Source organism: Narcine bancroftii, chromosome 8 (genome assembly GCF_036971445.1).
Source record: "Narcine bancroftii isolate sNarBan1 chromosome 8, sNarBan1.hap1, whole genome shotgun sequence".
NCBI classification, from domain to species: Eukaryota; Metazoa; Chordata; class Chondrichthyes; order Torpediniformes; family Narcinidae; genus Narcine; species Narcine bancroftii.
In genome coordinates this window covers 153,173,785-153,229,284 of record NC_091476.1, presented here as the reverse complement: position 1 = coordinate 153,229,284, position 55,500 = coordinate 153,173,785, and the positions used below count along the sequence as shown (strand labels likewise).

General features: G+C 40.0%; 1 protein-coding gene and 1 long non-coding RNA gene across 5 annotated transcripts; one reads left to right on the top strand and one right to left on the bottom strand.

Annotated features, from left to right (window-relative positions):
- The first annotated feature begins 933 nt into the window (after positions 1-933).
- Positions 934-8,236, top strand: LOC138741904 (uncharacterized). Its single transcript, XR_011343871.1, has 4 exons — positions 934-1,090; positions 1,376-1,452; positions 2,844-2,927; positions 7,937-8,236. It is a non-coding gene; the product is annotated as an uncharacterized lncRNA (long non-coding RNA).
- An 11,439-nt stretch (positions 8,237-19,675) lies between these two features.
- ythdf2 (YTH N6-methyladenosine RNA binding protein F2) lies at positions 19,676-55,021 on the bottom strand. Of its 4 annotated transcripts, none has more exons than XM_069895423.1 (5): positions 54,588-55,021; positions 54,416-54,440; positions 51,445-51,524; positions 43,916-45,478; positions 19,676-20,581 (listed from the first exon to the last, which is right to left on the bottom strand). In XM_069895423.1, the coding sequence occupies exons 1-5, from the start codon at positions 54,612-54,614 to the stop codon at positions 20,558-20,560; spliced, it is 1,719 nt and encodes a 572-aa protein (XP_069751524.1). In that variant the 5' UTR covers positions 54,615-55,021; the 3' UTR covers positions 19,676-20,557. The 4 variants fall into 4 exon arrangements, with proteins under 4 accessions (XP_069751524.1, XP_069751527.1, XP_069751525.1 ...); XM_069895426.1 differs by having other exon boundaries at positions 54,940-54,977; XM_069895424.1 differs by lacking the exons at positions 51,445-51,524; positions 54,416-54,440; positions 54,588-55,021 and adding an exon at positions 49,580-49,680.
- Between the last annotated feature and the right edge of the window lie 479 nt (positions 55,022-55,500).

Here is a 55,500-nt window from a genome sequence, read left to right as displayed (position 1 = left end):
TGCTTCTTTTCTACTTGTTCCACTCTCCAGACTTTTTCTCAAAGCAAACTGTTTCTGATACAGGTATCATTCTACTCTGCAAAAGAGACAGACAAAGTCGTACAAAGAATTTATTTATGTGCACCATTATCTAAGGTCTTGAATATCGTTTCTTCAAGTCACCCTTCCTCATTCTTGCTGACCTTTTTTATTATTAGCGTCGTGGACAAACGAGAGCAAAATCGTTTTCAGACCCACCGATTCACACTGACACCACTGTGAGCATCGAAGCAAATTCACATCACTTAAATATATTGAGTTGTGATAACATCAAACTATTAGAACTATTCTCCGACTGCCCAGCCAACAAATGGATAACATTTCAGGGGAGATTCTGCAGTTGAGAGATGTCTGTCGAGAGGTGACCTCTCGCCAGTAAAAAGCAAACACCGCCACTGACCAAGGAGGGTTATCATACATTTACAGATAGCAAGCCAAAACAAATCGGAGAAATACGAAAGACCCTCCAGAACTTGAATGGTGCATATGGAAATGCTCAATTAATTTATGTTCGTAAATAACAGAAATGCATTTAAGGGGAGATGGGCGGAGGACGAGAGAGAAAAGGGGTAGAAAGGCGTTTGATGATAAAGGTGAGGGAGTGAAGGTTGACATCGAACACAAGCTCTGTATACACAGAAGGTTTGACGGGACCGAATAGCCGGTATCTGTGCTGCGTGATCGCCCTATACATATAGAAGTTGGAGCAATGCAGATGGGCTGCAATATCTTTTATGTATCAAGCGCTTATTTAACTAGCAAATTTACTGCCATTAATATATTTGCTATAACACTTCCCTGGACGTATGCTATTGATGTCACATTAATGTAATACAGATTTATGTATACATGTATATTCAGTGCACGTTTTCCATTATAAGCGATGATGTACATTATTTATGAGAAAATAAAATAAATGTGGCACTTCCCTCCCAAGAGGCAAAGCAGCGCCACGGCAGGTGGGAGGGTTCAACTACGGCGTGACAGCTTTGCATGAACAGCTTCCACAAGAGCAACTGAAGACCTCTGAGAGGAAACGCACGACTGTAAAGTAGGAATTGTTCTACTCTCAACCCTCCCCATCATCCTCCGACGTTGTTTCACTTAAATATTAGTCATCTGCAAAGAACGCAATGAGATAGAATAAACAGCTCATTGCCCCAGATCTCCCCCCCCCACTTCCCCGCAATGATCAATAATTGGAGTGGAAGGGAAAAAATTGGGGGTAAAGCCCAGGTCAACGTGAGTCCTCTAAGCATTTGCCGGGGGTCAAAGAAAAAGTAGAACTAAGTGGTTTAAACCCCCCCACTAAGTTTCCCCCTCTTTTTCTTGACAGATATTTTCATCAGGAATTAAGTCAATGTCTGGGCCTCTCGATAGAAAGAGCTCTCGGAGGAGTTCCAGTCAGTCCAAGTCAGTTTACAGGCAGTGGATACGTGACTCGCTTGTTCTAACATTTGCATATTCATCAGTGCCGGGGGGGGAGGAGTTCTATATTTCTTCCTCGTTTTCCCCTCCTCATTAGAGTTCTATTCCACCACATTTAGGTCCAAAGGGATCGCAGTATTTTTAAAAAACACACACACACAGAAACAGGTGCAGACCACAAAACGCCAGGCGTGTTCGCAATTTCCTTTCAAAGCTTATTCTCCTCGCTGGGGTTATCCATATTTATAACCGCGGATGTGTCCTGGGGTTTGATGGAGCGTATCTCTCTGCCTGCTCTCCTGGGGAAGTTACTGTCCCGTGGGCTCAGTTGGAGGTTTGAACCCAAAGTCACATTAAAAAAAAACCAGCTGCGTTTGGGCCTCAGTTAATTAAAATATATAGGGCGGAACTGAAAGCATCTTTAGCTCCTGAAATCACCAACAAACTCCCTTTGAAATGTAACTATATATTGCGGGAATAAAGACTTCGAACCTTCAGGTGGCGAGTGCGTTGAATTCTACATTGGACGTGTCCACATCAGAAGTAAGGCACATCAATGGCCCAACTATAAGGAGATAACATTCCGAATCACTGCCTCTGCACCCTTCGTGTTTCACGACACTCAGAGAGAGGCCGCTCGGCCATTCGTGCCTGTGCCATCTCCCTCTAGGTTCGTCCAATCTCCTTTGAATTTTGAGGTTCTCTTCGCCCATTCGGGCGTTGTTCTCAAGGCCACGATTCTTGAAACATCAGTGACCCTCCTGTCCTATTCCGCGGCTCACTCTCGGGGCAAGTGCATTTTTGCCCATTGCTTTGGGTCCCTTCCCATCTCGTGATCGAACCCATTTACTCCGTAAAGTAATTGAAACGCTTATGAATTTCCCCTTTAGATTATCTACTCGAAGGAGTACTCTCTCCATTCCATTGAATTGAATGGAAGGGTATTACTGCAGAATAATACTCTTGTAGAACAGGAGTGGGCAAATCCTGTCACACTGGGTCTCCTCATCAATCACGACTGTCTTTCATGTTACAATAGAATCAGACAACCAGAGAAAGTAGGCCTTTCAGCCCTTCCAGCCTGAACTGCCATCAATTTAAAGACCTCCATATCCCTTGATCCCTTGACACATCCAACACCCCTTTGACAGATCTAACCAACCCCTTTCTGCTGTTGGGAGTCCCACAATAATGATACAACTATTAGAACCAACTTCTGAAGCCAGCAAGAAAACAAGTATGGGATTATAGTTTGAGGCCTTGGCTTTGGACTGTTGAAAATTTTCAGAAAATAAATAAATTTACTTATTGCCAGTTCAAATGAGCATAAATGCAAATGGATCAAAATGACACCTACTTTCAGTGTGCCTTTGCAGGAATTCAATGTGGCCATCCAAACAGCCCTGCCCAAAAGCTGAAGAGGAGCTGGAATATCTCAGAATCAAAGATTAATTTCCTAGGTACATCTCCAAGCAGTACCTGAGCTAATTTTTCTTAAATAATTATGCTCTAGTAGTACTCAGTACAAAAACACAATACAGGCCCACAGATAAAGTACCACCTCGCAGTATCAAAATCACATTGTGGATAAGTTGTGTTCTGGAACAGAGAGCACTGTGGGTATTTCAGCAGCCATTGTTAATCAATTAGCATGTTGTGTGATCAATGGCTGGATTCTGGCTGAACATCTGAAAGTGGGAGAACATGTGATGTCATGAACACCCTTGTCCTTCATGTTATCAAAATAAGCACATTATCAGCTTATTGATGTAATGCTTTGGCATGGAGTTTTCACGAATTGGTTGTGGCTTTTCTTATAAATGAAAAGGAAAATTGTTTAGAAGAAATCCATAAATGATTTTGATTTGATCTCAGATATCAAGCTCCAGATTACTTTACCTTTAGTCTAATTAGAATGAGTTACCTTTACAGGTAAAGCTTAGGTAAAGTTGCTGTAGTTAAAAACTTTGCCACATTTTGCACACAATTTGCAAATAATCTGTCCCACTGAGAAGCCAATTTGTTTGGTTTTGAAAACAAAATATAAAATAACAAGAAAATACGAAGACACCAGACATACTTTTATAATAATGATGGGTCTCAGATAAACTTCATACCACCTTTCTTTTTGACTTGCTCAAAGATCTATTGTTCACTTCTAAAATTTCATCATTTATTTTAACTTTGAATTTGCATTGCTTTTTACCCTTGTAGCATAAGACAATAAAAAAATTCAAGAATTTCCCCCCCCATAATGCTTCATTCCCCTTTCTACCCTGAAGGAATGTATTAATCCAGCTATATGGTTCTTTGGGTATACAGAGTCTCAAGAACCTCTTGTAATTGGACCACTCTCCGCATATTAAGTTAACAATGAGTCAATCTTAAGATGGAAAACTATGATGTTTTTCACATCCATTTCAAGTCAAGATGCTAACATAGAAATTACGTTCTCCTGTTTCCATGGTTGCAATGTTGTGAATCAGACTCAATGGGTTGAATAGCTGACACATTTTTATTAGTTGCAGTTGGGAATCCCCTGCATACTGAATGTCATTGTTCAACTGTTGACAAAGAGCCGTCATAAGCACTAGGAGAATGGAAGCATCCTTATTAATATCTCACAGTCTATCACTCAATGCCCTAAAGAAAGATAACGTCCCCTCTGTACACAGTAATCAGTAGTGTCCTTTCACTGCTCGAACACACAAACCACCTATTACCTGCTCAGTGTACTGCAACTAATGAAAAGTCTCCTGAATATTTTAAACTGGAAGTCCTACATTGCACCAGTTCTTGGTTTACTCCTTGGTTTAGCCTGTGTGACTTGAATTCTGCAATCACATTCACATTTCTGGAATAGAGAGGAGTAAATAATTGAAGATTTCTACCCCTGATCCAATGACATTCCTCCCCCCACCCCCCACCAAAACCTACCACATCTCTTGTTCTCCATCCACAGAACACAATTAATTTTTACTCTAGTTTATCACATGGGTGTGAGATTATAAGGCATACAGGATGTACAGGAGACTTTCATTGGTTTCAGTACATCGTCCTAGCAGGGAAGGGACATGGTTACTACATACTAAAGGGGCATCAAGGAGGGCTACACTGTGAGTCATCAACATGGCTGCTCTCATTCTTCTAATGTTTAATGTGACTCTTTACCTGCTGTTAATAATTCTATTCATTCCGTGGGATTGCCAACAGCAAATGAACATGAGTTAGCTATTCAAGCCAGTGGGCCAACGTCATGACATGTATTGGAAACAGTGCAAATATTGAAACAGGACAATGCAATTTCTGTATGTTAACATCAATGGTCGAGATAAGTGAGAAGAAATCTATTCCAAGAACATTGTTTCAAAATGTATTTGCACAGATATATGGACAGGAAGGGTTTAGGAAGTTATGGCCAAAGTCAACCAACTTGGAGTGGCCCAGAATGCCAGCTTGATTGGAATAGATGTGTTGGGCCAAAGAGCCTACTTCATGCTCTCTTACTGTACAACTCCAAGACTCTAGAACACATTGACATATCTCCCAATGAAAGTAAGCCCAACTAGTTCTGTGCTCAAATTCTACGTGCCAACTAAGTTTTGATTTCTGTTGAATCCAAATTCATATTGCAATAAATCAATCCCATCATTTGCAATTATGTACAATATCTTATCTCTCTATTCAAAGAAGGAAAATGTCTGCAATATAGTCTTGGAAGAAGAGGTCAACAACCTTGAGTCTTTAAAGATGAGACTTTAAATGAGTCTTTGGAATTCCCACCTCAGAACCCATGGTTCTCAGTCGCTGAGTGTATTTAATTTCTTCACAGAATGAAGCAAAACCAATACAGGCCACCTATTCCTAACTTTTCCTTGCATGTCAATGTATGATTGCTTACATTTCTGACTGGGCATTTTAAGCTTTGCAATCTTGTAGCAGGATGGTTCCAATAAGTCTCCCACTGGTGCTGGTCTCTATCACTTTGCTTCCTATTGCTCCACAGGCCATGTGTGGGAGGGAGGCTGTGGACAAAGGTAGATTTTATCCAAGGCTGAATTGTGAACATCTAAGTGCAGATAGCGGGTCCCAACACCAACTCTTGTTGTTTCTAGAACACAGTGGTGTGTGTGTGTGTGTGTGTGTGTGTGTGTGTGTGTGTGTGTGTGTGTGTGTGTGTGTGTGTGTGTGTGTGTGTGTGTGTGTGTGTGGATGGAAGGAAGGGGAGAGTGAGGGAATGGTTAGAGAGAAAATTGAGGAGGAATAGAGAAGGGAAAAGGTGAAGGGAGAAGAACAGGATAGAGGGAGAGGAGAGGGAATAACAAGTTAGGAGAAAGAGAAAGAAGGGGAGTGAAGAAATGTGGGGAGAAAGGAGAATGGAGAGGGGAATAGGAGGAAAGGAGAAATGAGGGAAAGGAAAAAGTGAGACAACTAAGAGGAGAGGAAATAAGAGAAGCAAGGGAAGAATGAAGGGAATGGAACTGATGGGGAAACTGGGGGGCAGAGGAGAAGGAGGTGGAGATTAAGGGAAAGGGAATGGTAGCAAGTTGAATTGAGAAGGGAGAGGGACTGCTTGGAGGGAAGTGGAGAAAGAAAAAGGGCAAAAGGGAAGGGAGGGGCAGAAAGGAGACTGGGGATGTATTAGCAGAGGGAAAAGGAAAAGGAGGGGAGAGAAATGAGATGAGAGAGAGGAAGAGAAGAAGGATTTTTTTGGAGACAAGAGGTTGGAGTGAGACATAACATGCACTGAAGTGAGAGAGAGATGAGGATATCAGAGAGAGAAGGGAAAGGGAGGGTTTAGAGATTGGAAAGGTATACAGTGGCAGGGATGATACATCAGCCTCAGCTCTCCTAAGCATGCTCTTTCTACCCCATAAGTAAAACATAAAAGTCTGCAGACACAGTGGTTGAAGTAAAAATACAATGCTGGAGAAACTCAGCTGATCAGTGTACTTTATCTAGCAAAGATAAATATATGTATTTCTTAAAAGTAAACTGTTTGATCAGCTGAGTTTCTCTTGAATTATATTTTACACCTTCGACCCCAATCCTATTCTACTCCTTTTTGTAGACCCCCTTATCTCTTCCCTTTCACTCTACCTCCCATTCTTTTCCTATCAAAGACAAAACATTTCTATCTATACTGCTTTTATTACAATTAAATTAAATCCATAATTTACTTGAGATTTTTATAAATGCACAATTGCAAATAATTTTAATTGCTTAGAGGTTTGAATTCTATTGCTGTTTTATTATTGATAATGATGTTGCATTTTGTTGTAATATTATAATATTAAACATGAAAACAACAACTGATAAAAAAACATTGCTGATTCCAGTGGTAAAATGGTCAAAAGAGGCTATAAGACTGGTGTAGGGACTTGGGATCAAGCTGATGCCTTGAGAAGTATAAAGGATGAAGGAGTACTCTTAAGAAGGAAATTTGGAAGGCAAGAAGGTATCCTTGGCAGCCAAGATAAAGGAGAATCTTAAAAGATTTGAGAAGGATATTAAAAGCAAAAGGGTAGTGAGGGAGAGAGTGGGTCTCCTTATCGATCACTACGGGAAATGGTGGGGTCTTCTTTTCTGTATTTACTGTGGAGAATGACTTGGAGACTGTTGAGTCCATGGAGAGAACTGGAGCATTTCAACATTCCAATGTATAAAAGTAGTAAATCCCAGAGGCTTAACCAAGTGTATCACGAATGTTATGGGAAGCGAGGGAGGACAATGCTGGAGCCCTGGCAGAGAATTTTGTATCTTTATTCGCCATGGGTAATGTACAAAAAGATTGGAGGATAGTTAATGTGATGCTTTTCCTTTCTAAATGCAGCAGGGAACAGTCAGAGAGCCTTACATCAATGGTGGAAAGTTAATGGAAGAGTTTAATTGCATTTGGAAAGGTGAAGGTCAGCATCATTCTGCATGTGGAACATTGCGCCTCATTAATTTAACTAAGTTATTTTGAAAAGGTTACCAAAAAGATTGATGAGAGCAGGGTGGTAGATATTGTCAACGTACTTTGACAAGGTTTCCCATGAAGGTTTGAGCATGTTGGATCAAGGGGTGAGTTGGACACAAAATTGGCTTGGTAGTAAGGAGAGTCATTTTCAGATTGGAGGCATGTGGCCTTGCCGGGTCCTCTATTGTTTGGTATTAATGATTTCAATGAGAATGAAGGGTGCATGTGAGTAAATTTACAGGTGACACCAACAGTTTTGGTACAATAGGTGTCTTTCAATGCACATTATTAGCGGGAGAACCATGGGAACTTACATTTCATGTTCAAGAAGGTTGTTGACCGGTGGGTGGGGGGTGGCAGGGAGTTCATTCAGAAAATTAATAACTAGGACATTTAATGAACGCGAGTGATCTTTGGAGCTCCAGAAACTAAGGACAGTTTGAGGTCAAGTGCATGCATCTGACAGCATCCAAACGGATCTCAAACGTTATCCTTTTTTTTTCACAGATGCAGTGGTGACCTGCTGAGAGTTCACACCAGTTTCGGATTTTGTGTGTGTGTGTGTGAGAGAGAGAGAGAGACAGAGGACAGCATAGCCCTGGGATGTCAATTCCACGTTTAATTTCAGCCGAGGACGGAGAGCGCTGAAAGGACCCACTCTCCCATTCCCCCAGAACACGTCCCCGCATCCGGAACGACCCCCACCCTTACACACACACACACACACACACACACACAAAATACTTGCTGTTTTCTACATTAATTATCTTCCTCCGTTCAAATTAAAGCATCAAACAAATTCCTAAACTTTTTTGGGTGTCTTTCAATGCTCATTATTAGCGGGAGAACCATGGGATCGTTACATTTCATGTTCAAGAAGGTTGTTGGCCGGTGGGTGGGGGGTGGCAGGGAGTTCATTCAGAAAATTAATAACTAGGACATTTAATGAACGCGAGCGAGCTGTCCGGACGCCAGAAATATTAACCGTAGCTTGGGCCACAGTTTATGGCAGGTATCCTCGCTCTTACCGGACAGGACTTCCAGTTGAGTTCATCTCAGCGACGTCGATTCTGTTGCTTTCTCTTCTCTCTCCCCACCAACACGCCCCACTTCTTCCCGGGGAGGGGTGGGGTGGATTAGGCGGAGGTTTTGCGTTCATTCCCACGAGGATCAGATATTCCCCACCCCACAAAAAAACCCATATATATTCCTTTGAACCCTTTCCACCAAGAGTTTTTCTGCAAACTTCTCCCAGCCTTCTCTCTCCCAGAGAGTGTGAAAGGGGTGCTTCGCTGCCATCGCCAGGACAACGGCTAATCCACACTCAACACAACAGAAGCTGACGATGAAACCAGAAGGAAATATTGGCTGCATCGTTTTTTGAAAAAAAAACTAACTTGAACGTCAACAGGCGTCGTTCGAGGTGCATGGGCTTTTGTTTTGTTCCTTGCAATAAGTCAGTGGTCCCCAAATGTGGGGAAGGAATTGGATTTGGGGGAACTCCAGGGCATTTCTGCATTCTATTGGAAATCGTTTGGCAGCTTCGCCGGAATCCTTTTTTTTAAAAGGCAACTGGAGTAACTGAACCCGCATCCAAAGGAAAAGACAAAAGACAATCCACAACCGCATCCCCTTTCCCTTCCCATTTCGCCCCATTCTTTCCAAGGTCATTCCCCCCCCCCCCTCCCCAGGACTGTTCCACCCCCCTTCCCCCATTCCCCCATTCCCCCAGCGTGAGAGCCCAGGTGTGAGTGGAGCTGTGTATTTCATCTACCTTATTAACAGACAGAAACTGACGACGTGGCGGGTTCCATCCTCATTCCCTCCTGATTCGCGCGATCTCACTTCTGGAACTCCCGACCTAACAACTTTTACCAGAAGGTGGATTGGAACTACTCTCTGAAAAGCATTGAAGGATGGGCTATAAACGAGCTTGCAAATATCGATTGGGAGACGCTATGTTGCAGGGGAAAGATGCCGGGGAAGTGGGAGGCTTTGAAAGGAAAAATGGGGAACAGTATGTGCCTGTTAAAACTAAGGGAAAGGCTGGCAAGATTAGGGAACCCTGGATGACCAAAGATATTGAGATTCTGCTGAAGAAAAAAAAGAGACCCATGTCAGTCGTAGACATTTAAAACCAAGCGAATCCTTTGAGCGGTAGAGAGAATTGGAGGAGAATATTCCAAGAGAAGGCTTATGGGCTTTTCGTTGGTGGGGGGGGGGGGGGATTGAGTTCAGGAGTAGTGAGGTGATGCTGCAGCTCTACAAACCTCTGGTGAGACCACATATTGTGTCCTGTTCTGGTCACCTCATTGCAGGAAGGATCTGGAGGCTATGGAGAGGGTGCAGAGGAGATTGAGTGGGATGTTCCCTGGATTCGAAATTATGTTTTATGCGGCAAGGTTAGCAGAGCGGGGGCTTTTCTCTTTGGAGCAAAGAAGGATGGAGAGGGGACTTAATAGATGTCTACAAGATTATGAGAGGCATAGATAAGGTAGACCATCAGCACTGTTTTCCCAGGGTAGAAGTAGACATCTGTACAAAGTGAAAGGAGGAAAGTTTAGGGGAGACAACAGGGGTAAGTTTTTCTTTACACAGATTTGTGGGGGCCTGGAATTCATTGCCAGAGGTGGTGGAGGCCGGAACATAGCGGCATTTAAGAGACTCTTGGCATGTGGATGAAAGAAAATAGAGGGTTGGGAGGGTTTAGGTTGTTTTTTTTGGTAGGATATTCAAGTCGGCCCAACATCATGGGCGAAGGGCCTGCACAGTTATATAATGTTCTATGTTTTAAAAAAGGCGGGCAAAGGTGGGGTATGGGATGGCTCTAGCCAAGATGGTTAAGGAATTCTTTGGAGATTCTACAAGTATATTAACTAGGGAAGGAATAGGCTCCTTAAAGATCAACAGGTCATCTATGTGTGAAGATAAAATTTAACTTGGATGGGTATGAGCCATTATACTTTGCTAAGTTAAAACATGATAGGATTTACATGGTGAATGCATTTGACACCACTGTTTGGCTCTAAGCTGTGCAACCAGTGCACAAAAGGAAATTAATGTACACACAAAAGGTTACCTAAAATAACGTAGTAATTAATAATTATACTTATTGAAAATAATCAAAACAATAAACTGAACAAAGCAGTTCAAAGTGTAGAATAAAATACATAACTTCGTACATTGCAATCACGCTTGTGTTAAATCAAAACGTGCCAATACAGTTTTATTAGCCATGAGAGATAGGGTGTGCAAAAAAAATTGCACAATATAAGGCGTCTGCGCATGCTCACTACTAAAAATTAGAGGAAAATTGTTTGAAACGCTTGCCTTCACAGGTCAGGCAGCGTACGGAGTACAGGAGCAGGGAAGTCATGTTACAACTCTTGAGACCTCACTCGAAGTATTGAGTATACTTATGGACACCCAGCTAGATGAAAAAAAAAGTCTATAAGCAAGAAAGGGTGCAGAAAAGATTTGCAGCAGGCTGGAATATACTTCCACTTTTACAGCTAATTTTAAAGCTCATGTTTAAATTTTTTTTTATGATCAAAGTAATACATGCAGGTAAAAAATGTGTAATGAGAAAAAAGTTCTACAAATTTCAGTGCACTAAAAGCGTCTTCGGCTTTTCTCGTGGGGTGGGGGTGGGGTAAGTGCGGGGAGGGGGAATTGCTTATAGAGGGTTAGAAAATTATGAGGTGCATTTATAAGGCACACATTTCCCCCTAGCAGAGGGGAATATAAAACTCTGGGTCATAGATTGAAAATGAAAAATTAAACTCAACTCCCTGGAAATGCAAAATCTCAGACTAAGTTTAGACTCGGCATTGACAACTGCTGGAACGGATAATTCCAACATGCACAACCGTCAGAGAGAAGAAATTTCATTTAAGCATTTTAACCATATAAAGTTTTTGGGTTCAACCAAGAGTTTAATGTTAAAGCAAAATAGTGCAGGAAGGGAATGGTGCATGAAATGCTCACGTTCTTGAAAAAAAAAACGCTCTGGAAGAATGTCTCATCAATATATGTAAAGGATACGTAACCCATTCATTTTTAAATAGTATCGAGTGTGAATTGCAATTTTGTGTGCATGTCAAAGTTTCACAATTCGTCCGTTTTCTTTTCTGTCATGTTCCCCCACCAGCGCTGATAGATTCACCTCCATAATCAGTTACAAATCAGAAAGTTGGGATGTGGCTCCCTCTGGTGACAGAAAGAAAATGTGCTTTTTATATCAGGGGTCCCCAAACTTTTTAGGTCGTGGAATCCTTGAACCCTCATAGACCCCCAGGCACGTACAAGTAAATAGATAAATAGGTAGATTTTCGTTACAAACTTGAAAAGGCTTTACAACAAACAAGCAAGTGATTACAATAATAGTTAAAAAAAACTTTGCTTCTGGCCGGATAGAGGCCAAACGGAGCTGTGTCCAAGTCTACAGCATTGGTTGCCGCCGGAGTCGGTGACGGTAACTCCACTCTCAACATCGGATGCGGTGCCGTCCACATCGAAGAAGTGGACTCGGGCTCCCGGACAGGAGCGGGGACCTCAATCCCAATCGACACCCCCCCCCCCCCCCCGCATTTATCGGCCCCCTGGGATTTTTTGACCCCTTGGATGGTCCCATCAACCACTTTAGAGACATTTGGTGGCTTCGCAACTAAAGATTTCTAGAGGTGGACTCAGTCTGCAACAGATCTGTTCAAGTTGAACCTACTCTGTTCCTTTCCCATTATTTTTCCTATTAAGAATACATCTAATTCATATTTGAATCTTAACACTCCTTAGAAAAAAAAAACTACCTGGTTCAGTATGTGGGGTGCTTGAAATGTGCAGTGTGCTGGGTGCCGCAGAACTATACTCTTCAAGAATCTGTTATAATATGGATAAGTTGACTTGCGTGGACAGCACACCACACAAGTGTTTTTTAACTGTATCTTGGTAGAGATGGTGAAACAACTCAATTCATCTCAGGAAGCAAAGGAGACAATGACTAGATTCTTAGATGTGACACTAGGCATTATAGCAAAGAAAGAGAACACAGACCCTTTTTCACAAGGGTGGAGGGAGCACATCTTGCCTTCTAGTGTAACAGCTGATACTGCTCCACCCTCTTCCCATTCGGAAAATTGCCGAAGTTGTGTGTGTGTATATATATATATATATATATATATATAAACACTGTGTGTATATACATATAAATATGCTGTGTATGTTGGTGTGTGAGTATATAATATATATATATAACATATATGCATAAGAATACTGATGGCTTATGAGGGTTTTTTTCTACTAGGTGAAAACAAGTTCTCAGTGTTCTATGCCACTTTCATGTAGGTGTATCAGCAGGAAAGTAATGGCTTGATCATGAGGAATGGGAGGAGGGTGGAGCTTCCTATATGTGTGTGCCTGTGCGTGTATATACAGTATATGTATGTCAAGTTTATTGTCACCTGATTCCACAAATCCAACCCAGAAAACAGCATTTGCTGGTCCTCGGTGCAAAACACACAGCACCCAAACAGCTAACACGCATACTATATAACAATTACAGCAAAGAAATAGGCCAGCTTGGCCCTTCTAGTCCATGCCGAAAACCTCCCACCTAGTCCCATTGACCCACTCCCAACCCATAACCTTCCACACCTCTCTTGTCCATACCAAACACCTTCTCCCACCTAGTCCTGTTGACCCGCTCCCAGCCATAACCTTCCACATCTCTCTTACCTATAGCCATCCAACTTTTCCTTAAATATAATCAAGCCCGCTTTGGCCAGCTAATTTCACACTCCCAACACCCTCTGATTGAAGAAATTCTCCCTCATGCTTCCCTTAAACTTTTCCCCCTTCAATCTCAATCCATGTTCTCTTGTTTGAATAACCCCCCCCCCACTCTCAATGGAAAAAAAAGCCTATACACATTTACTCTATCTGCCCCCCTCATAATTTTAAGTACCTCTATCAAATCACCTCTTAACCTTCTATGGTCCAGGGAATAAAGTCTGTTTAACCCCTCCGAAACAACCCTGAAACTTTGGCATCATTCTTGTACTCAATTTTGTTGATATCCTTCCTATAATTTGGTGATCAAAACTGAACGCAATATTCGAAATTTGGCCTTACCAATGCCTTATACAACTTCAATATGACATCCCAACTCAGTACTCTGATTTATGAAGGCCAACATATCAAAAGCTTTCTTCATCACCCTATCTATCAGGGAAAGTGGAGTCACATGGAAACAATAAATATGTAGGACAAGAACAGTATTTATATATACAAATAAATATAGTTTTGTAAATATGACAGACTACAATGGTTGGTGTGAGCAGTTAATTTGGTCATTCAGCTTTCTCACTGCCTGTGAGAAGAAATTGTTTCTCTACTTGGTTCCGCTGTTACTCCTGAATATCATTCCTAACTGGAACAGCTGAAAGATGCTATGTGGGGGTGGAAGAGGTCCTCAATGATCTTGTCTTTGCTCCATCCCAAATAATCTCTGCATGAGTGCACATTTCTACTTGTTGCACTACGTATCACTATTTTCTGCTTCGCAAAAAAGAAATCTCATTCACTGCATCTTGATACATGTGACAATAAATGAACTTCTTTCGTTTGCTTCTTTAAAAACCTTATATGTGACTATTGTATCTACTTCCACTACTCCCAGTGTTCCAGGCACCTACCATTCTGTGTTTTAAACAAAAAGTCATCTGGGAAATTTCTTTTAAACTTTCTCCTTTCACATTCAAGCTATACTCTGGCATTTGACATTCCCAAAAGGCCCTTTCTGTGCCTCTCTATAAACTTTTTAAATCAGGTTGCCCTCACCCTGTGATGCTCCACAGAAAACAACCCAAGTTTGTCCAAACTCTCCTTGTAGTCTCTAATTCAGGCAACATCCTGGTGAACATCTGCATCCTGTGAAAGACCTCAACTTGCGTTCTGTAATGTGGCTGCCAGAGCTCCAAATAATCAAAGGTATCCTCAGATAACTGTCATACCTTCTTTTGCTACACCGCTGGTGATGTTTTGCTGGATGGGTTTACACATTTAAAAAGTCCAAGAAAAGCCCTTTTAATGACATAATTAACAATTCATTGCTTTAAGAATTCCTGTCTCTCCTCCTTTTAAAGAGCATCATGCTATAAGGTGTTTGGTTTGATACCAATGCAAACACCTTGGTACATAAAAAGTTCTATGATCGTGCAAGTTGTTTTTAGCTAAGGATCTTATGAGGCCTCAAATAGAAGTCCACCTGACCAAATCCTTTTTGTCATCAATCCTGTTCTCCTACTATAATGCATTCGACCTTGGCCTTCTCATGGGTAACAGACCAGATGACTAAATGTTGAAGCTGGAACATTTGAAGCCATCAATGAGATCATTGTGTTGTCTATCTACCTGACTGCTGGATGATCAATAGGAAGAAGCAGGCTCCTCACCTGCTCAGAAGGTGTGAGTGAGTATTGATTTCCAGTCTAAGTTAGGCCATGGCTCAGGTTATACTCCACAGGTTGAACAAAATCATCTAAAACCACACTCCATTTTTGTTATCATTAAAACATTTAACTTAGACCCAAGTATTTGGTCAGGTTGATATATACGATCCAAAGATTATTTCAATTAATAGAATGAGTATACATCAACACCCAGCCAATAGTCATCTTTCAGCCAACATAAAAATGTGGTCACCACCCTGGCATGGTGTACACGGGATACATCCTATATTAAAGTACAAATTGCCAACACAAATGACATTGTGAAGAAAGCACATCAGTGCCTTACTTCCTCAGTTTACAAAGGTTTGGCATGTCAAAATTCAACAGATGTGTGGTGGAAAGTGTGCTGACAAGCTGCATCACTGTCTGGCACAGGGGTACCAATGCCCTCAAGGAAAAGTCCTGCAAAAGGTAGTGGACACACCTCAGGACATCATTGTAAAACCCTCACCCCAATGAGAACATCTATAGGGAGTGGTGCAACCATCAAGGGTCAATGCCACCCAGCACACGCTCTGTCCTCACTGTTGCCATCAGGAAAGAGGTATAGGTGCCGCAAGACTTGCACCACGTGGCTCATGAACAGCTGCTACCCCTCACCCATCAGACTCTTACTTTTGCACTATTTTTTTTTCTCTGCATGGCAGTTTGATTACATGTGCCTGTTGAGTCAGTTTTTCGTTGCACTTCCAATAAGAGGTAATTCTGCCTTGCCCACAGGAAAGAATCTCAGTGTTGTACATGTCATAAGTATTCTAACAATAAATTTGAATCTAAATATATTTCAATGCCTTATTTTTCTTTTCAATTATTTGGTGGATAAATGGAATACCATGTAGCCCAAATAAAAACACAAGTCAAACAGTGATGAAGGGCTCAAGCCCAAAATGTTGGTTCTGTATCTTTATCTTTGCTATATAAAGAACATTGTTTAACCTGCTGAGTTCCTCCATGCCATATAGCCCACGTTACTGCCAGGGTTCATGTAAAGATAGCAACTGGACTATGAAAATATGCTAGTTGGTCAGAATCTCTGCAGGGAGCAGGACATCTTGGAGGAATAGGCAAAGAACCAAAAAGTTAGCCTCAGCTGTATTTATTATCCAGTGATGCCTCCAGAGAACCACTAATCTTCAATGCACATCGATGCTTGACCAGAAAGCACCATTCATTAGTGGACATCTACTCAAGATCAGCAGAAGCACCAATTTTACTTTCAGGTACAGGTAATTTTGTCTTTAAGAGTAATCCAGCAATTGGTCGGGCTTCATCAAAGCAGATTTATTTCATCCTGCAGACATTTAATTTTAGCTCTTGAAATTTACAAAATCAGGCAAGTGGTCAACTTCTGTTCAATTGAATCCATTACCCATAATATAAACTTGCTATTCTCAGTTGAGTTGATTCCCCTGATGTGAACAAATTTTATTGGCAGTTGCATATTACAATAAGTGACAACACAAGCTTGAGGAACAGCGCCATATAATTTTATCTGGGTATTTTGCAACCTTGTGCACTTAATATTTATTCTACAACTTCATTATAGGAAGGACAGGGAGGCTATGGAGAGGATACAAAGATGTTACCTGGTTTGGAAAATATGACTTATGAGGCAAGGTTAGAGGAGCTGGGACCTTTCTCTTTGGAGCAAAGGAGAATAGGAGGCACTGATAGACACCCAGCTCCTTTTCTCAGGGCGGGAGTAGCAAGCATCAGGGAATATCTGCACAAGAGTGAAGGGAGGAAAGTTTAGAGGAGACGGGTTTTTAAAAAGAGTTGTGGGTGCCTGGAATGCCTTACCAAGAGATGTGGCAGAAATTGGAACATTTTAGAGATTCCTAGACAGGACGAAAGGAGAATTTGATTTTTATTTTGTAGATATTCAAGTTTGCACAACATCATGGGCACTGTGCTCTAGTGTTCTATGTTCAGGTAACTTGACTTCAGTTTGCATCAGTCATCCAACTTTATATCAGCTTTGCTTGTTTATCCCTTTTTCCTCTGAGAATGGAGGATATGATCAGTCCGGCTTGCCAGGTACGTCATCCTGATCTGCATTTTGCAATTTCCACATTCCTGTGTCCATGTCTTCATTTTTCTATTGCCCCTTTTCATTCAGTGATCAGATAATCTTGACTTCCCCCCCCTGCCCATCCTGCTTTAATCAGAGACATTGCTCAACGTCTCTGCAGATAAATCAAGATTCTTTTCTCCCCTTCCCGGTTTTTAGTCTTCAAATGTTTTTAGAATCATTGCCAAAGACTGAACCAGCTGAGGTTCTTTTCACTAGAAAAGAAGTTAAGGAATAATCTTAAATTATTTAAAATTATTCACGCATTTACAACATGAAACGGGCCATTTAACCCAACCCAAAAGAGTCTGATAAGGTTAAATGTAAACATCTTCACCACTGGAAGAATTCAAAACAGGAAGCCAAGAGTAGCATCTTGATTCACAAAAGGCCTACTTCCTTAAAAATGCACAAGTAAAATTTCACAAATCATTAATCAATGTGCACCATAGGGTGGAGGTCTATTTGTTGTAGCAAAAATTAACTTTACAAATCAAAGGTTTCTGCCCTCAGATGCAGTGGTATTAAGGAAAAATCATAAATTAAGGAACACCTGCAGTGACCAACAAATCCAATGAGAAATTCAGGAGAAAGCAGGGAACAACATGTTAAATTCAATTATGGAGACCAGAGAGCATGGCTGCCTACAGCCACAGTAGTTCATTATGGTCAGTGGTTGACAGTGTGAACAATGGGCTAATGGAAAGGTGAAATAAGTGAGAGGATACAGGTGAAGAGCATTAACATCAGCATGGATAAGTGGCCGGCAGCCCTGGTTCAAAAGGGGAGCAGTGTGTACAATTCCACCCAGAGACTAGGTGGCTAAATCTGCAACACACAATATAAATCCACTCAACTCTACAATAATATGCCCTGAGAAACAGAACCAACATGGAGTTAAGTTTTTTAAAAAAAATCACCCACTGTCACAACTGCAACGTGTACATACAACATTACAATGTGATCGGCGGAAACTGATGTCAGTAAATGACCGATTAGTAAATAAATAAATTTGAAATCGTAACAGAGAGATCAGATTTCAAACAACACCAGTTGGAAGAAAACCAGTTTGTAACCTAGTTAACTTAAGTAGCCCAACTCCCATGATATTGCATCCAGGGACTTGAAAACAAATATAGGCTTCAGGTGCATTGGACTTGCAGAACAGAAGTTAATTAGAACAGCACAGGGCAAGTTCAATCTCCTTTTACAAATCATACACTCTTGGCTTCTGAAAAAATGCTGGATTTTATATTTCATTTCAAGTTAAGCTGCAAACCTTGCAACTATTTCTAGAGGAAAGTGGAACTGGCTGAAGAGCAGCACAGTCTGAAGCATGTCACAAAAATGAAAATGCAACGACGTGGTCGGTTGCATTGATTACAATGTGGAGAATTTTAAATTCTTCCACTGTAATTTACAACACCATGGACCACAAACATCAGAATGTTGTTATGTAATGAAACAGTTATCCATTCTTTCCTGTAAACCACAAATTTGATGATAATGAGTTTGGTCCTGCAAAGACTGGTGGGACTTTGAATGGAACCAAATTGAGCTAAAGAATCGATACCAAACACATGGCACCGTCAAGCTTCATGTCCAGTCTGAGGAATGTCATCTCTTAAATTTTAAACGCTGAGTAAGTTCCATTGTGAAGCTTTCCGACTGTGAGGGAGCAATACAATTCCACTCATACAACCTAGTGGATCCGTTATACAATTCCTCATTCAATGAGTTTTAATTCTCAAATGTCCGCTCAATCCAGTTAATTAATTCCCCATAGCTGAAGAGTGAACGCAGGCTCAATTTTAACATTTAAGAATTTGGGCAGATACATGGATGGGAGAGGTATGGAGGGCTACAGACTGGGTGCATGTCAGTGGGACTAGGCAGAAAAATGGTTCAGCACAGATTAGAAGGGCCGAAGGGGCATGCTTCTGTGCTCTAATGTTCTGTGGCTCTATGGATCTTAAATAAAGACAAGCAACAGTTTTAGTGGATCAGTTTCTGAACATCTGTCCATTAAACACCAATGGGAAATAAAATGTTCTCAGAAAAATAATATCTTATGTACTCACATGAAGAGATCCCTTCAATGGTATTGGAGATATTAGAAATACTCAGCCCCCAAAGTGGATTCCCTTGGATATTGTATTGTTCACTGACCAATGCCACAATAAAATGGCAACACCTTCACCATTGTGTTTCCCCAGATTCTACTCTTGACCCATACACAGAGGCAATTCCATCTTTAGGCTGTGGGAAGTAACTGGAGCACCAGAAGGAAAATCACACAATCACAGGGAATACATGCAAACCAGACAGCAGAGGTCAGGACTGAACTCAGGTCACTGGAGCTGAGGCAGCAGGTCTCTGCTGTGCCACACTTTTCTACCACAATAGCGTATTGCTACTGAATCCATCAGCTTTCTCTGATAGAAGGAAGAAATGTATCACCTTCCCTTACTTCAAGTAGTGGCTCAAGATTTTTTAACATTTAAATGAGAAACTAGAAGGCTTTTGTTTAACATCTGAAAGATTTCATATCCAACAATGCAGTACTCTCTCAATTAAGCTCTGAAATATTAATCCCTAACCTTCCTCAACAGTTTCAAAATAACAATAATAGTTCTAAAATAACAAGAATGAAAGACCAAACAAAAATGCATTTAACGCATCCATTCTGCTGAACAGGATATCACATTTATTATCGAGAAGTGATTAATAATGAGGAAAGGGTAAATTCCCAGTTTTTCCAATGTTGACGAGGATTGAAAAAAGATTCTAAGCAGTTTTTGTTTCTCAAAGTTCACTGTTCAAAAAAATTCCTTACAGTATTCCTTTAGTCCAGTCTTCTCTTTCAAGGATTTAGACTTAATTGGTGGCCATTTTTTTTTTTGTTTTAAACTTGCTCACTTTAACTTTTGCCAAGAGTAACTTGCTTTTAATATTTTGGAACAAAAGGAGGACAAACAAAAGTAACTGCTCTTTCCAGGAGCCTTTTAAAAACAAAACAAGCAGCATTTTCAGTAAAATGGAGGATAAGGTGGGGTTGGCAGTCCTTAAAGGCCTGAATGAAACAATTTAGGCTCCACAAATTAAACCAAGTTGAAAAGGAATCCGTCCATGCTGAGCCAGTGGAATTCAGATGTTGCAAGGCAACTGGTTGTTTCCACGTGGAAGTGCACTTAAATGCAGCCCACGGACCATAAAAATCAAAAAGTGATTCATTGTTTTAATTATTTTTCTACCAACCGAAAGAAAACAAATCTATCACTTTATAAAGTCCTAACTGATCATTGAAAAAGGATCCTTAAAATGTTTTTTTTATCCCCCACCTAGTTCTTGCTATTGTTACCATTGTTCTACAGAAGAGGATTAAGTTTGACAACTACAAGGCTGAAAGTCGTAGAATTCACTGAAAATGAAGGAGGGTGGGTGGGAAGAAAGGGGAGAAGAAGGGAATCTTCATTATCATTCAATTTCTTGAAGAAAATTCAGGTTATGACATTTAGGTCGACGTCACTCTTCCAGAGACCTGCAGTATTATTTGACACGACCTTGGCGCTCCTGTAAAAGCAAGGAAAAGGTTCAATGTACAATTCTCAAGATTGCTTCAATTTCACCAACAACAAATAGTACCACTTAAATGAACTGAGATTTCTGTTATGTCAGTCCTTTGCATCAAGGGCTGTAGTGAATTAGAATGCAGAATCTGCTATAAAAATGTTGTTGAGCATCTTGCAAAACAATCTTAACTTTTAAGTTGACAGCTTGAAAAAAGACCACTTTTAAAATTCTGTACTGGAGAAACAAGACCCAAAAACTATAGCATTGGTTTGCATTTCTTCTTTAATTGGAACCACCAAAACCTAGACATTTATTGACTGTGAAGGAACAGTAATTTAATTATGTAGTTGCCCCTGGAGAAATCAACACTTGAACAGATTGTGTCTGTGTTGATCATCAATAAAGTCTTGATAAAGCTAAAAATATTTTTTGATCTTTGGCAGTCAACTACAATCTAAGGGCAGAAACATTAGGAGGTCAAGAACTATGAAATATTAGTGCCCCAAAGTAGTGGCCCCAGTGAAATCAGTTACCTACTCATTCAATGAAAATTTGATTCAATCATTTCCTTTAAATCCAAGTTAAACCCGTTTCTGACTCAAGCAGAAGAGTTTACAGAACCTTGTATCCCAAGCATTACTTCTCACGACCAAAAAGAACCATAGGTTGGGCAAATATGCAAGAAAATACATAGCATTTCTAAAAACTTGATTTTCTCTGTGAAGCCAAGCTCAGGAAAAATCACAACAAATAGCACCATGAAATCAGGAATAATTTGGGACTTTAGCTCCCACTGAAGGACAACTGCAAACAAAATTTGTTCATTCTAGTTCACTATTTTAGACTTGCTGGTCCTTTCACTTTACCCAACATCTTTCAAGCTTGATTTTTTTTCCCCACAACATCAATTTTTTTTAAATTAACCATTAAAAAAGGAAACTTTAACTTCTATTCTTTTGGTCTTTCCTTTCACCACCACCTATCTACGAAATAACTTTACAAATGTGACTTGCAAACGAAAGGAACCCAGAATCCTGCTCATCTTTGACGCTTGCACTAAATACAGATTGTGATCAAACAGTGTAACCTCTAACCTGGAGGTATTTACACACTAGGTTGCACTAAAAATCAATAACTTGTTTTATTGTGGTTCAAATCATAACTTTAACTGTGGTCATCTAAAGGTTTCGGGATGCAACGAATGTCCAACATTCATACCCGGTTATTGAGCACATATCTGAATAAATGCCATTCAGACAAATGCATAATACCAAATTGTACAATTGAAAAACCTAGGGCCAGAGAGTGAGAGTGGGCACAAACTTAGAAGTTTCCGTTTTTACATTTATTACACATACACAGCCTAACTGTTCTAGACTTTTTCACATGCACTACTACAATTCTATACAACTTCAAGAATGTAATCCTAGGGGTAAATGTTCCCAAACTGTATCCCAAATAGGACTCAACAGGTTCCAATAGGGAAAGGAGGAAGCTGGCGAGGATAGAAAGAGTAAGCAGAGGAAATAGGTATTCCATCCATCATATCCTGGTGGCTTATCTAGAGGAGATACTAATTGATTGGAAATCCTTGCTCTTGCCCATTCTTGAAAAATTCTTTTCCAAGAATATATCAAATTCCCTTTCAAAAGGGTGGTATACTTAGCAATGCTGTTATACAGTACATTCTCCCAGTGACCTGTGCTCAAGATTTCCTCCGAAAATGTACCGGGGTTGCAGGACAATTGGGTGTAATTGGGTGGCCTGTAACCATGTTGTATGTCTAAATTTTTTAAAAAGTAGTTATTGAATCACCTTTCAATTTCCTTTCAGGCAATTCAGTCCGTGACATCTTGCAGAGTAAAATGACGCTCCTCATCTACTCCCATTCTCTGTATGCACCGATAAACCACAAGCACATTGAAGATTCAAGGTCCTCAAGATGAAGTTTTTTCTCATCTCCATCCTGAATGTCGACCCCTTATTTCATGGCTAAGTTCTAGATAACTTACCCAGGGGAAACTAACTGCACACATCTCCTGTATGACATTCTTACCACATAATCTCTGCAACTGTAGACTGTTACAGTAAAAACACATCACCAGAGAAACTCAGCAGGTCACACTGTACAGAGAGCAAAAATAATCTCTCCTCAGAGCCACTATATCAGGATGCAAAATGCTGAACAATTGAAGCACTAAAAAATATTCCCTTTCATTTAATTTCCAGTTATGATTCACTAAGTTTTTTTCATGCAATTGAACGGGACATTTGAATTTTGTAATCAAGTTCTCTTGCAATAAAAGGCATTCTTAACCATGTGCTGTATTTGTGTGTTCATTATCAATGAATAATTTATAAGGATACTCAAATCTTTCATGACTTTAAATCTCAATATTTAATTTTTTTTTACTGAGTTTCTATATTTTTCTAATGAACGGGAGGACCTCAAACTTTGTCCACATTTTTTCTTTTAAATGTATTTTTATTAGAGAGCGTAATATTACACATCATATGTAAACAGAGAATAAGTTACAAGATCATCAGAAAAAGGAACAGAAGCAGGCCATTTGGCCCATCGAGTCTGCTCAGTGAAACCTCCCTGAGCTAAACCATTCTCACATCTAGTTCCAAGTTCCTGCCTTGTCCCCATATCCCTTGATACCCTGACTAATTAGATACCTATCAATTTCCTCATTAAATTCCCCCAAAGGTCCTGCCTCCAAGGCTGCATGTGGCAACAAATTCCACAAATCCACTACCCTCTGGCAAAAGACATTTCTCCTCATTTTTGTTGTAAATTTGGTACTTTTTAATTCTAAGACGGTGCCCCCTTGTCTTGGAATCATCCAATAGGGGAAACATCTTATTTACATCCATTCTGTCCAATCATTCATTATTCAAAATGTTTCTATGAGATTTCCCCTGTCATTCTTCTATATTCTAATGAATAGAGTCCACAACTCCTAAGCATTCCTCACATGTTATCATTATCATTCCTGGAATCCTTCTGGTAAACCTCCTCTGAACCCTCTCCAACTTTCTAAGATACGGGGCCCAAAACTTCACACATCAATTTTAATGCATTAACATACAGAATATAAACCATAAGCTAATTGTACAGAGAAATGTAATACATTAATCATTTTAATAATAAAAACTAGGGAGCTTCAGTTCACATCTTATTATGTATATTATTCTGATAAAATGCCTACATAAAATAATCTCTGCGTATAAAAAAAAAGAAAAAAGATGAATTTAAAAAAGGATAGGGAAAGAAAAAAAAACATACTAATCCTACCCCACCCACTAAGCACAATCAACACAAAGGAAGAAGAAAAAAGGCAAAAATAAGCCAGGGATTTGAGTTTCGACTTCCACACTCAAGCCTATGAAAGGGCCCAGTAATTTGTCAAAATCGATCTTAGGTTTCTCCAAATTCAAACAAAACATGTCAAGACAGACAAACTGTTTATGAGACCAAGGATATGGGCACAATCTAGAAGATTTTTTGGTCTTAACATTTCCATATCTTGGCCTATTATTAACGATCATCTTTTTCATCCTTCTATGTTCAATGCAGGTTTTAGAGAATTAGTCAGATTGGGTATTAAGAGTCTTAGGAATTTATATATTCGAGGCAACTTTGCATCATTTAAACAGTTAACAGTTAAATTTAACCTTCCCAATAGGCATTTCTTTAGATATTTACAAATTAGGCATTTTGTTCAATCTAAATGTTTTAATTTTCCTGTAGTTCCAAAACCAATGTTCTGGATTTACTTTTTGATATAAAATTTCATCATGGCAGCTTGATAACTACCATTTATGAAAATTTGATGGATCGAAAAATGGGGTCTGGAAATATAATTAGGAGGGAATGGGAAAGAGATTTGAATATCTCTATTTCAGATGAAATTGGGACAAAAATCTTTAATGTATTACTAATACATCATTTTGTGCACGACATTGTTTATTGCAATTCAAAGTGGTATGTAGAATACATTGGTCTAAGGTGAAATTATCCCATTTTTAATCTGACATGGATCCAACAGGGAATCACTGGTTCATATGTTTTGGGAGTGTCCAAAAATGAAAGAGTTTTGGTGATGATTTTTTTCAGAGATTCAACATAGATCCTTGTCCTTGTATTGCTTTGTTTGGCTATTCTCCACAGGAATATATTTACTTGATGCTAACTCGGAAAAGTTGTAGCTTTTACCTCGTTGATAGTCAGACAAGCAATTTTAATTAAATGGAAAGATGGTCTCCCACCAACACACATGCGTTGGATACAAGATATCATGTCCACATTATTTTCTATCAGCCACACTCTTACCCATTCACTTAACCCATCTGCATTGTGTTTAAGTTTCTTTGCATCTGCGTCACAATCAGATGGTCATCTGGTTTATACCATCTGCAAACTTAAATGTTGCGCAGGATCCCCGGTCCAAACTATCGAGGTAAATTTTGACCAATCCCTGCAGCATCCATTAGTCACCGCTTCCCTGTGAAAATTATTTTATTCCCACTTTTGTTTTTTTAAGCAATTATATTTTAATAATCTCATGTGGAATCTTAACAATGCCTTCCTAAAGTCCAAATACACATCAACTGTTTTGTTTTTAACCATTCTGCAAATTAAAACCTCAAGAAACTCAGCATCAAACTTTTCCTTTCATTATTCCTTGTTGCCAGCCTAATACTATTATTTTATATCTATGCTGTTATAATATTTAAAAAAATTTTGACAGGAAATATAGAAAAGACCAAACACCAGCAAATAGAACCAACTCAGGTAGGTACCTTGATGGGGCTGATGAGCCTAGATCATGTATGATCATGACTTCTTAATTACAGGTTCTTGTAATTACTCTTTCTACTGACATCAAGTTAACTGATCCACAATTCCTTGTTTTCTCTTCCTCATTTCTTAAATAGTGGTGATAATCCCATCTTCTAATCTTAGAAACGGTTCTAGAGACTCTGGAATCCTCCATAGCCAAAATATACAGTCTCATATTCTCCCATACAAATAATTTTCATTTTTAAATTCAGTCCAGGCCTTTAGTTCACTATTATTTCTATTAGTTTTTGTGCCTTCAAGCAAAATATTTGTTGTAGTTCTCTGCCGTTTCCTTATTCCCCTGTATAGTTCTTCCTGTCTCGGTCTGTACGGAACTCACATAATCAGAAGTCAACTTTCCCTTTCTTTGCCAATGCATTGGTTCTTCTTTGTTAAATTTTGATATTTCCCAGTGTTTTGGTATAACATATTTTTGGGAAACTTTATTCACCTTTCCATTGAATTATACCTTGAAAATGTCCTGTGCTTAACAGATAAATATGTTTTAGATCAAAAATGAGAACTAATAACTCAGAAGTTCTGATATAGTTGCGATCAAGTCTATATTCTCCTGTAATCCCAACACTTGATCCTTTGCAGGGCACATGAATTGTTTCTTATATTAGAATGCCAATTTATGTCTGTATTGTAGATTATTCACTGAGATCTGAGGAATGCAAACTGCCACTTTTACATGTGAAAGCCAAAAGCCAGTGACAATTTAACAGTAACTTCATCAGTTCAATAGGTTATTATTGGTGGCAGACTTACACTTCACTTTCATACCTTAAGTGCATTCGACAAACTGCAAATTCCATATTGACCTTTGCACATCAAGAAAACGTAATAAAAGCAATGCTGGAATAACTAATAAATGTAAGAAAAATGTAATACAGTCAGCAAAATTTTCCATTCTATCCCGGATCCTAATCTGATGAAAGGTCTCCGACCTGAAATATCTCTTTCTCCTCCCATAGATTCTTCCCAACTTGAGCATTTCTGTTGCTGTGACTTTAATTTGTGATTTATGAGTTAACTTCTGAAAAAAAACTAGGCCCGAATTTCTTGGCTTCAGAAGTTATGAGAGGATAAGTTGGATTTCTAGCAAAACAAAAATCTACATTCCCATAAACACGCCGCGTGCCCCCCCCCCCCCCCCAACAATCCCCACTTACTTTTAGAGAAAGAAATTAGTTTTTGGATCTTAAAAAAAACCATATACAATTGTACAATGACACCCCTACATGCTTTTAGTACGAGCAATCATGGAATAGCTTCTAAAGGGTGAGATTTATCTTCTTATTTCAAAGGAGAAATTCAGACAATAGCAGTTTGGGCATCATGCACAACATCATAGATACATGAGGGGAGGGGGAGAGAAGAGTTTTCATGCTAATTTTTTTAATGGTGGCCTGTTGATGATTATGGCCACTTAATTTTGTAACATTTGGCATTGACATCTTCAGTAAAAATACACAAAAAAGATTTTCCTTATTTGCTACACTCCACATGCACCAAGACATTCCCTGAATCCCTATATTTGAACCAGAGTATAAACACGGCGGAAAAGAAATGCAGAGATAACAAATTATAGAAAATAAACATTTCTGGGTACGATCCACATTTTCTTTCCAGTTTCCCTTCACAACCAGCCCAACCAATCACTTTTGCTGCAGACACTACTCAAACGTCAAATTATCTGTCCTACTGCTTGCTATTAAGTTTTCACAGTGGTCAAATTCTAACTTTCTTATGGAAGTCAAAACTCCACGCCTGGCTCAAACCTACAGATGAAACCTTTCAACTGTCTTGATGTAGAATGGAAGGACAGGAAAGAAACCTATGATTCTGCTTCTTTGCAGACTCAGTTGCAGGGCTTTCTATTAAAATAACATGCTCAATAGCTGCACATGAATAATGATCCATTTACCAAAAACACAATAGTCCCCACAAGTAGTATTTCAACTCATCTTAACCTTCAGGTAGAAAAGGAATTTTAAAAATTCAATAATCTTAATGCCTTCTGTAAAGTTATCACCTACTTTGGGATCATGGTTGGCTTGCATCCAGAAGGAATGCTGCGAGATTTGCTGAAATTCTCCAATGCTTTTGTGTTTTGAGCTACAATAGTGTCTGGAGACTTTCTTGTTTAACTATTTATTTGTGGACTGTGGCATCTGATGAGGCAACATGGTACCTAATAGCTTCTGCCACTGGTAAAGCAGGATAGACATGGCAAATTGGACAAAGTGGGCAGTCTTGGTGGCAATGACCTTCATCCATCATTTATAATGGGCTTGTGTGCTCCTGAAGAATGAACTCAAAGGCACCCAAATGCACCTCCTCCACTTTAAGCAGTCATGGGCTAGGCATGTGTGGGAATATTCCCTTTTTTCCTTTAAAGCTTTGAAAAAGTCTTCAAATCTTTTTCTGTCTGCTCTCTTGCCGTGATGGAGCTTGTGAAAAAATATGGTGCCTGTCCACTAAAGTCAATAGAGTTTAATTAAGGCCGCAATTCTGAGAAGGATCAGGTGTTGTTTGTTCATTTTGTCATTGTGGATGACTTGCAGAGAAAGTATTAATGGCACCCACATTTCAGATATGTTCAGGAACTGCTATTTGGTGCTAGGTTTGACAATTGGATCCCTATAATCTGGAAGCTTTAAGGGTATAATTGACTGGGAATTAAAGGGTTATAGCAGCGCTATAGATAGACTAGAACTCCCAGAAGTCTAGTGAACCGGCATGGGACATCATGACGTGGAGGATGTGGTTCAGTGTTTTTAAAAAATATGTGCGTGACTGTGACTAGAGTAAATGAATTCTGATTTACCTCCAAATGTGTGCATCATTATTTTGTATTCATCAGCCACCACTGTTTTCAGTGGCTACAATCGGAGACCCCAACGGGTCCAAACTGAGCTTTTGGACCATATGAATACTGCAGCTGGTGCTGTTAAGCTACCCACTTCTGGATGGAGGAACCAGAGCTGTGGTTTCAACAGGCTGAGGCACAATTTCACCTCAGGATGATCGAGGTGGCCGCAACTAGCTATTATCACCTAATCAGTGCCTTGGACCAAGCCACCGCCAAACGAGTCGGTGACATCCTGCACGATCCATCTGAGCCTGGAGAGCGCAAGTATGACACTCAAAGTGCTCCTGCTGCGAATTTATGGCATGTCCTGCAGAGAGAGAGCCACCAGACTGTTAAACATGGAGGAGTTGAGTGACTGCGCCCCATCCATACTAATGGATGGTATGCTGTGCTTGGCATCTGGCCAATGGCCAGATATGTTATTCAAACAGCTCTTCCTGGAGAGGATGGCAGAAGACATTTATTAACGCAGAGTTCTTTCGAGACCCCAAGGAACTAGCTGCAGAGGCAGCGTCACATGGCTGTCAAAAAAAATCACACCAAAAGGTCTTCAGACAATATCCACACCCTGCACCTCCGACATTGGGCGCTACTTCCTAAGCCAACACTCTCAACACCTGTCTTGAGGCAACGTCTCAAGACAGGCAGACAGCCTGTCAACACTTCCACCTGGTGTTTTTACCACCGGTGTTTGGGAGTCAATGCACATAGGTGCCTACCACCCGGTGTATTCTCAGGAAACGCCCTGGCTGACCATCATTAATGGCTGAGATGGTTGGCTGAAAATCTACGAGCTTTCTTCTGTTTGGGATCAGCTATCCCAATGTAAATTTTTGGTGGACACAGGATCGGAGGTTAGTGTTTTTCCACCTACCAGTTTCGATACTTGTTATCCTACTGCCAAACCTCCAACTCACCGCAGTCAATAGTTCCAACATACCCATGTATGGCACCAAAAAAAATGAATGTTCAGTTCGAGGGGAACATTTACACATGGCTTTTTATTATAGCAGCAGTGTCACGACCGCAACTCGGGGCCTATTTCCCTCATGCTCATTCATGGTGAATTTAAAAGGGCTTCAGCTAGTGGATAGTACCACCTTTCAAACTATACACCTGGCAGAATCACAGCAGAAATGAAATGCAGAGATAAGTTTTCTGAAATTACAACTCTGCAGTTTTCAACTGCCACTGAGAAACATGGAGTAACTCACCATATTTCTACCAAGGTCCTCCCATTCATGCTAAGGCACGTCACTTGTCTCTGGAGAAACTGCAATTAGCTAAACAAGAATTCCACAAAATGGAAGAGCTGGGGATAATACACATGTCCAACAGCCCAAGGGTGTCTCTATTACATTTAGTCCAAAAAAGCACCAATATCACCAGGTGCCAGTGGAAGCAGATGACATCCTGAAAACGGCAATAATTACGCCTTTCAGATTATTAAAATTTTGGTTTAAAAATGCAACTCAGGCATTAGGACGCAGTAGGACATGGCATGGCCAACGTCTTCATTTATCTAGATGACATATTAGTTGCCAGCAAAACTAAAGAAGAGCACATGGAACATCTGCGTACACTCTTTAGACATCTGCGAGAATTTGAACTGACCATCAATTTAGATAAATGTGTTTTCTGACAACAGTCCATAGAATTCCTGGTGTGTACGATCTCTGACAAGTGTGTGGTTCCACTGCCTTCCAAGATCGACGCCATTAGTGAATATTCCAGACCAACCACTGACAAAGGTCTGGAAGTGTTCTCGGGTATGGTTAATTTTTATCGTCGATTCCTTCCAGCAGAAGCTCACGTTATGAAGCCTCTGTTCAATCTGCTGTCTGGTCAGGTCAAATCTACTCAGCGGACAGATGACAGTCGAAATGCTTTCACAAAGACAAAGGAACCATTAGCTCAAGCAATCATTCTCAGTTATCCAGTCCCATCCATCCATCCATGTGGCCATAGGGAGTGCCCTGCAGCAGTCTGTCGAAGGACAATGGAAGCCACTGGCATTCTTTAGCCACCACCTCCGTGAGGCCGAGAAAAAATACAACACCTTTGATAAAGAGCTCCTAGCCATATATTTGTCACTTTCATTACTTTTTGCAAGGGAGACACTTCACCATCTTCACAGACCATAAACCCCTGACCTTGGCATTCTCAACGGTGTCAGAGCCCTGGTCAGCTTGATAACAGTGGCAGTTATCCTTCATTTTGAAATTCTCTACCAAAATAATGTACTTTTCTGGAAAAAAAACAATGTAGTGGCTAATGCACTTTCCTGCTCAATTCCACTTGAGATATCAGCTATTAACTACACGGTTCTCGCCGCTGCCCAAGCACAAGATGGTGAGATGGAGTCGTATTACACCTCGATAACCAACCTAAAATGGAAAGATGTGAAAATCGATGCCAACGGCAAGCTGCTCTTTTGCAACGCGTCAACAGGATATCCACAGCCAGTGGTTCCAGCTTCATGGAGACATTGCATTTTTGATTCTCTCCATGATCTTTCTCACCCATCCATCAGACAGGTTGTTCGTCTGATTTCAGACATTTGTTGGGACAGTCTGAAGAAAGATGTCATGCAAATGGCCAGGTTTTGTGTAGCTTTTCAAAATCCTGGCATACGAAAGCACCGGTACAACTCTTCCCACCGGTAACTCGCCGCTTCCACTATGTCCATGTGGACATCGTGTGACCAATTTCAGTTTCACGAGGCTACCACCATCTCTTCATGGTGATCAATAGGTTTACGAGATGGCATGATGGCAGTCCCCATAGCGGATGCCTCTAGACTCGTGTAAGAGCATTCTTGGGTGGCTCACTTCGGCCTACCGGCGCACATCACTTCTGACAGAGGACCTCAATTTACATCTTCGTTATGGGCGGCCTTATCTCATTTAAGTGCCCATCATCCGCAGTCCAACTGGATGGTTAAATGATTCCACCATCACCTTAAATCAGCCTTAATGGCCCATTTGGATGGTCCCAACTGGGCAAATTACCATGGGTGTTGCTCGGCCTTAGGACAACTGCAAAAGAAGATCTTCACACTTTGCCTGCAGAGCTTGTATGCCGCACACCTTTGGTGATCCCAGGGGAATTCATTCTACACAGATCCAGTAAGAGGAAGATCCCAAAGAGCTGCTGAGCAGGCTAAGGGATACTGTAGGCAAATTATCCCCTGTATCACCATCATCACATGACAAACATGTTTCTTCTGTACCACACAAACTGAAGAACTGTGAATGTGTTTGTATGTAGAGGAACTGATGGATAGTCCTTACAAGTGCCATATGAGGGACCATACAGGGTGATAAGATGAACGAAGTCAACTTGCATCTTGGACTTTTCTAGGAAGCCTGTCATTCACAAATGATAGGCCCAAACCTGCCCATGTTGACAAAACAGCCCCTACTCAACAGCCAGCAGTCTGATACAGGGGCCAACCTCCCAAAATGGTTCTTGATTTGGGGGGGGAAGAAGAGGAAAAGCATCTAGCGGTGTTAGTAAATAGACAACTCCCAGAAATCTAGCAAAACCACATGGGACATGGTTAAGTGTTACAAAAGAATACATGCATGATTCAAGTAAATTACTTCTGATTTACTTGCAAACAAGGTAGTCTGCAAGGTCTGACTAAGATCAAGGTGAAGTTTTGTTTGGGTGGAGGTAATAAAAGATTACATGGCTTCCTGTTTGCCCTGTAGATGACTCAAGCGAAGGTGTAGGTATGAGGCAAAATGCTGAATCAGGATTGAGGCAATAATGTCTCCTTTCTTGACAGTAGTTTGTACCTATTCAGTTGTGGACATGCGGATCAAGATCATGGGTAGATGGGGTGAATTGAAGTAGCCAACCATGGAAACGATTCCTTTCAGCTGAGAGTGAGGTCATACAAAGCTCCCTGTACTTCGAGTTGATGAAATGAAGATCATATTTATTAAACTTCTAGATAAATAGAATCCACAGTGCAACTTGGGGAGCAGCGCTTTGGCCACTGGAAGATGACAGTGCAGGAAAACTGACAATTATTTGACCAGTGGCAAGCATCAGGCATCTCTATCTCTGATCCATTGACACATCCCTTTCCAAGATGCAAGAACACATTATGAATTTGTGACAGAAATTCCTCTCTGACAAGTTTTAGAACTTAAGGGGAAAGCATTAATCCCTGATGAGAGGCATTGAAGAGCCAACCTATAAAGTTTAAAATGGTATCTAGTAATATACTATCAAGGAAGTTTAAGTCAATAATTCAGTCATACATGCTGTTTCAGCTTCATATCCATTATAACGTGGCAACGATATTTCACCCTCAAAAATCATAATTCTAAGTTAATTTGTTGCTTCACATGGTTTGATAATTGTAGGCTTAGTAATTTGGATTAAATTGGATTTTTAATTTCTATGTAGGACAGCTACCAAGACTTTGCAGATTAGATCCAGGAAATTATCCATGAAAAATACTCCCCACCTTACAATTAAATAGGCAAAATGCCATACCTTGATCACTATCCTTTGATCAGTTCTGGATCATCAGCTAATAAGTTCAGGTTTAGCTATAACTCATCCAAAAACCATGCCCATTTCATAAAGCAGTAATAGTGCAATTGTTTATACTCTTGCAAATGTCATGAAGTGGCAAATTTGACTTTGAGTGCTGCAACTAAACTATTAGATATCAGATGTATCTAAAGTCATCCAACTCCATTAAAAATGTCAGGTAAAGACATTTCTTCCTTGATAACTTTGACAAGGAGTAGCATAAAAAGGGAATTAATCATGTACAATTTTGTAAACTCAACACAAGGAGCACAGTGGCTAACGGTAGAGTTGATGTTTCAGAGAGCCAAAATCGTGGAGTTTGTTGGTCCCCGGTGATCTCTTGGGCTTCCTCTGGATGTCCCGGCTTCCTCACACAACCCAAAGCACATGGGTTGGTAGGTGATTTGGCACTAAATTGCCATATGTGCAGGGGAGAGGATTTGCTGAGAATGTGGAGAGAATGAAAAAAAGAGTTAATGCAGGATAAGTGTGAATTGATGGCTGATGGTCAGCAAAGGCTTGGTAGGTCGAATCTCTCTAGTATTCTAGTTTTGTGACAATAAAATAATCTAATATTTTATAGGCCAGCAGAACTAAAGGATATCACTGAATTAAATAACCTACTCCACCAACCAAAAATACTCAAATGGGCCAGAATTATACTGCTTTGGCCAAAAAGACAATTATAACACTACAACCAATGTGGACTGGTTAAATAAGTAGTTAATTGCTTTGCCTAGTTATATCAACTCCAACTGTAATACAGTAGAGCAGAACTAAGTTCTATTTGAGGTAATAACTATCTCATGAATTCAGGACCAAAGAATTAGGCTTGTGTTTTTGGGTGATGATAACATACTTTCTATCCAGCAAGGAGGAAGCTCCATAATATATTTAGGTTGACTGGAGAAGGAATGGGGCAGGAGTTGGAACAGACTGCCTAAGAAGGGCAGCACGGTTGGCGCAGCAGTTACTTCCACACCTTTACTCTGTAAGGAGTTTGTATGTTCTCCCAATGTCTACGTGGATTTTCCCCAGATGCTCCAGTTCAAAACGCACCAGGTGTGTAGGTTAATTGGGCAGCATGATTCGTGGGCCAAAATGGCCGGTTACCGTGCTGATTAATCTGACTTAAAAATTAAGACTCTGAAGACAAAGTGTTGCAAACACTGAGCAGGTTAGAAAGTAGAAAATGCATTAATGCTTCAGATCAGAGACCTTTTGGCAGAAATTCATTAGCTTGATTATCAGGTGGCAGAAACAAATGGATTTTAACAGAACAAGTGCATTTTCATTTGAAAAAAAAAAAATCACAGATTCTATAAACACTCTCATGTTAAACTTAGATTAAGTAGCAAAATATTAAATCAACCATTGGCTGGAGTTTCATTAAATCAACCTTTGGCTGGAGTTGCTTCCTAACTTGTTTGAAGGTCCTATGAAAATAGTGCAAGACTTGCCAACCTGAACTTAGGTCTTCTTTCTATTTCTAAAGCCGGGGGGTGGAGGGGGGGGGTGGCAAAAATCATACAAATCCCAACTGTTTGTATGCAACCAAAAAAAGCACCACAGATACAAAATATACACATAGAACTAGATAAAGTGCAGAGGAAAAAGCAGAGAAAAGTGGGTGAAATGAAGAATGGAGTAAACCAGAATAAAAGGCAAAATACAACATAACCACAATGTATTGCAAGCAATCTGGGTATTTGCAAAGAGTTAAAAGGAATTGCTTTTTGACTACTTCCTGCATTCTAGATTTTTTTCCCTGCACGTTAACTGCATTACTTCGTTGGTAACCAATTTTCTAATTCCTGTTTGGATGTTGCCTCACTTATTAATAAAAAGCAACCCTCTCATCTATTTCACCAAATTCAACATGACACATTCATAGCAGCCAAACCACAATTTTTCTGGATCCTCCACTGACTCTCCAAACTTGATTATTGGGTTTTCAAAGCAAGGAAAATCAGACTAAACAATGGGCAGCATCAGAGATGAAACCAGAAGAAACCAACATTTTATTTTCAAGACCAGGTGTGGATTTAGATTATTTATCATTTTCTAGGCATATTTTAAATAAAATATGCTCCAAATATGGTCCATTTTAAAACTACATCTTACCCATATACTGAGCAAGAATCTCACAATTTAACCACACAGCACGAGTGTTTTCAGACAGGTTACCATGGATCAAAGATTCCAGATTTCAAGTACCATTCATGCTGTGCTAAGAAATACTTTTAAATATTTTACCATATTTCTTTAACCTTCTGAGTTTGGCAGTATTAAGATCAACGTGCATACATTTACTATTTCAGATGGGGTCTTAAAGTAAGTGTGGTTTACTATTAAATTGATGCACCCATGCCACAATTTTGAAGAACTTGTGACTCCTCCCGAGTCGTACCAAATCCTAAATTGATTCTTCATGGAACTTGTGCAAAAATTGGCAACTTCCTTTCCCACATTAAAGAATGGTTTATTGGCTATAGGAAAGTGACAGATAATAAACAGTGCCATCAAGTACAAGCCTCTCTCAAAAATCTTCCTTTTAAAACAACCAAATTGTAGGTTATATTCATACAGGCAAAGTATGCACTTGTGTAATAATAGTGGAGTTTTTTGAAACAAATTTGGGAGGGGGTTGACTTTGCACAGGTCATACTTTTGACCACGCTAAACACCTTCATCGCTCAAGGTGTTGATAGCTCGGATGGCTGGGACCGAAGATAACTGCATTTGAGGCATCGGGAGCTCAGATAGGCAGGTGGCTGGAGCCTTGGAGAGTCCGTGGCTAGGAGTCGGGAGCTCGGATAGGCAGACAGTCAAGGCATCAGGAGCTTGAATGGGTGGGAGGCAAGGATTCATGATTTGGGCATCGGGAGTTCCAATGGGCAGGTAGTTGGAGCAACAAAAAAGATTCAACTATTACAAGTGTATATGGTAGACAGTCATTCTCAACAGGGTCCCTACAGCACATCTGGGGGCTAAAGCACATTTAAGTAAGTCTTGTTTTCTTTTCTCCCCATGTAACAAATAACTTTTTTTAAGAGAAGTACAGTAGTAAAAAAAATTTGACTCTTTCACAGGGAAGGATGCTCAATCTTTGAGCAGTTTCTTTTGGGGGGGGGGGGGGAATCATAGCCAAAAAAGGTTGAGAATGGCTGATTCAGATACACAAAATATTATTGATCATCCGATAGAGACAGAGTCCGTTATATTCACACACTCCATGCTGGTCTAACATTGCCTACTTCAACTCGACCTTAAGTTTCCACCCACTGTTTTCTCCTGTGCTTTATCGAGTTTCCCCTCAAAATCTTCTATGTTGTTCATCTTAACTACACCAAGTGACAACAAATTTCATTTTCTTATCAATGCTGAATAAAGACAAACCCAAATTCCCAATGGAACTATTATTCATTACTGTATTCACAACCTTCAGTTTTGATTATGATCACAAGTGGAAATATTTTCAGTATATATTCCCATCCTATTACATTTGAACTTCCAATTCAGATTCACTGGAAAGCAGTTAAGTCTTAAGGATAATTACAAGGGAGAATTACAAGATGTTTGTTCACAAATTACAGCACATACATGTAAATGTTGAGTTGAAGATGACATTGAATGTGAATAAATTAGAGAGGATGAATAGGTTTGCATTACCATCGATTAGAGGGTTGAGAGTGGAGTGGATGTAAATGGGGACTTTAAATTTGGACATGCATGTTCTAATAAAGGTTCTATGATTGTATTCTTGGATGTTTTGTATTGAGAGTTGCTCAGTTTCCAGCATTTGATGTGAACTGAGATTTATTTCATGACAGAGGCCTTCTTTAAGTACTTACATTTTCAGCATGGTTAGTACTCACAGGTAAGAATTCATTAAGTTTTATTTACAGCAAGAAAGCCTCCTTGGAGATCTTTCAATTTGCTCTTCTATGACAAACGCAGAGCTTAGTACTATTAACATTCTTACAAGTACCTGGCTCATTCAATAATAAACGAATTGAATTTGGGTAGAGTCATAGTTTTTAGCAACTTCAGTCCAGTGGAGAAAAGTATCCATGTCTTCACAAAAAGATCCATCATCGATGACAATGTAATTTACTGAGTTACTTTTTGCACGAGAGGTGTGACATCCTGGATAATCCTATCCATCTTCACATTACCTTGGATTATAATGTGCATCAATCCCATCAGTATCCTTCAATAATTAATATTTATCGAACTTTATTTAAAAGTGATAAACTCTTCCTAATTCCACAATTTCTTACCAATCTTGCCTTAAACTGCACTCCAACTCGGCCTTAAGTTTCCACCCAACTGATTGACTGAGAATATTATTTTCCTCCTGGATCTTATTTGTTTCCTCCACACATTAGTGCTGTATGAATGAAATTGTGAAGAACATTTTTTCCCCACAACTAAAACTGGTATTGCACTACATTACCTTGCAAGTTTCTCTAGCACTTGAAAATATGACTTTAGTTTCTAGTGCTAAAAATAAAATGCAATGCAAGTGCAACACCAACCAGGATTCACAGGAACTCATTGTAATACATTAATTGTTTAGGATTTCAGAGGCACAAAAAATATTCAGTATCTGTAGCAAATTTATTTTATTTAATGATAGTGAATCTCAGGACTGCTGGATGTAAATTCATCTCATCACTGTTTTTTTTTAAAAATCAAGCACCCTTTCTCAGCTGTAGCAGAAAGATTCCACCTGTCTGCACATTTACTTGGCAGTTCCTTGGAAATCTTCATAGTCTTTTGCATGCCTGATATCCAACTACCCAGTTTAGCATTAGATTTTACTTCATGTATAATGCACATATCAGGCACAAGCACACACACCTCTTTGATATTTAATACCTCAAGTTATATTTGGAAACAATTGATAAAACACAGAAATTCACTTCAATTGTTCAGCAAAAATAGTGAAAAGACCAAGAGCAGATAAAAAGGATTAACACTAAAAAAAAACTGGTGCAGTCTGACTCGTCCAGAAGACCTGATAATTTGCAGATAATATAAAAACTGCTGTAGATAGCAAGGAAGATTGTTAAAACATAATACAGTTTAGTTACAAAGTTGGGCAAAGCAATAATAAATATAATTTAATCCTGACAAATACAACGGGATGTTTTTGGAAAAGCAATCAAGGGCTACGATGCACAAACCAAATTACAGGATGCCATCGAGCATTGATGAAGAGGGATCTTGGGTTTAAAGTCCAAAGATCCCCGAAATTGCCAGTTAGAAAAGGAGGCATATGAGATAACTGCCTTCATTAACCTTGGCATAAAATAGAAGAGCAGGGATTTCATGTTACAGCTTTATAAAAGATTAATTCAGCCGCATACAAAGTTCTGGTTGTGCTAATGTGTGAAGACTCAACAGGATGATGGCTGAATTGGACCATTATGGTTACAAGCAGATTGGATTTGTTTTTTTCTGTGAAGAGGCATGTAGGTAAGTCTGAAAACAGAATACAGAAAAATCCCTGGTATCCGGTACCTGTGGGGATTGGTCAATGCCAGATAAGTGCATTTTCTGGTTGCCTGAGATTGCATGTTGCACGATTGTGAACTGACAGCAAGGGGTGCAAATTTTAAACTTCCATATTTTTTACCTATTTCATTTCCACTAATTTCTTTTTGCCAGTCGAGGCTGCTGGTTGTTTGAATTCTGGATAACAGAATTTTACTATAGATGCACAGAAAGCAGCTCAAAGATGGGAACACAAGATGGGAACACAAGATGGGAACACAAGATGGGAACACAAGATGGGAACACAAGATGGGAACACAAGATGGGAACACAAGATGGGAACACAAGATGGATGACAGCTATATGCTGACATGCAAACTATCACTGCATTTACAAATGTAAAAAGGGATTGCATGGCATTTTTAAACAACTCAGTAGCAAATATTTTCATCTTAAACTGTTACAAAACATGAAAGTCTGCAGGCACCGTTAGTGAAGTAAAAACAATGCTGAAGAAATTCAGCTGATCAAACAGTGTACTTTATATTGCAAAGATAAAGATACATCATCAATGTTTCAGGCTTGAGACCTTCTTCACTTATCTTGATCTTTGCGATATAAAGTACACGGTTTGACCAACTGAGTTTCTCCAGCACTGCATTTTTTACTTTTTATCTTAAACTGCCATTGCCTGACCAGTCATAAATTCCTTAATTAGAACAAATCAGTAAAAAAAAGTGAACATTGGGAAAACAAACATAGATATATCCCATCCCCAATAATAATGGTGCTTTGAAAAACAAATGTACTGGATTGAGCAAAGCTTTTAATCAACCATTTTAGGCTGAAGTATCTTACTTAGCTTAGCAATTCAAACCATTTAATTCAAACTGTTTTAATCTACACATCAGTGTAGCCTATCAAGACACTGAACAAACTGTAACCTTTTATATATTGATTTTGCTTGGACTGATGCACAATTTATTGTATACCAGGTACTTGGCCCAACCGGTGTGTCAGTTGTCACAATCTAATCTTCACATTTCATTTCTTCATGTTCTCACCCAGCTTCCCATTAAATATATCCCTACTATTCAATTTCTCTGCTTCATGTAGTAGTAATAATTCATTAAACAATCAGAGTAAGAACAGCGTGGAAATAGACCCGTTGACGCACCATCTACTCCACTCCCTCATCCCCATCATCCACACAACCTCCCCCTCCAACCTCACCCAGATATTTTACCAGTCTCACTTCTGATTAAACAACCAGCATGCATGACTTTGGAATATGGGAGGAAACCAAAGCATTTTGGACTGGCACATTGTGTAAACCACCCACAAAGGGCACTTGAAAGCAGCTCTACAAGCTACGTTACCATCCAGTTGCTCTAACCTTGCTCAACAGCCAAGCTTTACCAATATCTAGCGCAGCTATAGCTTGTTCGTGCATTGTTCCTGACCATTAAGAACTTGTATTTGTACAAGGTCTCACACCTTCAACTCATCTTACAAAATATTTGCGCAAAGTTCTTGCTGCCTCAATATATAGAAAGGATTTGGAAGCAAGAGTGCAGAAGAGATTTTACAGGAGGGCGACAATTATGAGGAAAGGATTGGATTCTTACTGCAGAATGACAGGTGACCTGATAGAGATTTATGAAATTATAAAGAGGCATAGATAAGATAGATAGGGTCTCACACCTCCCCTACCCCAGTTGGGAACCGTAGAATGAGAGAGCACAAGTTCAACGGGAAGAGGAGAGAAATTTAAAGATCACATCTGGTGGTAAATAAAAGTACAATGTTTGAAAAACTACAACTACTTTGGATAGATACTTGCTTAGGAAAGGGCTGCAGCTTGAATGCAGGGAAGCACTGACATGGAGGGTCTCACTTCTGTGCTATGTGATTCTATGAATACTTATTAATTTGTTACCAAGCTTTTACTAACAACAATTGAAAATTTTCTTGAAATCAACTGAGGCCACTGCTTCTCAAAGCCAATTACAAAACAATCTCAAGATTTAACTTATTGCTCTAGGACTGTATCATTTCCAATGCAACACTCCCTTAGTCCCAATGCTGAATGACAGCCAAAACTGTGCACTCAACACACCTTTGGTCATATGGAACATTCATAAAAGTTCCCACCTTTTTTGCCCCTAACTTTGGAAGAGCTGCATGCAATATCTCAGCTTGACAAATCGGTTACCAACATGTTTCATAATACAGGTAGATTAATAAAAATTTTAATCTAAAAGTGTCCAGCACATTTTTGTAACAATTTCTCAGCTAGAGAATAAGTGATTCAACAGCAGAAATCAACATCAGTAGGCATAGGCCAATTTTTCTAGTCAGATCAGATGGAAGGAGCTAGCCTCAATATTAACTTTTCATCTATTCTGAATATCAAGATTAAATGTACTGTATATTTCAGCTTACAAGTCAACCCTTTTTTCAGCCTCATTTTAAGGGTTTTATGGTACATCCAGCTTACAAGTCAACCCCCATTTTCTGGCTGCATGAGTTGCACCATTGACCGGCATACAAGTTGAACCTCAAAGCTCGCGATGCCTGAGATGGGCAGTTAGTGGTGTATATGTCAACCCCCATATATCGTGCAGATAGATCTGGTGGGCATTGGCTGGAGGTGATGGTTATCATGGAGAGTCCATCGACACAAAGCAGGACACAACAAAAATATGAACCGAGTTTTAAGTTGAAAGTGAAATAACTGGCCAAGAAAATCAACAATTGTGCTGATGCAAGATAATTTGATGGGCATGAGAAGTTGGTAAGAGATGGAGGAAGAAAGAAGACTAAGAAAAATACCAAAAAGGAAATGTTCTTTGAGAAAAGGAATCAGTCATTGACAAGAGTTGGAAAATCACGTTGCAGAATGGTATGTGAATAGAGGTAAGATTGTTAGTCACCCAAAGTAAAATAAGAGCAATTGCACTGAAGTTGGCCAAGATTTTGAGGCTACAGTAGGCTGGTGCAATCGTTTCATGAACAGGAAAATTCTGGTATTACGATTTTTAAAATTGCATAGAAACTACCAAAAGATCTTGATCATAATGTATTGTTTTCACCAGTTTATTATATGGACCTAGCAGAAACACCAGTTTGCATCGGCAAATATCAAAAACATGGACGAACCCCCACCCCCCCCCCCCCCCCCACGAATTTCAACTTGATAGCCAATAGAATGGAAAGGTGTTAAAACCATAACTACAGACCATGAAAGGACCAGGTTTACCGTGGTGTTATCGTGCATGGCTGACGGGACAAAGTTAAGATCCATGGTAATGTTCAAACAAAAAAAATTAAACCCAAAATAAAATTCCCTGCAGGTACTTTTGTACATGAAAATGGATGGATAGATGAAAATGGTGTAAACTATGTGTGGAACAGGTAGCCGGGGGGGTTTAACGCAAAGAACAGAGTATGCTGGCCTGTGATAGGTTTCGTAGTCACTTAACTGAGATGTCTAAAAGTAGATTAGTACTACATAATACTTACATGGTGGTTACCCCAGGTGGTTTGACTCTATATTGCAAATTTTTAATGTCTGCTTGAACAAGCCATTCAAAGACCACGTGTGCGAGGAATGGAATACATGGGTGTCAAGTGCAGAAAAGTCATCTACAAAGGGCGGGGCAGTGCATGCTGCATCACTGATATGCTGTGTAACTTCGTGCTCAAGGCATGGGACAAAGTTAAAATAGAGACTGTGATAAAACTGTTTAAAAAAATGGAGCATCTCTTGTGATGGCAGGGAAGATAATTTCTTGTGGGACACTGACAACGAAGCTGAAACCACCTCATCAGATACAGACTGGATCCCATATGATGACTGTGAGAGTATGGATGAGCTTGCTGCCATCTTTACCTCAGACTATGATAGGAAGAGTTTGAAGGGTTCTAAATGTATTAGGGTTGCTTTCAGACAATGATAGCGATTTTGAATGGTGTTAATTGCATTGTCATTTTTCCATAAAAATCTCAATGAAAATCTGTTGCAGTTGGGGATTTTTTTTGTTTTTCAAGGGTCGACATACACCAAATCAGTTTTTAAGGATCGACTTATATGCTGAATCAACATGGATTGGATTTTGAGGTGAATTTTAAGGTCTCAAATGTACATTTTTGAGCCTTTTTTTGGGTTTCACAACTTTACTTGTATGCTGTACATGTATACAGTACATGCCAAAATAATTATATTTTGTAGTTACTGGAAATTGAGTAAAGCAATTTATGAAGATTTAAATATTTTGAGCTGAAAATCTGTTCACCTACCTACAATTTAAAAAATGGGAGCTTAATTTATAGTTTCTGATGACCATGGTGGATCCAAAACTTCAAATTAATTAGACTGTACTTACATTTTGAGAAGGATCCTATCTATTGTAGCCCACTGGAAGTTAAACGTTTACTAATTATATTATCCATTTGCAAGTAAATCTCTAGCTGCCCTTCAGAGCCTGGTGGTCTACAAACTATTGAAATAATTGAGTTCAAGAAATATGACCACCAATAAATGTTTGTAGATGTCCAACTTAGATGGTGAGAAATACCCATGCTTCCATCAACCTATTCCCTAGGTTGAGAGGCACTATCCAACCACCATGTTGAAATCTAAAAATCAAATGGAATGTCTTGCTCAGTGTAACATACTTTATTTGGTATGCTATTTTCTATTGTTAATAGAAAACAATAATTCTGACACATAATGGTGTAATTATCTGCTGTTAATCAACAACTCCAGATATTTTTAATGTTTGGCTTTTTTGGTGCTTTTCATGAAGCCTATCAAAATGAGAAATTTAACACTCACCACTTCATTCACCTATCACCATAACATACAATGAAAATAGATGATCACTCTTGGTTTTGGGGGACTCCAAATCATCTCATTAATTTCCACTGCAAACTGTCGTACAATGTGGAGGGTTTATTTTTCGACACATGTTGACAGATCAAAATGGAAGTATGGGTTTGAAAAGAATTACAGGTAATTATCTACATCGTTGATAATATCAACATCAGCACTAGTTTTTCCAATTTACCATACAATTCCTTCAACCATACAAGTAGCTAGTCATGCTCAGATCAACAGTACTAGTTTTATTTTTCAACCCAGAAGTGAAAAGAGAAATCACATTTGAGCCAATCCACTTTTATTTTATGATATACTTGTGCGACACCCTGAATTAATCATCTGAAATTTTCAATGCTTCACCCTATTGCAGTACAACTCAAAAATATTTTCCAGACTCTAACCAAAATCTAAGATTGATAAGTACAGGATGAGGGATTACAGTGCAAGAGTACACTGAATATTTCATATCCTTCCTTAACATTTTCTGAAATTCTAGTGATTCTTAGAAGCTATCAAATCCCGGCAAAATTAGGATTAGCCAGTTTTAAATATGCATATATAAAAAAAGCTTAACAGGTAATACTCAAAAACTTCAATCAACTTTCAAAAGTTGAGAGTTTTCACCATATAACAACTTTCCAATTAACATTTTTTAGTATGACCAACCTTTTTAACACACTCCTCCTCCTCTTGACGTTTTTCATAATGAGAAAAGTCATCAAAGATGGAGGTCGTATGCTTGTAACCGGCAATAATTTTCAGAACCTGCTTGGCCTTTTCCAAGGGCACCTCCTGAGTGTCTCGGGAGTTGGTGACAGGTTTATTTTCATTGTTTTCCAGGCGAATGTGTCGCAGTTGACTATTGGGCACGTCCTTCACAAATATCCACCTGACATCAAACCGTCCCTTCCACTTGTCCTGAGACCACACCCCAGCACAAGTGTTGTAGTCTACAGTTGACTTCATCTCAGCAACACCACAAAAGTGACCACTCCCATTGACACTAAACAAGAGGTACACAGGGCCTTTGCCATTCATGGTACGGTAGGCTGCATCCAGTCTCTTGTTGCCATGTTCTGTACTACACCAAATGGAATATTTAATAGAGCGATGGATGTCATCCTCAGAGTAGCTCTTAATGATGAAAACTCGTCCATGTTTGAGGTTCCAATCAAAATCCTTGGGATTATAGTTGTTGACAGAACGCAATTTCTCCAAAACTGGGTGTGCTTCCACAGAGGCAGAATTTGAGTTCCCATGTGCCAGCCCAATTCCTCCAGCATCCATTCCATTTTGGCCAAAGCCAGCTGCCCGGTTACGGGGTGCAACCCAGCGATTTGGCTGGGGCTGCTGCACTGGCTGCGGGGCTACCTGCTGCTGTTGGCCCGAGGATACTTGCTGAGGCTGCATATTGACCACCTGTTGATTCAACGGCAGAGGAGGCGGCTGGCCTTGTTGCTGGCCACTGGCTTGAGGTGATGGCTGAGGAGCGGTTTTGGCCACTGTCCCTTTGTTGTCCCAGGTACCAATGTCCATATTATGCTTAATTGGAGGTGGTGGAAGAGATGGCCCACTGGACCCACCTTTTGCTTTCTTGGGTTGGGGTTTTGCAGGCTTGCTTGCAATGTCTGCCCAGGAAGCTGGCTTGGGGGGAGCAATTGTAGTTGGTGGCATGGGATTAGAAGGTATCGCATTATTTGAAATAGTCGATATAGGATTGCTCCCAACAGCAGAACCTACCATTTTAGATACATTACCAGTGACCTCACCACCACTTATTTTCAGTCCTGCCATTCCTTGGTCAATACTGTTCATACCTGGAGCTTTATTCAGTGTGTCGCTGGCAAAAGTTGACTGTCCGTCCATCATAGCTCCTCCCAGAGAGCTAGGAGGATAGGCATAGCTGCTGGGGCTATAGCCTGAGCTTTGAGTGGACTGTCCCTGAGAACTGTTGGTCCCCCAAGCTGAGAAGTCCACACCGCTAGGAAAGAAGTTAAACCCGTGCTGACTCAAGAAAGGAGTATTCCCCAAAGTCCCTGGCTGTCCAAACATAGCATCAGGTAGAAAATGATGCTCTCCATTACTTAGCTGTCCATACGATGTCAGATAGGGCATAGGTGGATCCCCTCCTGTAGACCAGGCAGCCTCACTCAATGAATACTGGAACCCTATGGATGGGCTATAGTAACTTGGTAGGTATGAGTCAGACATGGCAGTATAGGTATTGTTCTGTAAAACAAAAATATTCAGGAATGAAGACATTACACAGAATGAGTACTTTTAAGAATAAAAGTAACATTTAAAAATTCAGTTTAATTGCTACCAAACAGCAGAAATACGTAATTTTCACTGGCATCTTCACAATACAGTGGAACCCCGTTATAGCACGATGGCTTGGATCAAAAAAAAATCTCATCGTGAATAAAGCTGGTTCGCGCTAAATCAGGGTTTCAATAATCCACTGTAGTTACAGTTGAAATTGAAACAAATTAATTTTTAGTAAACTAACTGTCCCCACTTCCTCCCGGAAACCCCAGGTCCCCATACTCGCTCCTGCAGCAGCCCAAAGCCTAATGACTCATCGCATTATATCCAAATTTGCATTAAAATGGGTCACGTTAAATTGGGGTTCCACTGTATCACTGATTAGAAGATTATCACACCAATTTAAACATCACTACAACTAGAAATAGAAAGCAACATCCAACAGGAATCTTGGGGCCAACTGCAAGGTATAGTACCGCCCCATGATTATAAAACTCTACTGCAGTTTGCTTGATACTGTACAAGGCATTTTTGGCTGAAGATTCCAAAATATGGAACTCAAGAGCAATGTCTAAAAACAATGCATGACTTGGAATAAAATGACAAATTTAGGACTCCCTGATTTATGTTACGTTGCATTTTCTCTAACTTTCACACAATAGGCCTTCCATACCCCAGTCATTTTGTTGACAATGCTAAAAACATTGCATCCACTCTACAATTACATCAGAAAATTCTCCATATTAATGCTGGTCACTAAGGGCAGAAAAAGAGAAGCTTTGCATAGTTGATGGATTAAAGATTCTTTGATAGCATTCCACTTTTTGTGAATGCTAGTTTGAATATCCAAATTCAGCACATAACTTTTCCAAACTGAAGAGTTTCAATACGAGTCTAATGCAGGATGGACAGTTCTTAAGCTGCAAGTACAGTACAACTCCAATTATCCAAATCCTCAGTTATCTGAATTTTTTTTTTGGACCTGGAAGTGACATCTATTCAGCTCCGAAACTGCAGAAATCCTCATTTATCCAAAAAATTTTGATGCTAAAATGACATCATTTCAGATATGTGAGGATATCCTCAGTTATCCAAAAAAAACTTTTGGAGTCGGACTGGCTTCACAGATTGAAATTTTTTTTGGAATTTTGGAAAAAACCGCCAAGTAGAATTTCAAGATTTTGGTGTTGAATTTATCTTATTTTTTCAGGTTGGTTTTTCTTTAAAAAGTGAGAATGAAACCTTATTTCATGCTTAAAATGCCTTCCCTTATGGTTATCCAAATGCACGAAAACCAACAAGGTCGGGTCAGATACAGCAATGAGCTCTCTGAACCCTTCTCCATTGATAATGGCGTGAAGCAAGGCTGCGTCCTCGCACCAACCTGCTTTACTATCTTCTTCAGCATGATGCTGAAACAAGCCATGAAAGACCTCAACAATGAAGACGCTGTTTACATCCGGTACCGCACGGATGGCAGTCTCTTCAATCTGAGGCGCCTGCAAGCTCACACCAAGACACAAGAGCAACTTGTCCGTGAACTACTCTTTGCAGACGATGCCGCTTTAGTTGCCCATTCAGAGCCAGCTCTGCGGAAACTGCCAAAATGTTTGGCCTGGAAGACAGCCTGAAGAAAACTGAGGTCCTCCATCAGCCAGCTCCCCACCATGACCACCAGCCCCCCCACATCTCCATCGGGCACACACCGTTACAAGGGATTTGCTGCTGCTATTGGCTGTTTTTAAAAAAAATGACCAGTTATCCGAAAATATCGTTTATCTGAAACTGGGCTGGTCCCAACCATTTTGGATAATTGGAGTTGTATTGTTCTACCAGCCTATGACATTGCTCAAGGTAATGTACATGGGTTGAAGATACTTCAGTTTTGCTCATGGACTGGTAAACTGGAAATACTGGCTGCTCCCACCATTCCTTTGCAGTAAAATACCTCACAAATACAAGTACAAAATTTTTAATAAGCTTGTGAAATCCTTCCTTCACTCTACACACCTCAAGATCTCAGAACTAGCTACAATGTAAACAAGTCAAAGTTAGAAAATGGCAAAACAGTGAATGGATGACTCAAGCCAGACTGATTAAAATGTTCCCTCTGTAATACTACAGCTTCGATCCAGTTCAGATTCAGCAATAAATTCAAGCATCACCATGGAAACACACAAAAGTAATCTTTGTTCTAATCACGGATGCCCAAAGTATTTGCACAATTATACTGTATTATAACTTCAAGAGCGTAAAGGAGAAATGCCACAGTTTATTATTTAATTCTGCTGTAACAACTCCCAGGAAGCATTCTTTGGAAAGTTGAAAACACAAAAGGATGAGCCATTACATCACTTTTAGCAAGATGGAACTCAAACTTTATTGGGAAGGGTTGGTTCTCCAGCTATCAATTGAATGCGCAAACAACTTCCCAAATATACCAGATTAAACAGTTAAGAAAAAAATGACACCTGTAATCGTCCTTCAAAGATGTTCTTGCACTATCTCACTCTTATCACATTCAAATATCTAACTAGGAAGAGGCATGGGTGATTGATTTTTAGTGCTAATTTTTGTTATGCTTTTAAAGAAGAAATGGGGGCAGTCATTTTACACAACCCCAGTGAATACTTACAGCGTGGGTGAGCTTCATCAACTTACATACATGAGATTGCTTAATCTAAAGAAGTGCATGAAACTCCATATAACAAAATATATACTGCCTTAAAAAAATGTTACAACAGCTTGCACCTACAGAATAGGCCAAATGTGGAAGCTACCACGTATGATCATCAACCTTGAGTACTCTGAGAAAGGTAAACTTCCTGCATGTTGAACTTCATTCTGGAAGCAAAAATCAGAGGTTTGGAAGCAGAAAAGTAGTATGGGGAAAGATTGCAAGAGGCTCAATAAGTAATATTTTGCAAAGAATGATTCATAAATAAAGACATTTGTCATGGGACAGGAAAAGAACAAAACCGATCCTACTTGGGTCTGTGAATGTGGACATCAGTCAAATTTTAAATAAAAATTTAGTCTAAAGAAAAATAAAACTTGGGGGTGGTGAGGATGAGGGAGGTCAGAGAGAATTTATGGCTAGAGGATGATGGAAACATTTCTGATAAGGATTTTAATAGTTTGAAATATAATTTGCATTATATTGCAAACTAATTGTGATCACTTGGTTTTAAGTGAACAATTCACACCTTGTTTATCTCATGTTTTACTGGAATGGATGCAAACATATTGGGCTGCACAAGTTCTTCTGCAACACATAAAAGTGAGAACTTCACTTTAGTGACTAACTAACAAGGTATCAATGGCATATCTGAAAAAACAACCAAGATTAAATAGGGAATTCAAAAGGCAGAAAACCTCAATTTTCCATCCATGTACACAAAGTTACAGCCTTAAGACAAGTAAAACATGGAAGGATAGAAGAGGGTGCAGGAAACAGACTTTAGGACTGGAAAAAGCTCAAGATGTTTGTTTGGGATTATGATGGAATGAAAAAAATCTTCAATGTTGAGGGGAATATGAAGAGGAACTTTTTTCACTCAAGAGGGTGGTCAGAGAGTAGATCAAGCTTTTAGCAGAAGTGGCAGCTACAGTTTCAATTTCAACATTTAAGATAAATTTGAATAGGTACATGGATGGGAGGAACATGGCAGGATATGGTCGGAGTGCAGGTAATCGGGATTAGGCAGAATGGGTTGGCATGGACAGGATGGGCCAAAAGGCCCATTTCTGTGCTGTAACATTCTATGGTCCAAATGGCAATAGGGACAGGGATCTATTTAGATTAATGACAGTTGGTGACAAGCAAGTAAGACATTTCCAGTTGAGAGGCACCCTGATGTACAATCTTGTCCAGAATGAGTGAGTGTGAATGGATACAGCATTAAAGCAAGTCCAAGTACTAGAGACCCATGGAAGCTGGCCCTATACTTTCTAAAGATCACACAACCGTAGCCCTTGTTGAATAGGAATCAGTACCACTTCATATTCTCCTCATTCCTATCGAAAAGGGAAAATGCTGAAGATAGTTATCAGGTGAGGCCTCACCTGGAGAAAAAGAATTAACATTTCAGGCCTTCATCACTGATCTTTCCAGGCTGATGTTTTAATTCCAATTTCCAGAGTCTGATTTTCTTTTTCTTTGCTCCCTGACAGGAAGATGCAAATTTTTAAAGTTTTTTAAAAAAGCTGCTGAAAACCCGAAATAAAAATGTCTCTCTCCACAAATGCCGTCACATGCATTCAAAAATTCCCGTGCTTTGTAATTCCATTTTAGGCCTATTTTAATCTCGATCATGATATTCAGACTAAATCCAGCAAATTCACCTGTTATGATAAATTATCATCACTAGGTAGCAACTAGACTAGTGAAGCGAGAACTTTTACAAAGTATTTAAAAAATGGAACGGTCTGCTTCTTTAGCTCAATTCTTTAACACTGAAGCTTTGAAGCATTAATCATCTGCCAGCAGCCAGATGCTTTGTTTTACCTTTGAATTCCATTCAGGAAACCACAATTGCACTAGCTGGAGACATTTTGAGAAAGATATTTCAAGCATCTGGGTGGGGATTCAATGTACTATTTAAATACACAGATGAACAAACCAATATAAAAAGCCAATCTCTCCTACCCTGTCAGGCTTGTGTTTCATAAGACACCAGTAAATACTGTTTTTCTCCTCGATAAGTTTACCTACTTTCAACAAACAGATTGAAAGACAAGCTTAAAGACCTTTCATGGAAGAGGCAAGACTGGAAATAATTTTCAACACAAAACCTTTCAGATTCAACGACTACCAATCAACACAAAAGTTATACCAAGGTTTGACAAACACTATAAAAATGCAAAAAAGCTGTCTGCTTACTGGGCTGTGTTTAACCCAGAGAAGCAGGACAGGATGTACACTAGGGATATGATTACCTAAAAATTAAAGATTAATTTGAAGCTTCATGAGACCTCAAAATAGTTTGTCTCCATCAAGCACTTTAGAAAGACATACTCAATGATTAAATTCAAGATCATCTTATTTGCGCAGTGTAATATTGGGCATCACTTTTCTGTTCAAGTGGATTTAAATTTTTTTGATGGAAAACAAAATAAAACACTTTCTGGGAATTTTGCAACATAATTTCTCTAGCCAATTTTTGATCATATGATTCTTTGGTGGAATCATTTAACATTCACAATACATGATGAATTAATCACAAAAGGTACTTGCCTGAAAGCACAAACATCCTGAAAAAATTTAACATACCACATAAAAGAAACGATTATGAAAGATTGAAAAATCAAGAAGTGAGGTCCAGAGTTCCAGAATAAGGGTTCAGTTATTTTATCACTGAGTTAGCAGAAATTTCTTCACAGGAAGTTAGTGCTCAAGAACCAAAACATCCTAACATAAAAATGGAAGTTACAATCCAGAGGGCCAAAATAATCCCTTGCAGGAGAGATTGCTGGGGAGGGGCTGTGAAAAAGAAAAGCAGGTATAAAAAGGTAGATAGCTTCTGATTGCCAAGAAACATTTTTATATCCTTTTCTAATATTTTTTCCAGATTTTTTCCAGCTCCACCAATCACAAAAGTAACTCACAATTAAATTGTGATCGGAACAAAATATACTAGAACAAATATGGCATATAAAAATATTCAAATAAAATCCAGCAATACTGGAAATATTCTTGGCAGTGAAAATTTTACTTATCACAACAATGAAATGTAGTTGGAAAGAGCAATTGAAGATTTCATTAAACAAAAAAACACCAGAAAATTGATACTTCCCTTTCATCCTGCTCTACAAACTTTTCCACTAACTCAGGAAAGAAAACAGATCTCAACTTCATTTCTATTATGCTAAAACAATGACCGAACTTTTATATCTCAAAAGGTAAAAATTACTAATATTCTCACACTCACCTGCCTGGTCTGAGTGTTCAGATAAGGCTCAAAATCATCATCATTTAGTGCATCCTTTTGGTGAACTGCTCCATTTTGCACTGTAAAAGAGACAGTCATAGAATCATGGCGGGAGATGCAAGTATAGGAACAACACTGTCCAGCAAACACACATTTTTACACAATCCTACCATAACCTATTTTATTCCCACATCCCTTCAGATTCTACCACGCATCAATAAACAGGAAATTTAAAATGGCCATTTAGCTGGCAAATCCAATTTTGTGATGAAGGATAGCAGAACATTCTCCACTGTAGAATGAGATCAAACTCAGGTCATTGACGTTGCAAGGCAGCAGCTCCAACAGTTGTGCCACTTGCCATGCTATATTATTGTAATGTTGCTTGTGGGTGTGGGGGGTGGTGGTGGAAGAATGAGAGAGAAAAATCAATGAAAATATAAGAGTATTCAACAGCAACTCACCTCCCCCAATAGCCAACTTGAGAGCTAAGTGAGCTAACAAAGCTGAATGAAACTTGGATCTGGTTACATAGAAAATTGAGAGCTGAAACAGAAGCAGGTGAAGACAAAAACATCTCTCTTGGCTCCATTCCAATTGTACCCTCTTCCAGAGGACAACTTTCAGGAAGTAGAGAACCAGCACAGCCAATTTCATTTTCATCCTTACTAAATACTTATTCCTGCATTTTTAAGAGTTGGTTTGCATGACTCACTAACTCAATAGACTAGACATGCACATGGTGTAACCATCCAGTGATACAGCATCCCTGCCAAGATCCCCAAGTGCCTATGAATAAGAGCTTAGCATCCATGTTGCATGCTTTTCCTAACAGTACATCAACAGTTTAAAAACCCGAGGCAATCAACAAGAAAATGCCTGACTTTTGCTTTTAATATATTGTACATCAGTAGAAACCCTAAAATAAAGGGTACTTTTACCTGAACAATTTCACAAGATCTATTTCAAATAAACAAATAAAATGATAATGTACTGCTTAATATGCCATTTGGTTATAATCTTGACCATAATCAGGAAAAACTTGCATCAGAGCACGAGTCATGTTCCACCAATTTGTCTCAGCAGTACTAGTCTAAAGAAGCACAAATCAAGCAGTGTTTTGGGAATAATCAAGATACAATAACCCTATAGGAAGCACACAGCTCTGGACATCAACCAAAAGCAAAATTTAACTCTTTGTCAGGCAACACCTCGATAATATTGAAGCTCATATATGATGTGACTCAAACTTGGGTATCTATGCAAGAGCGCACAACTTGCATCAAAAGATTCAAGCAAGTTTGGGGATGACTGGAAATAGCAAGCTAAGTTTCTCGTTTCACATTTCCCATGACAAGTCAGCTGCTGTTTACATCACAACTCAAATCACTCTTAAAATAACACTACTTTAAGTAGGAATGTTAAGTCTTTGGAAGCTCTGAACTATACCCATGACTGCAGCAAGTGATAACATAACCTCTACAGAGTCACAAATGCTTCCAGTGGTCTGAACCTATCTGCTAGCCTTGTATTTACAGTTCGTACACCTAAGTTAGCAGAAAATCCAGTTGGATTTTTTTTGGGTAGACTGGATACCGGAGACATTAATTTACCAAATCAGCACGAGAATGTAGAATGATTATCCCAACAGGCCCTTTTAGTTTAACTTAATACAATTATTGGCCAGCCTAAAATCTGTCGAGGATTAAGTTTACTCAATTCCCATATAGGTTAAACCATGTTTCAAGTCTTTGCCAGCCAACCTTATAGAAAAAGACACAAGCAAAAGATAGATGGTGATGGAAGGAGGGGATTGTTATAAATAGAGTGGTTAACAAATTACATTCTGGACAGGGGATATGTGCTATTTGGCAGATATCAATTAGGCCATCAAAGTAACAATCAGTACGGAAAAAAGCATTTTGTTTTTATACAATGATTTAATGGGTGATGTTGCAGCTGTAAACATATTTATATTTGAATGTCTATTTTCCCAGAAATGCAGGGATACACAAACCAACCAACGTGAACAAGTTCACTCGAGCTGAATAAACTTTGAAAGACAAAATGAGTGGGTCCTTGCTTCAAAAATATTGAACATGAATTTTTAAAAAATAATGGAAACAATGTGTAGTCAGTTCCAGGAACTGGTTCAAACCAGCCCAAATAATATCCAATTCTTAATTAATTCTGATTCCTCCAAAAATAGGTGGATGGCTTAAATATTAAACGGATCCAAGCTTCCCGAACACATTTATCAAGTGAGAGGAAATATTTTTAATGTTGTTGATCACTGAGATTAAAATCGCCACTAAAATGGTGACGGAGACGGCTGAAGGTACAATCTGAAGGCACAAAAACAAAAGCCACTGGATGTCAAGCATCAGGCTGGATCAGGAACTCAGCGAAGGTGCGTGGTCACCCAGCTCGGTGATTTTAAACCTTCAAACGCCATTTTTGTTTAAATTAAAATCTAAAATTGCCACGAAAGATACGAGGGTGCCGTGAAGCCAAAATGACGATGGTCTTGCAAACACATTAGTCATTCTTCCTGTTCGTGGGCTGATATAATACAAAATAGTTTAAAATCATCCTCGCACAGGTTCCCCCCCCCCCCTAAAAAGGCGGCGGTGAAGAAGCAGGGGGGGGGGGGGGAGGAGCGGGAAGGCGACTGACTCCACTCGAGCCCCAGGCTTTCAAGGCCTGTCCACTTTCCTCCAACCCCCCCCCATAATCAAACACGAGCTTTCTTCCTCCACCCCCCCCCCTCCTCCTCCCCCCCCCTCCTCCTCCCCCCCCCCCTCCTCCTCCTCCTCCTCCCCCCCCCCCCCTCCTCCTCCCCCCCCCCCCCGGGGGTGGATTCGGACACAGAAGCATCAGTCTTGCGAAAAATGCGAGGGGGAAGAGGCCGCTGCCGCCTTTCACGTGCGGCCCAAGCCTCCATTTTAGGCTCGGAGCCACACTTCCTTACCTTTGTTTCCTTGGCCTTTCGGTCTCTGCGTCAGTTGGTTTTCAGGGGGGGGGGGGGAAGAAAAGAAAAAATCATCAATCGAGGGCCAAGACTGCGGCCTAAATCATCCCCCCCCCCCCCCCAGCAGGTGGGGAGCCGGGCCCGGACGCTGCTCTCACCCACACACACTGACCTGATCCAGGACGCTGGTGGCCGACATTTCCTCATGAACCGAGACCGGGGGATGGGATGGGGCGGGGATGGGGAGAGGAAGGGGGGGGGGGAGGGTAAAGAATAGTTACGCGAGTCCCGAGGCTGCGACTTGAGCTCCAGCGGCCTCCACCCAGCGCGAAAGGGGCGCCGCGTAAGGGCTGGGCTTGGGGGGGGGGGGGGGGGGGAAGGGGGGGAGAGGGTTGTTTCTGGGCCTCCTCCGATCGATCGACGCTGCCGCTGGGATTCGGAGTTCTCGCCGATTCGTCGCTCCCTGCTTCCCCGGGGCCGCTGCTCCGCGCCCTCCTTCCTCACACAATGGCAGCGCCACTCACATGGGCCGCAGCGGAAACCCGGTTGGCAAGAGGACCGCCCGCGCACCCAGCTCGCCCCGCACACCCTCCCCCAGGCTTCGAGCCACACTGAAACCCCCGCCGACCTTCGACCACAGCGCCACCTGCCGGCTCGGCGGACTCGTCTCGCCTGCGGGCAGTTGCAGAGCAGGCCATTTGGCCCGAGGTTCCCTGGCTAGCTATTTGTCAAGGTTGGATGAAGAGAGGGAGGGTGGGATGGGAGGAGGGAGGGGGGAGAAAATGGCACTGTATATGTGTGAAAAGGAAAAAGTGTGTAACATGGTTAATGTGATTTATGGTGTGAAAAATAAAAAAAATTAAAAAAAGGTTGGATGAAGAGGATGCTGGAAACCCGCAATGAAACAGGGACCGCTGGAAAACCATAGGCGCCACTAGACTCGCACCACCAAGATCAAGAACAGCTGCTACCATCCAACTCAGCAACTCTTACTTTCACACTTTTTTTCCCCTCTCTGTATTGCACAGTTGGTTTACATTTCTTTATTTGTTTACATGAGCACAGTTTTTCTTTTGCCCTACCAA

What these genes read in the sequence shown, in the direction of transcription:
- ythdf2 (XM_069895423.1), bottom strand. Translation starts at nt 54,614, where the DNA reads ATGTCGGCCACCAGCGTCCTGGATCAG. An exon ending in CCACCAGCGTCCTGGATCAG is followed by an intron (nt 54,441 to 54,587) that starts GTCAGTGTGTGT and finishes CAACTGACGCAG; the next exon opens with AGACCGAAAGGCCAAGGAAA. An exon ending in GAAAGGCCAAGGAAACAAAG is followed by an intron (nt 51,525 to 54,415) that starts GTAAGGAAGTGT and finishes TCTCTTTTACAG; the next exon opens with TGCAAAATGGAGCAGTTCAC.